The following is a 71,648-nucleotide window of genomic DNA, read 5'->3' on the forward strand; positions in this document are numbered from 1 at the left end:
AAACACATCCAGGGATGGGGACTCAACCACCTCCCTGGGCAGCCTATTCCAGTGGCTGACAACCCTTTCAGAGCAGAAATACTTCCTAACATCCAACCTGAATCTCCTCTGACTAAGCTTATACCCATTTCCTCTTGTTCTATCACCCATCACTAATGTAAAGAGCCCTTCCCCTACCTCCCCACCATCTTTTCTCAAGTATTTGTAGGCTGTAATCAGGTCTCCCCTCAGCCTCCTCTTCTCCAGGCTAAACAGCCTCAACTCCCTCAGCCTCTCCTCATAAGTTTTATTTTCCAGCCCCTTGACCAGTTTAGTCGCCCTTCTTTGGACTCGCTCCAGGAGCTCAATATCTCTCTTAAAGCGAGGGGCCCAAAACTGGACACAATATTCCAGGTGAGGCCTCACCAGTGCCGAGTACAGGGGCAGGATCACTTCCCTCTTCCTGCTGGTCACACTATTCTTGATACATGCCAGTATCCCATTGGCCTTTTTGGCCACCTGGGCACACTGCTGGCTCATATCAAGCCGGTAGTCAACCAACACCCCCAGGTCCTTCTCCGCCAGGCAGCTCTCCAGCCACTCTTCCCCAAGCCTATAGCGATGCTTGGGGTTTTTATACCCCAAGTGAAGGACTCTGCACTTGGCCTTATTAAAGCTCATGCCATTGGCCTCAGCCCAACGATCCAGTCTGTTCGAATCCCTCTGAAGGGCCTCCCTACCCTCCAGCAGATCGACACAGCCTCTCAGCTTGGTGTCGTCCGCAAATTTACTGAGGGTACATTCAATTCCCTCATCCAGGTCATTGATAAAGATGTTAAACAGAACTGGACCCAGCACTGAGCCCTGGGGAACCCCACTGGTGACCAGCCTCCAGCCGGATTTAGCCCCATTTACCACCACTCTTTGGGCCCGGCCATCCAGCCAGTTTTTAACCCAAAGGAGGGTGTGCCTATCCAGGCCAGCAGTTACCAGTTTCTCCACCAGAACACTATGAGAAACTGTATCAAAGGCTTTACTGAGGTCAAGGAAAACTACATCCACAGCCCTTCCCTCGTCAACCAGGCAGGTCACCCTGTCATAGAAGGTGATCAGGTTTGATTGGCAAGACCTGCCTTTCATAAACCCATGTTGACTGGGCCTGATCACCCGGTTAACCTGTATGTGCTCATTAATAGCACTCAAGATAACCTGTTCCATGACTTTGCCCGTCACCGAGGACAAACTGACAGGCCTGTAGTTCCCCGTATCCTCCTTCCACCCTTTTTTGTAAATGGGGGTAACATCTGCCAGCCTCCAGTCCAGCGAAACTTCCCCAGTGAGCCAAGACTGCCCAAAGATAATGGACAGGGGTTTGACAATGACATCCGCCAGCTCTCTCAGGACTCTCGGGTGGATACCATCAGGCCCCATAGACTTGTGGGCATCCAGCCGAAGGAGCAGATCCTTGACCCGTTCCTCTTGGATCACAGGAGCTTCGATTTGCTCTCCCTCCCTGCACTCAGACACCGAAGGCCAGCTCACCTGGGAACTACTGACCTTATTATTAAAGACTGAGGCAAAGAAGGCATTAGGGACCTCAGCCTTGTCCTCATCCCTAGTGACTAACGTACCCCCTGAGTCCAGTAGGGGCTGGAGGTGATCTTTAGCCCTCCTTTTGTTATGAATGTATTTGTAGAAAGACTTTTTGTTGTCCCTTACGGAGCTGGCTAGTCTAAGTTCCAATTGGGCTTTTGCCCCCCTGATTATCTCCGTACATGCCCTAACTTCCTCCCTGTATTGATTCCTGGATGCCTGCCCATTCTTCCAAGACTTATAGACATCCCTTTTTCTTTTGAGATGTTCCCAAATCTCCTTTGTCATCCAAGCTGGTTTTCTACCCCGGCGGCTCGACTTCCGGCACACAGGGACAGCTCGCTCCTGTGCCTCCAGAATTTCCTTTTTGAATAGTAACCATCCCTCCTGCGCCCCCTTACCCTTGAGAGCTGTCTCCCATTGGACTTTGTTAACCAGACTTCTAAACAGCCCAAAGTCAGCTCTCCCAAAGTCCAGCTTGGCCGTTTTAGTGTTCCCCCTCCTAACTTCCCCTAGAATTGAGAATTCTATTATCTCGTGGTCACTATGTCCCAGGCGTCCTCCAACCTTCACATCTCCCACAAGACCTTCTCTGTTCACAAACAGCAGGTCTAGGGGAGCACCTTCTCTAGTCGGTTCACTGACCAGTTGTGATAGGAAGTTGTCCTCCACACTCCTCTGCAGGAACCGCCTAGACTGTTTCCTGACTGCCATGTTATACTTCCAACAGACATCAGGTAGGTTAAAGTCACCCATAAGGACAAGGGCTAGTGAGCGCGAGACTTCCCCAGTTGTTTAAAGAATAGCTCATCAGTCTCACTGTCCTGATAGGGTGGCCTGTAGCAGATTCCCACTACAATATCCGCCTTCATAGGCCCCCCTTTGATTTTTACCCACAGACATTCTACCAAGTCATCCCCAACATTTAACTCTAAACAGTTTAGACCTTCCCTTACATACAGGGCAACCCCACCACCTCTTCTACCTCTCCTATCCCTCCTGAAGAGCTTGTAGCCATCCATGGTAGCGCTCCAGTTATATGAGTCATCCCACCATGTTTCAGTGATGGCAACTATGTCATAGTTTCCCCGGATAACAAGAGCTTCCAGTTCCTCTTGTTTATTGCCCATACTGCGTGTGTTCGTATAGAAGCACGTAAGTTGGGCTTTCGACCCCACTGCACCCCTAGGGGGGGAAGTTTTATTACCTGAGCTGTTATTTTTGGGATTTTCTTTTACCTCTAGGCAACTTGTGTGTTGCTCCTGACTACACATATCACCCCCTACTATCACTGAGGCAGCAGGCCGAAGGCACCTGCCTACACTCCTTTCATCAGACAATGGAGGGCCGTCCTTGGCTGTTAATCCTCTAAGTCTGACAATACTCCCCACCCCCTTCACATCTAGTTTAAAGCCCTGTTGATGATCCCAGCTAGTTCTGTAGCAAGCAGCCTTTTCCCTCGTGGAGACAAACCCGCCCCATCCCTAGATAGAAGATCTGGCATTAAGGTCAGCCCGTGGTTAAAGAAGCCTAGGTTGTTTTCCTCACACCACTTTTGTAGCCAATTATTTAAATCCTCGATCTTTGTTTTCCATCCTGTGTCATGTCCCAGAGTCGGTATGATAGAAGAGAATATTACTTGGGCCGCCGATCCCTTCAACATTCTTCCCAAAACCCTGAGATCCTTCTTAATAGTCTGGATGTTTCTTTTCCTAATTTCATCCATACCAACTTGGAAAATAAGAAGAGGGTAGTAATCGGTGGGCCTGACTATAGACGGGAGTTTTTTTATCACATCCCTAATTGTTGCCCCAGGAAGGGAGCAGACCTCCCTATGTAAAGGGTCAGGTCTACAAATATGGCCCTCCACACCCCTCAAAAGGGAGTCTCCTAAAACAATCACCCGCCTTTTCTTCTTAACTGAGGATGTCTTGATGATATGTGTGGTCCTAGGGAAGGATATTAGCATGTGTGTATCATCATCCTCCCTGGGGGTTGGTTCCACTTGCAGAGCTTCATATCTGTTGTGTAACGGAACCTGGGAGGTAGTTGCGGGAGCAGAGGGGGAAGGCTTGCCGCGCCGGGCAGGGACCTGCTGCCATTGCTCATTCCCACCTGGATTCCTCTTCCCGGCCAGGTGGGGAGAGGGTGGGGGCTCCTCAGTCTGAGAAGCTGTGGTAGCCTGTTGGGTCTGCGGGAGGGAGCACAGGGTACTGGTCCATTGGTCAATCTCCCTCTCGCACTCTCTGATGGCCCTCAACCTGTTTACCTCCTCTCTGAGCTCTGTCACCAGGCGGAGGAGTTCCTCCACCCTGGCACAGCTCCCACAAGTGAGTTTCCCGGTGGCGACCTGAGCCAATACACTTGGGGGACAAGTCCTGCAGCTTACCTGGGTGGCAGCGTGCACCCAGCGGGGGTTCGTCTGGGAGGCTGCGTCGGTCATGGCTGGCACCGGGCTGGAGGCAGCCTTGGGTTTATGAAGTGTGGGATGCAGATGTTAAAAGAGATGTTTTATCTCAAGTTTCACAGTAAACACCACTCCCCTGTTTGACCAGAGCACTTTTTGCCTTTTGGCACCAGGAGTTGGTAAGTCCCAGGGATAACATGTAGAAAAACATGTAGAATGAAAACTCTGTAAAAATGACAGTCACTGTCTTCTGGAACTGCCCTAATGTGGGATTGCTGTCCCACAGATCCAGGCATCCAAGTAGCAAAAGAGACCACCATCCCCTACAAATTCTCTTCATCCTGCCCTGCAAAGACCTGACTAAACACTCTCCTTCACCCAACCACTGTGACAAAGGGCAGTCAAAGGACACCTCAGCTTCTGGTTTTGCTCAGCCTCTCTGCTTCGAGCTGTGATATACTCCGCAGAGACACCACAGCTCCCAAGGACAGGCAGGCTTGCCAAAGAGGAAATAATGTCAACACTTCTATCGTTTGTTTTTGCAAAATGGTTGCTTTACACTCTAAAGGTCCAGTTTTCACCATCATAGGTTATCAGAGGACGCATTAGTCAGGAACCAGGATGCTGTTGTGCTAAACACCACATACAGGCACTCCAAAACAAGACACACCACTTGCTATGATCCCCCTTGGACAAATACAATTGATATCCTCAGGAAGATTTCCACCTGGATCCATTCACCCAGCAAGATGCAGGGCTAGATTCTGCCCTTTACCACCCAAAACAGCTTGAACTTACCAGAACAGATGTGCTCCCAAAGCATCTCTGAAATTCTCCTGCAGAAGCTGCAGAGCACTGCTGTTTCCATCATCTAAACCATACCACTCCCCTATCAACTTGAAATCTCTCCACATATCTCACCAGCATCACCTTCCCAGCTGCCAGATTCTCACTGCAAGAAAAAAAAATCTTCATTGCTGGCTGTCTCATTTCCATTCCCTGGTAAGAGGATTTAGAGCAGTCAATGACACAGGGTTCAAACTGCGTGTATAGGTGAGGCCATGCCTATAGCAGTCTGGGCAGCTGGTGTCCTGGCACAGGGAGGGGAAGGCAATCGGCATTTGTCCCCAGGAACTGCAAGGTGCATTTTGAATGGAGACCGAGCAAGAACCCAGGGGTCTCAGTTGGCCTCTCTAGAGCAAGCCTGTCTGCCAGCGGCCAGGATGTCCAGCCCCAGTTAACTGTGTATGTCTAGAAACAACGTTAATCTCAGAGGCTGAAGAGCTCAGGCAAAGCTCCTGCTCATCAGTGTGACCCATTCAAGGAAACCCTCCTTGTTGCTGGAAGTCCTGCGTGTTCATACGTGCTAGATGACCTATTGATTTTAGCAGTTTCAAAGGTAACACAGAGCCCACACTCCTGGAGAAGTGCAAGAACCCCTTTGTATACCCATCATGTACCAGGCAGCCCAGCAAAGGGAAGCCTCTGTGGAGAGCTAATGTTGGTAAGCATCCAGGAATATGGTCCACCTTGGAGAGTCCTGGCCACTACAGAGGAGAAAGCAGGTTCCAGAAACATACCTTTAGCCAGAGCAGGAGACATTAAAAGTTTCCTTTATTTCACCAGATACAAAACTTCATACAAGCCATGACAAAGCAGCCAGCTGGCAATGTGGGCAAGCAGGAAACCGTGACTCCCTTAGGGGAGCGTGGTCCTGACTTGAAATACTCAACAGGTCCCTTGGCAAAGAACTGGACCCAGGACTATACAGTGCTGCCTCCCTCTGCCTCTTCCAGGAACGTACGGAAAGGAGCCATTTATTCTTTACCTCCATTCTGCCATTTGGAAACAAACAAAAAAAAAACACCAAATCACCACTGCTGATTGTGTAGTTACAGGGCCTGACATATTAATGAGGCGGAAAAATCTTTTCTGCTCTAACAATCTGGAGCACATTTGTCTCCCACCCATGTAACTTAACCAATGTAACAGAAGCAAACCAACTCCTGAAAATCACCCCCTCTGTGCAGAGTGTAGCAGCTCCAGTGACCTCTCCAGAACTGCAGTCCCCTGCCATCCTGGTCTCTAGACTGCCTGAAATTCCACTTTCCTCAGGTTTCTTAGATTACTTCCTTTAAAACGAATTTGAAGAGCACTACAGTGAATTACTCCTTGAAATGAGCTTTTTTGGAAAGTTAAATGTCAGCCTTTCCTAGTGCCCACTTCAGCATAGACTTTAGAAAGAGTTATCGCCGTCCCATACCAATGTAAAAAGCTGATAATCCTCACCAGGTTAATCCCTGCCATGGAGGCTGTTTGAGGGATGGTCTCAACGAGGAAACCTTGGCATGTTGCCCAGGCCTTGTAGAGATTTATGTATGGATGAGGAGCCAACTGGGAGCTTACAGGTCAGGATTAAAGGGAGGGCAGGGACAGGGGACATAGTAGTGGGGGTCTGCTACAGACCATCTCACCAGGAGGACCGAGTGGATGAGGCCCTCTACAGACAGATAGGAGCAGCCTCACGTTCTTGAGCCCTGGTCCTCACAGGGGACTAGCCACTCCAATATCTGTTGGAGGGACAACACAGCAGGGCATAGGCAATCCAGGAGGTTCCTGGAATGCATGGATGATAACTTCCTTCTCCAAGTGAAAGAGGAACGAATGAGGAGAGGTGTTTTACTGGACCTTCTTCTCACCAGCAAGGAGGGGCTGGTGGGGAACGTGATGCTCAATGGCAGCCTTGTCTTCAGCGACGATGAAATAGTGGAGTTCAAGATTCTCAGGGAGGCAAGGAGGCTGCCCAGCAAGCTCACTACCCTGGACTTCAGGAGAGCAGACTTGGGCCTCTTCAAGGATCTCCTTGGTAGAGTACAATGGGATGAAGCCCTGGAGGGAAGAGGGGCACAAGAAAGCTGGATAATATTCTAGTATCACTTCCTCCAAGCTCAGGAGCGATGCATCCCAATAAAGAGGAAGGCAGGTAGAAACACCAGGAGGCCTGCATGGATGAACAAGGAGCTCCTGGACCAACTCAAACACAAAAGGGTAGCCTACAGAGGGTGGAAGCAAGGACAGGTAGCCTGGGAAGAATACAAAGAAATTGTCCGAGCAACCAGAGATCAGGTTAGGAAAGCTAAAGCCCTGATAGAGTTAAATCTGGCCAGGGACATCAAGGGCAAAAAGAAAAACTTCTATAGATATGTCAGTGATAAATAGAGATCTAGGGAAAATGCAGGCCCTCTTCGGAAGGAAACGGGAAACCTGGCTACCTGGGATATGGAGAAGGCTGAGGTACTCAATGACTTCTTTGCCTCAGTCTTCACTGGCGTGGGGTCTGGCTGCCCAGTCCAAGTCACAGAAAGCAGGGGCAGGGACTGGGAGAATGAAGAACTGCCTGCTGTAGGAGAAGGTCAGGTCTGAGACCATCTAAGGAACCTGAAGGTGCACTTGTCCATGGGACCTGATGAGATGCATCCGTGGGTCCTGACGGAACTGGCGGATGAAGTTTCTACACCATTATCCATCATATTTGAGAAGTCGTGGCAGTCTGGTGAAGTTAACACCGACTGAAAGAGGGGAAACATAGCCCCATCTTTAAAAAGGGGAAAAAAGAAGACTCAGGGAACTACAGGCCAGTCAGTCTTACCTCTGTGCCCATAAAGATCATGGAGCAGATCCTCCTGGCGACTATGCTAAGGCACATAGAAAATAAGGAGGTGATTGGTGACAGCCAACATGATGGCTTCACTAAGGAAAAATTGTGACTGACTAATTTGGTGGCCTTCTATGGTGGGGTTAGAGCTTTGGTGGATAAGGGAAGAGCAACAGACATCATCTACCTGGACTTGTCCAAAGCATTTGACGCTGTCCCACACAACATCCTTGTCTCTAAATTGGAAAGACATGGACTTGATGGATGGACCACTCAGTGGGTACGGAATTGGCTGGATGGTCGCACTCAAAGAGTTGCGGTCAATGGTTCGATGTCCAAGTAGAGGCCAGTGACGAGTGTGATCCTCAGGGGTCAGTACTGGGGCCAGTGCTGTTTGACATCTTTATCAGTGACATGGACAGTGGGATTCAGTGCACCCTCAGCAAGTTTGCAGATGACACCAAGTTGTGTAGTGTTGTGGACACGCTGGAGGGAAGGGATGCCATCCAGAGGGACCTTGACAGGCTGGAGAGGTAGGCCTGTGAGAACCTCATGAAGTTCAACAAGACCAAGTGCAAGGTCCTGCATGTGGGTTGGGACAATCCCAAGCACAAGTACAGGCTGGGTGGAGAATGAGTTGAGAGCAGCCCTGAGGAAAAGGACTTGGGAGTGCTGGTGGATGAGAAGCTCAACATGAGCCGGCAATGTGCGCTGGCAGCCCAGAAAGCCAACCGTATCCTGGGCTGCATCCAAAGAAGCGTGGCCAGCATGTCGAGGGAGGTGATTCTGCCCCTCTACTTTGCTCTTGTGAGACCACACCTGGAAATACTGCATTCAGCTCTGGAGTCCCCAACACAAGAAGGACATGGAGCTGCTGGAGCGAGTCCAGAGGAGGGCCACGAAGATGATCCAAGGACTGGAGCACCTCTGCTATGAAGACAGGCTGAGAGAGTTGGGGCTGTTCACCCTGGAGAAGAGAAGGCTCTGGGGTGATCTTATAGCAGTCTTCTAGTACCTGAAGGGGGCCTACAAGAAAGCTGGAGAGGGACTTTTTACAAGGCTATGTAGTGATAGGACAAGGGGCAATGGGTTTAAACGAAAGAGGGTAGGTTTAGACTAAATATGAGGAAGAAATTTTTGCATTGAGGGTGGTGAGGCACTGGAACAGGTTGCCCAGAGAAGCTGTAGCTGCCCCATCCCTGGAAGTGTTCAAGGCCAGGCTGGATGAGGCTTTGAGCAACCTGCTGTAGTGGAGGGTGTCCCTGACCATGGCAGGGGGCTTGGAACTAGATGATCTTTGAGGTCCCTTCCAACCCTAACCATTCTATGATTCTACAGGGAAAAAAAAAAAAAGCAGTAGTGACCAAGGAACACAGGCGCTGGAAAGGAACTGCTGGTGGTCCTAGGCATCACCTTGCCTGACATTCAGGTCACGCTCTGTCAAGCTCAGAGAGGTGAGATTCGATGAGCAAAGGGAGGCTGAAGCCCAGTTTCACAAACAGATGCAGAACATTGATCCCCAGTTCACCTCAGGTCTAAGAAAGCACCCCTGCTTTGCTGAGACCACAACTGCCCAGAGCACCTCTATGAGGAAGCAAGCCCTCATCTCAAAATGCATTAGAGACAGCAGGGAACAATACTAATAGGGAGGAGGATGGTTCAGATCCAAATAGGGAGGAGAATGGTTCAGATCCTTCTTGGCCAGCAACAGATCCAGGATTACTGGTGCAGTACAGCAGTCAGGACAGGGCAGGAGAAGTGTGGCCAGCGAGTCCAGGGAGGTGATTCTGCCCCTCTACACTGCTCTTGTGAGACCCCACCTGGAATACTGCATTGAGCTCTGGAGTCCCCAGCACAAGATAGACATGGAGCTGCTGGAGTGAGTCTCAAGGAGGGCCACAAAGGTGATCCAAGTTGTTCAGCCTGAAGAAGATAAGGCTCTGGGGTGATCTTATAGCAGTCTTCTAGTACCTGAAGGGGGCCTACAAGAAAGCTGGAGAGAGGCTTTTTACAAGGGTCTATAGCGATAAGACAAGGGGCAATGGCTAGATTTTGATTAGATATAAGGAAGAAATTCTTCCCTCTGAGGGTGGTGAGGTACTGGAACAGGTTGCCCAGAGATGCTGTGGCTGCCCCATCCCTGGAAGTGTTCAAGGCCAGGTTGGATGAGGCTTTGAGCAACCTGGTGTAATGGAGGGTGTCCCTGCCCATGGCAGGGGGGTTGGAACTGGATGATCTTTGAGGTCCCTTCCAACCTAAACCATTCTATGATTTTAGGATTCTACGTCCAAGGTACATTTTGGTCCTAACAGCTGGACGCGGTCATGACCTTGGCTGCCATACAAGTGCATACATTGCTGCACAGCACAAACAGCCAGAAAACCTTCAGCACGGAGCTCTCTGCTCTTTTCAAGCAGTATCAACACACACTGCCAGTAAGCCTTCAAACGGTGCCTGCAAATCCGGTCCAGGACATAGCAATGCTAGTGATGTCTTCTCATTTCTTCACGAAAGCAAGGCTCTGTCCCAAGCACAAGACTAACCCAGAAGGGTATCCCTTCTCATCTTGCACCAAAGCATGCTGCTTCACTCACTCACTGGGAAGAGCGCAGCCTGCTTGCCTTGCATAATGGGATTATGTGGAAAGACTCACACGTTGCAGGAGATGGACTTTTGGCTCGTGCTCAGAGACACAGTTTGTCCGGTCATGATCAGAAGCTGCACTACCACATCTCACACCCTCACCACCGACATGCTGTTGTGCATCATGAAAAATCTAGTTAGCCATGGCAGAAAGTCAACTGCAACAGGCACTGAAAGGGCTTCATCCTTAGAAGGGGAAAGAGCAAAGAAGACCTGAGAACTCATTTGACAGCAGAAAAGTGCCTAGTTAGTGTGAGTTACCAGTGCAGGGAAGGGAGGTTGGACTGCATTTTCCAGCCTTGTGTACCAGGACTGCATGATAATCTTGATGGCTCATTTATCTGCTGACCAAAACCCTCTCCCTATGGGAGCTGGTGGGTCAATACTTCTGCTCTCCACTCTCAATGGCTCTGGGGCATAGGATGTTACCTGAGGGGTAGAAAACATCCCATTGCTATCCCATGCCTCCCTAGACTACTGGAGCCACTGCTGAGGGAACAGGAAAGCAACATCTCATGGACACTGCTGTCACTGTGAGATGGTAGGAAGAGTGTATTTCCACAGCTCCCACCAACTGCTGGGCCCTGCGCTGTCCACCTGAGCTAAACTTGCCCAAATTACTAGAAACAAGTAATTAATTCCTCTTCTCCACCATGGAGAAATGCACCTCCAGCCTCCAGTCCTGCTGGTACCAGCCAGACCCTGAACTACTGCAGGGGATTTCTATCTGTAAGGGCACAAGCTTGGGGCTGCTTGCAGGGGGTCCAGCGTTTGTCAACTTTATCCCAGGCCTCGGTCTCACCAGCAGAAATGAGCATCTTCTAAATCACTCTCCTACACTGATGTTTGGACACATCCTGTGTCCAAAAGGAAAAGCAAGGACACTGAAAGAAAAGACATCAGGGAAATTCTCCTTCCAGCATGACCTCAGTATCTGAATCAAAAAGGCAGTGAGGAAAAGACCCCAGGAGCCCAAGGGGAATTTTTCAGCCTCTACATCCTGGAGAAATTGCTCATGAGCACAGGGCAGGCTCAGAGGACAATCCCAGGCCACTGAAATGGCTACAGAACTGATTGCTATCAGTGAGAGTGCAAGGTCAGGTAAAAGTAAGGCCAACAACTTCAAGACTTAAGTTTAAGACTTAAGACTTAACTTTAGTAGCTTAAGTATTGATGCTCTTGCTTTCTCTCAAGCTGTCTTCCCCCTTCCATCCAAGAAAGAAGGACTTGGAGATTGCATTTTGTTAGGACAGAAAGGCTGAGGTTTGTCATAGACCGCTGGTATCTCGTTCTTCAGGAATCACAACCCAAAAGGCCGTTGTGATTCCCCTCGTATATCAGAAGGCTTTATCTCAACTCTTAAGGGTCTCAATCCCAATGGACCCAATCGAAGGCTATCCAACAGAGAGCCTCAACTCACTGCTCTCTCAATCAGAAGGCTATTCAACCGAGAGCTCCAATACACCACTCTCCAGGGGCTCCTACCACTCCAGTACCCAGGAGAGAAATGCCCCACTCCCTGAGGGGAGTGCCCCCCCTCTTTAAGCCTCCCATAGGTCACGTGGTCTCCGGCTGGCCAACGTGACTCGCAGCACCTGTCTCGACAAGGCACAGGTGCTTTCCATGTAGCAGCCAGGAAACTTCCCTGACAGAGGTTGATCTATTCTGATCAAGCCTAGGATGCCTAGAGAGTGTGTTTGCCCCAGCTGCTGAGAAGATTAACTCAGATGCTCATGGGTGCTTGGAGGCTAGCCCTTGCTAACAGAGGGATCTCCAAAAAAACAAGGCTAGTCCCTTTCGGCTTGCCCCAGGAGAGCTGTAGATGGAAGTCTCTAAAGAAGGTCCCAACCCCTTCAACATATAAGAGAAACAACAACAGCAAAACCCAGTTTGATTTTTCACCTGAATAGAAGGGAAAAGAGATAACACTGAGGCCCTAAAGCAACAGAGGTGACTAGAGCAAGGAGTCCTGGGAGAGAAAAGAGAGCAATGCTGGATGATTGCTGGAGGAGCAGAATTGGCAAAGCATTGAAGAAACAGCTTTCAAAGCAAGAGGTTTGACAGGGAGAGCAGTTTAGCAGCACCTCTATAAGCCACACTTGGCAGCAACCGGCTGGTGGAGAGTCATTTTGGGAGGTTGTGTCCATGGCTTTTCTGGAACCAGGCTACATGCCCACATCTTTGCTGTAAGGGCTGCAGTTCTGCCTTTTTCCACTTAGTATATCCCACATCCCGCTAAGGTGTAGGCAGACTCTAGCAGACGGGCTGCTTGGCTTTGCTTGTGGTATGTCATATTTCACAGCTTCTTTCCAGCCTCTTCCACAGCCACATATTTCCAGCATCTCTTCCTACACCAAATCTTCCCCTTCTGCTCCAGACCCAGAAAGGTGTCTCTACTGCTCAAATTCAGCACTGGCAGCCTGTTCTCCAGTACTCCTATGCTGCCCTGCGCCACTCTTTAAAATGCCTTTTTTACTGTACAACTGAAGTATGAGAAAAGGAGCTCTCGAGAGCAAACAGTGCAACCAGGAACTTTTCGTCCAAGATTTCTTGGTGAAACACCAAGCATAGCTCATGCTACTGTGCGTGGGTATGACAACAGGACTGGGTTAGGTTTTAAGTCTTTTCACGAAAGCCGTTTTTCCAGCACGAATGTTAGTATAAAATCGGGTCTGTTAAAAAGTTGTCTTCAGAACCTATCTGTCAAAAAAATCTGTAATTTTTACTCCTTCCCCACCTCATGTTGCATTTCAGGCACCTTCCAAATTTGCTTCTTGTTGCATAGTTTTCTTTGCAGACCTGTAGTAACTGGAAGAGAGGGCAGTGTAAGGGGATTTCTGGGTAATTACAGCTTTGATACCACACTATGTAACCAAATACTGAGCTGCAGAAGAGAATAACAGACTAAAAAATAATGCATTTATTGAACCTCAGGTAAAACTCAGTCGTTCAGTGGTCCAGGCACATGACAAGAGTATTTCATAAAAATAAATGAAGCAAGACTCAGTGGGAGAAACTATAGGTTTGTTCATCTCACAAAAATATATACCTTGGATTCCCAAAGAAAAGTTCTCTTCACAGTTCAGAAATCACCCAGGCTAGCCTCAGGCACTGAGAGCATAAATCAAGTTTTCTCCACTTCCAGGGCTTACAATCAAAACAGCTGGATCTAATGGCTAATCCTTAAAGCAACCTTATACTTAGGACACATCATCACAAGTACTGAAAAACTTACTTTGGAGTGAAACAGAGAGCAACTAAAATAAGCAAAATCTGACTTTGGTAAACTGCCAAGTGACATTACCATTACATTGATCTAGAGAACATGAGTTTCCAGCAGCACCACCACTGTAACCTCATCTTCATCTGCTTGTTTTGTTCCACTTCTTGGCTTTCAAGGACAGTCACACATTAAAGTAATGCACAGAAATGGTGATGGAGGAAGAAATATTGAGATACAAATAGATGGTAGACAGGCACGTTTTTCTGGGATGCCTTCCCAGGAGCTAAGGCAGTTCAGCTCAATGGGCTGGAGATCTGACCCCAGTAAGCCCATGATCTGCAGTCTATATGCTACGGAGACAAGTTTCACAGCCTTGCTTGTTCATTCCTACACTTCCGATGCCGCCCTTTGCACTACACTGGCTCCCAGTCTCTCCTCAGCCCTTTTACTTTGCACGTACACATACAACTGTGTGTTAGGCACCACGGAAATGGGCCCCTTCTTACCCCCAACACAGCAAGGCAGCCAGCCCCTGGACTCCGTGGAGGACCATGGCTTCAAACACACACCTACCCCAAGCCCCAGCTTTGAGACTCCTGCAAAAGTCTTCTACCTTTGACTTGAGGATACTGGGCATGAATTGTCCCTGCAGGAATCACCAAGGAGCAGATAACGATGGAGAAGGATGAGTCCAGGCTTTGGCGTAGATTTGCACCTTTGCTCTCACTCTTAGGTGTCACACAGTAGAGATATTAAAGCTGGTCTCCAACTCTGGAGAGGATCAGAGGAGAGGAAGGGTGTGATTATATGCTCACTGAACCACTGGTGAGAAAGACCTTTGCAGGTCTCTAGTCCATCATCTCTCTCAAAGCAGCACTAGCACTGAAACTAGATCAGATCAGTTGCAGCTTTGTCTAGCAGAGCCTCGAAAATCTCCAAGGAAGGAGGTCTCACCCCCTCCTGCTACCAGTGACCTGTCTCAGAGCTGCTCCTGAAACCTACTAAATGTCCCACACCTCAGCTTGTGGACATTGCATATTTTTTTGATGTCTGGCACTGCCTGAACAATTTATCCCTATCATGCATGCAACTGCCCTTCAAGTAGCTGGCAGGGGAAATAAGACAGCAATCAGAAACTGATGTACATTAATAATCCTTATTATCATGATGTCCTGGTTTCAGCTAAGATAAAGTTAATTTTCTTCCTAGTAGTTAGCATAGTGCTGTGTTTTGGATTTAGTATGAAAATAATGTTGATAATACACTGATGTTTTACTTGTTTGCCAAGTAGTGCTTGTACTATGCCAAGGACTTTTCAGCTTCCCCTGCTCTGTCAGCGAGGAGGTGCACAAGAAGCTGGGAGTGAGCACAGTGAGGACAGCTGACCCAAACTGGCCAAAGGATATTCCATACCATATGATGTCACACTCAGTATATAAACTGGGGGCAGTTGGCCAGGGGGTGTGGGATCACTGCTCGGGGATGGGCTGAGTGTTGGTCAGTGGGTGGTGATTGCACAGTGCATCACTCGTTTTGTGTATTCTACTACTACTTCTATTATTATTATTATTATTATTATTATTATTATTATTATTATTATTATTATTATTATTATATTTTATTTTCCTTTGTTGTCCTATTAAACTGTGTTTATCTCAACCCACAAGTTTTACTTTTTTTTTATTGTCCTCCCCATCCCACCAGAGGCAGGGAATGAGCGAGTGGCTGCATGGTGCTCAGTTGCCAGCTGCGGTTAAACCACAACACATGAATAAACTATTCTTCACCTGTCACAGGTGAAAGCAGGACAGGGGTTCAGGAAAAAAAATAGTCTTTAGTGAGCAACAATTTAAAGTAGCTAAACATTGTGACAGGCAATCTGCATGCACACAAAGTATTTTGTATGTATTTAAGCATCAGCTGTTGGAAAACAGCACAGTTTTATTTTCTACACAGGAGGAAGAAAAGATAAACCTGTGCAGTCCGTTAAGCACCTCCATTATAGCATGAAAATAGCACAGCAAGAGATTGTTTAGTTAAAACAGCTTAACTGTAACAACCCAAATCTTTTTAGCTGATAATGGAAATGGTTTGGGCATGAATACCCATTTTGAACATGTTTATGTCACACTTCACAGAAAGGTCAAAATTAATGTTATACCAAAATTATTTTTCAAAGTGCAATTATCTTGACTCTTGGAGCAAAAAACATTCCTATTAGGTTTGCCACCTGGGGTTTAAATTTCACTTTTTTTTTTTTTTTTTAAGCTAGGTACCTCACAGATTATATTGGGAGCTGCATTAAAGAGATCTTATAGCTACTAGCTATAATGCCCAATAGCTGCTTTTCCCCCACTAACCCATCAGCCCTAATCCTCTGGGGGTTCACAAGTGATGTCTCCAAAGACCATGTAGAAGTTATTTTTTGGTCTGATTAGCCTGCTAGTCTCATTGCCATATTTCTCTCAGTTTAACTCAAGGACTCATGTCTCTCCTCTTGCAGGCACTTCCCCAGAGACAGTGGGAAAAGAGCAGATTAAAAAAACAGACTAACCAATCTCATGAACACAACAGCCATATAGAAAAATCATCATTTTCCTACACCCTGGAGCTTGCTATTTCCCTCATTTTCACAAGCTTCTCAAGCCTATTTGTTGACATTCATACAGCGATCCAATGCTCTCTGTGAGCAGATGGCATCAAGCTCGGAAATTTTACACATGCCATGTTACATTAGGCCCTGGCTGACTCAAAGCTATTCCCAGCATGGTATTATTGCCTTTCCTGGAGTAAGCAGTAAACCCATCCTCAGAGTTTTTCATGCTGTTGCATTAGCAAGAGCAAGCAAACGCGTAAGCCAGATTTTCTTGGACGCTGATCTGTTTACAAAGAGTGTATCTCAACATCTTACTTCTTCGAAGTGTGTTTCAGAGAGAAAAGTTTATCTGCTGATTTCAAGCCTGCTTTTCCATTCAGTCCTCTGCCCAAAGGGTACAGTTGGCTTTCTCCTCTCGTTAATGCCAGAAGGACTCTTCCTTCCCTGTCCACCACCTCTCCCCAGCCAAGTTCTCTCTTTTCTCCCCCCTCACCTCAACAGACTCACAGATCATCGTGACTTGCCCAGACCTCAGCTACCACACTTTCATCCAGCCTAGCCTTTGGGTAATAGTCTTCACTCATTCAGTCATCACTGTGCAGAAAAGAATTTAATTGCTCCTTCAGTTGCTGTCTGTGAAGATACTCCCAGGACACATCAGTATCAGCAAGGTCTGTATGTGCACACGGAAGAAAGCTGTTCTAGTTGGGACCCACCACAACAGAGATACCTCTAAAACAGGCTCAACAAGTACCTGAGTTACTTCAGCAAACTCAGCCAGAAATAAGCCCGTAGTGGGGAAGCCCCTCCTTCTTCATCACAGCTCTGGATCGGACTGCTTCTTTCTCCATCAAACACCAGCTCAGATTTTGCACTTGCCCACATTTTTGCACAAAAGTCATCAAACGTAATGCTCTTAGGAGCCAGGCATGCTGGAAGAAAACTACTCCAGTCCTCTGCCCCACTGCAGGTAGTGTCTTACAGGTGAGGCAGCTATAACCATGCTTTGTTTGACCTGACAAGCCCTGGCCACAGTTTTGTATGCCAGATGAGCTTCTAGGCCTGGATTTTTATCAGCTGCACTGAAATGGAAGTGATGAAAAGGTGGTGAAGCTCCACACAGAGGAATCTACACAGCCAAGAGGAGGGTGGAGGAGAACGAATCTGTGCTTTGCAGGTATGCCCTTTGAGTCTTCCTCCTGGTCCGTGATTTCCGTGCTCCTGAACTTGGGAATAAGAAAGGCTATTCATCTCCACCAGTTGGAGTTTGCACTGTGCCACATAGCACCAAAAATCGGTTTGTGCTGCTGTAACAGAAGGTACAAACAGATGCACTGGTTTGCACAGGAGAGCACACAGAAGGGAGCCAGAAATTCTGCTGAGGGCAGTGTATGTATGCCTGGTGTTGATGGTGATGCACCACAGGGCACAGCCCAACACCAACAGCAGCAACTAGGTCTGGCACATCAGAGGCCTCAGCACAGGCTGAGCTCCCAAGGAAGGATGCAGCGCTGCAGGCCAGGGGCTGTAGGATGTGTCTAGGGCCATCCAGTGAGGCTGGGGCAGGAGAAATGGTCTTTTTGCCTGCAGAAGGTGAGCACTTGTTGAGGAGCTGCAGGAGGAGGTGGGAAGCCTGCACAGCACCAGAGATTATGACAAAGAGGACAGGATCTTCTCCAAGACCCTACAAGAGCCTGAACACCCAATCGCACAGACGGAGGAGCATTCAGAGTCTGTACTCGTTGAGTCAGGGAAAGGAGACTCCCATGATGGAAAAGGCTGGAAGCCTAGTGACTTCTGGCACCAGGAGGAAGGCTGCTGCTCCACCTGCAGATGGGCAACTACAGAACAGATTTGGTGCGATGGTATCAGATGAGGGGCTAGGAGCTCTGTTCAGAGCAGCATTGGACGCATCTGAGCCTAACTCACATGGCAGCACCAGGAGAAAGTGGTGAATAATAGCAACACGAGACTCCTTGCTGTGAGGATAGAGACCTCCATCTGTCAGCCTGATGCTGCCTAGAGAGATTAGGTAGGATCCAGTACATTGAAGATAGTCTGAAGGCCAGAAGAGCTTCAGGAGTCTATAATCCCATGCTGCTTATCCATGTGGGCACCAACAAAATTGCCTTCGGAGACCTGGAAAGTACCAAGCAATACTACATGGGCCTGGGGATAATGGCCAAGGACATGGGTGCTGAAGTGGCATTCTCCTCAGACTTTCCTCTAAAAAGAAATGAGAAGGAGGGGGAAAGCTTGAGGAAGAGTGGACTGATCCTTCAAATCAACAGCTTGTTGCAAAGCTGGAGATGACAACAGGGCTTTTACAATCATGAACCCTCTCTGAGGATGAAGGGTTGCTAGAGAGAGGTTGAATCCACCTAAGTGGAACAAAAGCATCTGTGCCAACAGGCTGGTAACCTGGTCAGGAGAGGTTTAAACTAGGAAGGATTGAAGGAGAGGGGAATGACAAGACCCAGCTAAGTAAAGAAGTGGTGTGGTGGGTTGACAGAAAAGTCTGCAGGGTGATATGGAGAAGAAAGACCTCACAATCAACAGTGCAGGGCTGTAGAGGGCTCAGCTTCAGAGTATGCACACAGTTAAAGAAGTTCCTACAGGACAGCATCATGGAGAAAGCTCTCACATATTCTTCCTTAAAATCGGCATTACTGAGTGCTTCTCTGAAGTGCTTGAACACTAATCCATGCAGCATGGGGAACAAATAGGGGGAATTAGAAGTCTCTCTGCAATTACAGGGCTATGATCTCGTTCAGATCATGGAGCTCTGGTGCCTCACGTGGTGCCTCCAGGCTGATGTGCCTAGAGGGCTGTGATGGATGGATACTGCTCTTCAGGCAGCACTGGCCACAACAGCAAAGATGGGGAGTTGTCTTTGATACAAGAGAGAAGCAGGAATGTATGAAGCTTTGCTCTGGGATGGATGATGAGTCAGCTGAGAGCTAACAGGTCAGGCCCTGAGCAACCTGCTCTAGTTGATGCTGGTTTGGGACTGAGACTACATAATCTTCAGAGATACCTTCTGTGACTGTCTGATCCAACAGCCCAAATTCCTGCAAATTTGTCTAGGAGAATGGCCATACACAGAAAACAAGACTTAGGTCCCCCCCAAATACAGCACGTGTGACCCTTAATTTCATTTTCTCCTCTTTTTCATAGGCTTTTTTCTTCTCTTTGACTCCTTTCTGCTCAGAAAGGGAGAAAATTAAAGAACATGCTGTACCTGCAGAAAGAGAGGACTCTGGAGGATTCATTAACCATCCAAACCTAGGCGCATCGTATGGAGTTCTGCAAATGACAAAGGACAGTACGCGTTCAATTAATTTGATCAGAGTCTCAGAGAGTGTTCCTACACAATACAAAGGTGAGGCCAAACATGTCTTAATGACCACACCATGTACAAACAATGCTGTCTATTAGTTACACAAATCACACACATGCCTACAATTTTACAGAGAGTTTTCAGCAGTCATCTTCTGGGGGGCTTTCTGAGAGATCTCTGTGAGTGTATCATTTACCCACCAGGTGTTATCGTCTGGCTAGCGGACCATAAGAGTTATTTAAAGGTTGTTACTTTGGCCTTGGCTTTTACATGTACAGTATGTACCTATTTCCCATTGTGCCCAAAGCATGTTACAATAAAGGTATCTCTCCTTGTCAATAATGAAGCAGAGGAGCCAGCTAACATCCTATTCTTCAGAGGCATTCAAGTAAATTTATTCCACCTAATGGCTTTCAGACAAAATAGACCAAAAAGAAGAAAATCACCAACCTCCAGTTCAGATCCAGGAGCCTAGCACAGGTGGTTATTTTAAGGACACTTTTTAAGATTTGGGGTTCAGTGAAAAACAATGATGTAATATTTGCTGTTTAGACTATTTGAGCTGATAGCCCAACACAGACAAAATGGTACTAGTTTCACCTCACGTACATTGGCAGGGAATCTGCCCCCCAAAAAATAACCAAGATGCACAGATGACCTTTGTGTTCATAAGAGAGGTGGGGAAGGGGAGTTAATCAGAATTATTTGGCACGCAAAAGTCTACAGTATTCACTATGCTGAGAGAAGATAGGCTCACGAATGCCTGCCTGGTACAACTGTACCTCCAGGCTCAACAGGTCTTACCGTAACTGCCAGAAGCTTGGAAAGACCTTCAAAGATAAACAGCTGTGTGTGCACCTCGTTTCTTCTGGCCACTGTCAGAAAGGCGAGACCTGGTCCACAAAAGATCCCTTTCCTCAATAATGTTTTTTAACAGCAAGGACAGTCCCACAGTACCCGAATGAAGAGAGCAGAGCATATCCAGCAAGAGCAACCATGGACACCAGCAATCACCAGACACGTCTGTAGTGATGAGAGAGAGTCAAGGTCAAGTAGGGAAGTGAAGTCACACAGTGAGGTCAGGATCAGCAAGGTACATGACCAGGCATAGGCATACCTACAGCACAGCTCAAGGAAAGGCCAAGGCAAAGAGCCTGAGCTTAAATATAACTGCTAGACCAAGGTTTTCCCCACAGCATGATCCCAGGTTGCAGTTGCACCGAGTTGGAGCTGCTTTTGAGAGCAGGTAGCCACGCTCCCAGGAGGGGCTGTAGAGTTTGCAGAGCCCATTTCTGTTTGCTCGGGTCCCGACAGCACGAGAAGCAAGAGAACACAATGATACAGATGACACTATGCGGTGACCAGGTAGGAGTCATCCCGCAGGGGTAAGAGTGAACCCACATCTCCTGAATCCTGATTCTGTGCCCAGGACCTCCACCACAGTATTATCATATCCAACTTGTAAGCTTAGAGAAAAAAAAATGATGGTTCTTAAGACAAGGAAGACCGAGAAAAAAATTCACCTCACTTGTCTTATCCCATCTTTTCCCAGAGGGGTGAAGTTATCCTGCTTTGAATAGGGAGTTCTGAACGTTAGTCTGAGAGTGCTTTGAAATTCCTTTTATTATTAATGTATCAAAAGAGAGGTGTGAGAACTTCAAAGAGAGAAGACTGCAGGGCTGAAGGAACTAATTGTAGACAGATGGTCAGACATAGGCTCTTAAAAGCGTGAAGATCAGCTAAGAACATCAGTCATTTATCTGCAAATTGCTTGAAATACTGAAAGAGGGAAATCACATCTTTCCCCGTCAGTTCCTTGAATCCAGCTGCAGTCTGCAGCTGTAAAACCCAAGACATTAATTTGGTCATGACTAGCACAGGACCACAGACTTTCTGCTGATCTGCCAGTACAGAATCTCAGCAAGAAAACCATGAAAGATTTGGCTGCTATTGTTATTCCCTACTTTGCCCCACCATTGCCATTTCTGCCTCTACGCTTACAATACCAGCCTAAGACTTCTTTCACTTTTCTTTCACAGTCACCTTTTTGTCCAGATCTGGTCAAAATGACTTTAAAATGAACAAAAGCTGTCAGCTCTCACCCCCTCTGAGCCAAGTTGAAGGGTGAGGGGAGCAGAGGACAGGAGGAGCCACCTGGAAAGGCAGCCAGCCATGAAGCAAGCCCCGATGCCTCTCTCGGTGCCTGGCAGCAAGGTTGCCTCCAGCATGCCCCACAACAGCCTTTGCACCAAATCTGAGTCTCCTCACTTGAAGTGAACTTAAGGGCACCACTTCAGGCCTCACGTTTTTCATCTGCTGTCACACGACCTCGCTCTCTCCTAGGGATCCCAAAAAAATCTCCACTTAAATAAAGGCAGGCACAGCCTAAGGACATAGTGTGGCTTTCTGGGTCTCTGTAAATTCTCCATGCATTTCTGTTGTCTCTGCTTATTCTGGGACACAGTCAGTAGAAATACTTCAGAGCATTTGGCATGAGCCCAGAAGCCTCATGTGAGACGTCCGTGTGAAGGATTCAGCCACCGGGACTGCGGTGCTGAGCCTTTCAATCCCTGATGTTCTGTGCTTTCCCAGAGAGCCCAACCCTGCAGCAGGTCATGGTTTTCTCCGTCTGTACCTCCTCCTCAGCAAAGCTGCACCCTGCTATCCCCACCACAGCCTGATTCGAAGGCTCTGCCCGACCTTTACACATCTGCTCATTGGAAAAGGGCTGACACCAGGCTGGTGTTGACTCGCCATCCAGCAGCCAAGGCAAGCACTTACAGGTGGACTAAGACCCAGCCTCATGTGTGTGGAGGCTGTGACAGCCCCCATCAGCGACCCCATAACCTCCGTGTCCCAGCTACCCTCCCAGTCCCAACCATGAGTAGAAGACTAGTGCTGCTTTGAGGCAACTGCACAGTCTGGGACAGATGATCTGGACTTACTCCTTCAGAGGAAGGTCTGGTTTGCCCTCTCTGCTCCCAGCCCTGCTGCAGCTTCACATAGACAACATCTGTATGGGACCCAGACTGCACAGCTTCCCGCAAGAGATCCCGAACTGAACAATCCTCACTTGCAGTCCATCACAGAGCCAGAGGAGGAGAGGGCTGCAAGCGTTCCAGCAGGCAGCACGGGAGGCTGGCGGCTGTCCGTGTCCCCAGCACAATGCCCAGCTGCCTGGCACCCCCACATCCGCAGTAACCCCAGAGAGCGCAGACCTTCACAGCTGCAAATGGCACTGATCTTCCGTGCTGTGAATGGAACAATCAATCTCGGGCTAATGTGGCTTGTTGAAGCTGCAGCCGCCACTCTGACAAGGCAGCACAGCTTGCAGCCAGAAAGACTCACAGTGAGAATATAGTTTCCCAGCTGCCACATTTAGGGGAGATGAGTCCAGAGGACCCAGGTAACTAGGCTATTGTAGAACTTAGAACACAGCAGACAAGCCTTACCCCAGTATCCCTACCCACTCCCAAGGCTTTTTTTCCTCTGCCTTATATTTCCTTGGCATGTTCTGTATACATGCCATACTCCCTCGTTTCTCCTCCTGTGTTTAGTACAAGAGGCTTGTTCTCCATCCCAGAATTTCAGAAGCAGCATCTGTTAAGTTCACAAGTCAAATCCATCCTGGTGGAAATCTAGCTCTCTGTGGCATTCAATTACCCCAGCTATCCCATACCACACTGAACTCAGGGAAGTGATGCGGATCAGCTGGAGCCAGGAGAGTGAAGATCCAAATATGAGAGAGACCACTTTCAGGCAGGAAATGAAGTCAGCACAAAGGATATTTGCACACATAGATAGATCTGCGCTTTCTTGGTAGGAGCACTGTGCCTATCTGTTTGATGCTAATGCCTCTGCCATCCAAGATTTCTCTCCCCTCTTTCTCCTTCTTCAACTTTTTCCTTTTGTTCGAGACTCCCTGCCATCAGACTTCCAATAGGGTGAATTTCTTCCCAAACACTGCTTGTCATGCCTATTATTGAAGCTCCTGTTAAGGATATGACACAACTTTGAACTTCCTTTTTCTTTTGGGAGTGGGGGTTAATCATCAGATTTCAGATCTTTGCTATTAAAATCCATCAGACAACAAATGAATCTAGGTAATGAGACGAGACTGTCACTTTGTAGGAAATCAATGTCATGGTGTTTTAGAAGCAAAATCCATTTACAACTACATTACAAGAAAGAACGTAACTGGGCCACTTATTTCAGTGTTGGTAATGCAAAACATTGCCTTCCTGAGACATGCACCATCGAACACCAGGTATAAAGCATGTGCAGAAGATGAATATGAGCACACATTTTAGGTCTGGAAGACAGACTGTGCTTCCCAAGATTTTTGGATGAAGGTTTCCTATTTTTTGTAGCTTACCAGTCACATTCAAAGTTTTAACTGGAAATGGTCCATGTTTAATCTGGTTCCACAGATCAGCAGGACTTGTTACCTTGTCCCACAACTACAGCAAGTTGCTGACTCCACCTTGGAAATGCCTGTTCTGCATATATCTGCAGTTCTTGCAACAAATCCTCCATGAAAACCATTACGGTACCAGGCTGAAACACATTCCCCTAGTGAGGAACAGCATTTTCCAAAGCTGGTTCTAAAAATCGTGTTAGGAGAAGCTGAATCCAGCGGGCTTGAAGATCCAAGGAGTTTCTCCTCGCCAGTCTGTTTGCCACTTTTCCAATTTGTGGGTGTCTCCACACAGCAAAGTATATGCAGATGCACACAAAACACATGCAATTGGCCACACAGACCAACATGGACAAAGAGCAGTGCCTTTACTGGCCCCCACAAAACCACCAGCAGTACTCCCATGAATATGAACAACATAAGCAGCTCCACCTGTTCCCCCCTTCCCCTCCAGCTGATCAGGACTGAAGGTCACTGGTAGACACACGCTGTTCCTCACTCTCCTCATCCACAGGCACACATGCGTCAGCAGAAATCTCCAACCCCAGATGTTTAATCCATCCAGACTCCATGCCCAGATCATGAGTCTCACTTACCCTGTGTCCAGCCTTGGGCTCTCACACTCTGGTCTTCTACTCACCAGCTAGTCAAACTTGAAGTTTACCAGGGAAGCATACACATAGCCACATGCACTAACACAGAGAGAGAAAGAAAAAAAAACTGTGAATCAGGTTTAATATGAGGACAGGACAGGCTGAAGCACAGACACAGGGCTCAGCCAGAAAAGCACACTGATCAGCAGCCTGCTTATGCACAATGGGATCCTTTTAGCCCCTCTCCTACTCATTCTCCCATGCTTGTTCCCTCTCAGTTTGCTTTGATCCCTCCTTTCCCTGCCTCTGGCCCTTCCCTTAAACATCCCATAACATTTTGTACATTCCTACAATCCTCTTTAAACACCCGATAATAAGCTTTACACAATCCCACAAGCCTCCTGAAATGTCCCATCACAGGTTTGCTCTTTCCATGAGACCCATGATAATCTTCCCTCTTTTTTTCAGTTACCAGGCTCATGGCTGAGAATCAAGCGCTAGAATGGCCTTGGTCAAAAACCATACTGGGAATGTTAAAAATGTAATAGTAAGAGTGATGGGAGAGTGCCTGGAAGCATTGCCTTGCACAGTTTCTTTTATTACTCTGCCCATGTGGTCTCTGTGCTTACAGCAGTCTGGGAGCTTCACCTCTCAGTCAAGCTGAGAAGTGGGTGTGGATGGCCACCAAAGAAATTCCCAGCACCATCAAGGGCAGCTGGCATGTTCCTATGTCACTGTAAATCAGTGCAGCCCTGCTGAAATCATGGAGAAATCTCTGGCGCAAACTCATGCGTCTTCAATAATCTCAACAGCAGCCAGACACCAAGCCCTCAGCTGCTCTGCATCCTGGCTTGCCCTCCTGCCAAAGCTGGAGGGTGGTGGTACCATGGGCGGTGATGGACACCCACAGCCACCCACCTTGCCTGTCCTGCCAGAAGGCCAAAGCATGTTTTCCTGTGTCATCAGCCACAAAGAGCAGAGTTCACAATCCCACAACCAGCGAAAGGGCATTGGTACAGCTCGTTATTCCTAGGACGTTCCACTTTTTCCCTGCAGCACAATCTTCTGACTGGTAGCATGATTTTGGCTGGAGTCCCTCATCCCAGGGGCTGGTGCAAGATGTTGTGCAATCTGGGATCCAAGAGGTGGGTGCAGACAGGCTGAGCAAAGGCAGAAGGGGTGGCTCTCGACCTGCTGGGCGCCAGCTGCTGCTGTCGCCCAAACAGACACAGTGTGCCAAGTGGAAAAAGCATATCTTTCCTTCCTGCTCTCATTCCCAAAAGTGACAACCATCTCAGGACATCCCCAGCTTCACGGCCCCTGGGTGCCCTGGGTCAGCAAGCATACTCCTCCAGCAAAGCTGCCTTGACCTCAGTGCAGACCATGAAGAATATGAACCCCAGAGACATGTTTGGGGCAGACAAAAGTCCCAAATGCTGACACTAAATCTCTGTCCTGACAATAAACCTCTTCAGCAGCCGGTCTTGCTTTTCCAGCCTCACAGTACGGCCTGCTGTTTCCTACATCCATCAAATTTAACTGCTTGAAACTCAGCTGCAGCTGACAAGAGGAGATGCTGTGCACATGGATCCCAGGCTTCCAGTTAATGGCATAAATTGTTGCCACCTCTCCCTCTTGCTGAGCAATTACAGCCAGAAAGCGATGAAAGGGATCTAACTCTCAGCAGGCATACTCTTTGTAGAGCCTGGCATTTGGGTTGTCCTGGTCTCCTCCTAGCAATGGCAAAATAGTAGATGGCTTAGTTCGATGCCATATGAGTTCCCCACTGTTTGCTTAGCTCCCTACCACCCATTCGCAGTGTACCTTGGTAGCACGGAGCTCATTGCTGTTTAGCCACAGAAGTGACCACAAAGAACCTTTGGAAGTCCAGAACAGATGTCAGGTTCTTTTCTTCTTTTGTTTTTATTGTTGTTGTTGCTTTGCTTGTTTTGTTTTTCTGAGCCAAATATTTACAGAGATGTTCTGTGTATCCTTTGTGCCATAACGTGGTTTTTGCAGATCACCTTTAAAGTTAAGTCTTTAGGGCTGGATGTCTATTCTCCACCCACCTGCAAATCTACAGCCAGGCTCGCCAGATGGGCTGCGAAATGGGCTGCAAAAAAAAATGCAAAAGCCTTGATGGTTATTAGCCACACATAATATGGGAGTCTAACAGGCTGGATCAGGAACTGTTTGCCACTTAAGAGAGCAAACACAACATTACCGCAACAGGCGGTGGTAACTGCAGCAGCACCGAGCATGAGGCTGCCCATTCCCTGCACGACTGCTGGCGATGAGGGAAGCCGCATCTTCAGGCACTGATGCAGACGAAATCCCAGCAAATGGCAGGGTGCAAGGAAGCATCTTGTCTTTTCCGCAGCTTGATTTAGTGTATGGTGTTGGGCCGAAGTCTGCAGGAGAGGACTGACATTCCACAGAAGGAAAACTGAGGAAAGAAGAGGCGGGTCGGCCTCTCCTCCTCGAGGTATGCCACGACTTTATCTTACGGCATATTCATCAAGCACCCAGCGTGCTTTGCCCAGCCAAGGTGACGGTGCACGGAGGGTGCAGAGCAGCTGGGACTACCCGAGGTGTTCCCTGGGCGAGAGTGGCCCTGCACGTTTGATGTTTAAAATCAACTTCCTCCTGACAGTCCCCATTACCTGGAGCCTCCTATTAAAGAGGCTTTGCTTTTAGCAGCTTTTGGAAAAGACCCTGTTGATTTGTTATCTGTGAGCTACAGACATCAGACCGAAGACCATACAACATTCAGAAGGACTATAAGAGAGTTTGTTCTTGTGCCGCATTGATTGAGTTAGTGTAAGCACACAGAAATATAGCTACTCCTCTGCAGCGACATTTTAGACCCATGCTTTGGCTTAATCTCTTTGGAGAATGCACAGAATCATTAAAAAAACTGACACGAACCCCATGGCCAGCACAAAAATTTCAGTATCTTTGATGCAGGACAGGCTCAAGGAAAATCTTTCCCCAATGAGACCTTCTGAGTGTCCTCTGCCCAGGCACAGACAGTATGTAAAGGCACATCATCAAAGTAGGTATGTGCACAAGGATTAAACTCAGGATGGAGTCCCCATCCCATAAGTTGCCTCATACAGGCAGGCTGCCGCCCCTGTCCAGAGCCCACTGCAGGGTCAAGACCTCCTTTCACAGCAAGATGAACCAGCTCAGGGGGAAGATCCAGATCAGTTGTCACCATTCATGTCACTGTTTGAGGACCTGGAGGCAGTACATCCTCCCTGTTCCTGCAAATTGCTCTCAGCGCCAACAGCCCACATCCAGCACACCCTATGCACCTTCTTCACTCTGAATGACACCGTTTATTTTTCCAGCAAACATTCGCGGCCCTCACACTTCCTTTGCCCACGGCTTTGCACCACAGCTGAATTTAGATCAGCTGCCTGCCATGATCAATGAGTCGAACTAACCGCTGCTGTCCCCCTGGACTTCCCTGCTGTCAGGCTGCTTGGCTGCGGGGGAGGCTTTTTGGGCCAGATGTTGATGTTTTTATTCACGGCCATTTCCTCTCCCCACAGCTCGCTGCAGGCACAGCATAATACTCACTTCTGCTTCTGCACCTCCAATAACATCTGACCTGCTTACAGCCCAAATGAAACCTTGCGGTCTGCTCGTGCAGGAATGTCCCCCCGAAAGCTGAGAAAAGCCCTGCACAGACTCATGCAAGCAAGCCACCACTCTCCCGGAAGGTAACTTGTACAAATAACAGTATTCGCCCCTCTCTGTGAAACCACGTGTGTCTCCAGTGCTGAATCTGTCTGTATTTAACTTCCCAGAACTGTGTCAGCATGCCCTCTGTCGTCAGAAGCACCAATTTGTCATCTGCAGACGCAGAACCATTTAGTTGCTGATGGGAGCAATTTCTGCTTCCCTGATGCTGATGTTCATCCAGCCACGTGCAGCCCGAGGCTCTGATCAAGCAACGCTCCTTCACGATGGCCCCAACAGAGCAGCGCTCATGGGCACTGAAACACCCCCAGCTTTCCAGATAAATTTAATTTTAATTTTAATTTATCTGGAGCTTCCCAGATAAATTTAATTAGTGCAGAGCAATGACCCAGAATTGCTTGCCACACTGAAGGTCTGCAGAGTCAGAGACCCATCCCTGTCTACACAGACTTCTGTGTTTGCTGCAGTGTCTCCATGCTCAGCTCTGGTCTGAATATCTCCTGTCCATCCTCTTTCACACCCCTCTGTGTATCCCAGCACTCGGTTTACCCTGGGAACGTCTAAATGAATAGCTCTGTGTCACTCTTACATCACCAGCGTGACTTCTGAATGCAATGTGAAAGCTGGAGATGTTCAAGATATGAGTCATGGGCTGGTTTCGTTTTCCATGCCCTCTCCAGGGAGAGAAAGGCAGGAATCTTTCAAGAAGAAGCCACAAGAAAGGCATGAGTCTGGAGGCACCTCCTCTTCTCTCCGCTAGTGATAGCAGGATGCTCCGGGCAAGGCTTTACAAATAAGCACTGGAACAGGTCTGGCGTCAGCATTTTAGCATCAGTCACATCACTGAGGTTGTGGTCCCCTTCTGTTCCAGGAATTAGGTGGCTTTTCAGATCCACCATCCCAATGAGATGGAGTTGCCCAAGAACAATCATTACAGCCAGTTTCTGAGCCAGTGGAAACCACAGCAGTTCTCTGTGTGCCCCACTTTAACCTTGCTAAAGGGCTCATTTATGGCCCAAGTGAGTTGGAGGACACTTCATGTTCTCCTCCCCTTGATTAAGTACTCCTCTGGAATAGCAGGGTTAAGTGTTTATGAGCAGCATAGGACTTAAACAATTTCTCACATTCTACTACACTTCGTGGCTTCCTGGACGCAGCCAGAGGCAGCAATAAAAGAACAGGACCTACAGGAAACATTCCTGCTGACAGCAGAGACCATGCATAGAATATTGTGCACAGACAGACACATACACTCACGCAGAGTCCTACTGGTAAATTGCCAGCGCTGTCCCCATGCTTTGGCATGGGACGAGTGACAGTCCCAGACAACTCAGCGTATGGGGCTCGCAGGATCCTGGATGTCCCTCTGCAGAAACCACTGCCAGGGAACAGAGAGATGGGGGCTGGGGGATGTGATTTGCAAATGAACACCTCTCTGAATTTCAGTGACCCCAACACGTACCTAAACACTGACATTTTAAGAGGCACTATATAACTAGTGAGTAAAAATAACTTCTTTTAGGTCTATTACCATGAAAAACAGGAAAGGACTTTATTAACTGGTAATTAAAATCTTATCCCTTTTGGTAGCATATGGCAACCAAGGAACAGGCATTTTTGTTAAGGGTATAGAAGCCAAACTGCACTAGCAATAACTGCATTTTATCTTCCTGGGAATGCACAATAAAAAATTCAGGTCTTATAGCTGAACTTTGTAAAGGGCACCAGTAATCAAAAGCCAGCACAGAATCTTATCAAACATTAATTTTAAAACTGCTAATATTTAAAGACCTGCTTTTGTGTCTGTCATTTTTATTCTGAGATATTTTACTTGTCTCGATTTAATGATCTGATGGTGAAATGGAGATGAAAATTACCCAGAGTTTCTCTTGAAGTATGCTCAATGTGACTATCAAAAAGTGTGCTGCATGTGCATGTGGGTCAGAGTGAGTTCTGGGCGTTTATTGTTCTCAACGTGGATAGATTGAAAGATGAGAAAGAAAACTGCAGAAGGGATGGAAAAATTACAATAATAACTAGTTTTCCAAGTGCCATGCTCAATTTGAATCAGGAAACTGTATATCAGTAAGGGCCTGCTCCAAAGGCCATCAGTGACTTTGCAAAGGCTCCCGCAGCATTGGAAAAGGAGAGGAAGGTCACAAATTGGGCTGGAGCCGCTCCTTGTTGACAAGGCTGAAATAGCCACTACACTTGGCCTTTCAGGATCCAAGTCTCATTCCAGCTGTGCTTTTCAAGGCATCATTCAGCTGATCTGATGTCCTCAACTTTCACAGAGAGAAGGGCTTCATCCTGCTTTCCATCCCCTACAGCCCCTCACAGCCTTACTGGGGAATTAATTCTGATATTTTCAGGGAAAAAGACAGTTCTCTACAGCCATCTAATTTAAACCTTCCCAAATGCATTTTTACTTTTATTAAGCAAGCCTTTCCTAAGACACTGCCAGAAAAGTCCAGATCTTGCATTCGTAAAGTTAAGATATTGCTACCAATAAAAATAAATAGATGGCAATTACTAAGGAATTACATTTAGACCAAAACCAACTGAATTTATTACCCTCTGAATGTGTGCAGCATAAAATGCAGCAATGCAGAAGTTTAAGGAAAAGAGGGGGGCAAAGAGACTTCTCTTTCTTTTTAACGATGTAGCCAGGAACAAGCTGAGCTCAAATAATAACCGGAATATGAAGCTGTAAGTGAAGAGTGTCTCTAAGTGCAGAGCTCATGTACAGGTATTGGAGCAGTCCAGCAAGCGGTACAACGAAAATAGATCAGAGACGACTACACATTAAATGAGGACACCACGCTGGGAAACAGCCCGTTGGAGAGCTGCCTTCTGTTAAACTTTATGCTCTACAGCCAACAGGATTTATCCAAAATCTGCTAATGCTCTTTGTACTGATGTAACCAGGCTTTGGCCATGAAGCCTTGTCACAGGTCAAAGCTCTTTGCCCATCGAGTGTAATTGATGTGCGATGCCCTTGAAGGGTGGACAAGGTTATCATGCCCAAAAGTACTACCAGGGGTATATGGGTCCCTCCACTTCAAGAGGCAAAAATCAACTGTCTTGGTGTAAAAGCACTTTTACACCTTTATCACTGCATTTCTGCCTGTGGGCACTGTACTGTAACCAGTAACGTGGACCAAGCAGTGGAATGTTCCCACACAGTACAGCCCACACCATTTCCAGATTATTAACACCAGCATCCAACACTGCATGGGTTCTTAAAATACAACATTTTTTAAATACTGTGGAAATAGTATTTTAAAAAAAAAAGGCATCTAAAAGCTGGAAAATTTTAAATGACAGTTCCTGCACGTTATCTCTGAATTTGTACTTTCTGAAAACCTCATCTGACTACTGTGGAAATACAAGGTAAATATTTCTCTAAAATAAGAACAGTTGTCGCAATGAGAAGGCTTTAGGATGTCGCCACGAAAAGGCTTCAGGCTGTTACTCCAAAGCAGGCTAATGCTCCTTCAACACCCAGGAAGGAAATGCCCCACCTTAATTAACCACAAATCACGTGGTTTGCCAGATAGGTCAAGGCCATTGGTCGCTTGACCATCCACCTTCCAGAGTGATTTACAGCACCTGTTTAACAAGCCACAGGTGTTTCTCAGCTAGCCTGCATAGGGAAAGCAGTAGCCGGAAGACTTCTCCACAAACAGTCTCCTGGTTAGCAGTGCCAGTGCAATAGCTTACAAAAGACACTCCAAAAGACCTTCCAGTATGAAGATGTCCTTGAAAAATGAAGAACTATCCAAAAACAGACATTGCACAAATTATCTTACATCTGCCCCTTTGACTGACCTTGGGTCCACCCACCCTATTCAATGGCCACATTAAGCCATTTGCTGGATAATGGTGGCTTTCAGTGAATCTAGCAAAACTCTTGCTCAACCCCCCAGCCAGGAGTGGGAGATGCCCTTATCTTCACTGCTCAGCAGGTTCCAGAAAAGTTTTCATTTTGTTCAGAACAAACATTTTTCTGAAACACGGAGTTCAGGTGAGGAATTGGACAACCCATTAGTCACGCTGCTCCGCTAAATCTGCTGACAGCCTCCTCTGCCCTTGTTCCCGTCCAGCTCACCCAGGGATGTGGCCCTGAGGGAACCTGGCATGCAGGACTTTGGTTGATCTGTTAAATGCCCGCTGCTCAGCTTCCTCACCTTCGTGGTCCTGTTGGTCCTTTCTGTGCCAGACACATCCAACCCAAGATGGGGTCTGTCCCAGAAGCACCCCTGAAGACATGCAGCACTCCCACACGTACACACAAACTGACTGCTTGGTCCCCTTGTATCTAATGCCCTTGCATGAAGTTCCAAAATTCTCCTGACGTGGTGCCTGTAGGTTGTTAAAGACATGTCTCCTTAATTTAAAGAGTCACAGTGATGGAGAACTCAGTCCCTTGGCAATCAGTTTCAATGGCTGATTACTCTCATTCTTAAAAATCTACATTGTGTTTCCAGGTTGATTTTTGCTGACTTCAATTTCCAGACACTGGATATTGCATCTTTTCCTATGAAGAAGCCCTCTAAAACCTCCTCTCCCTGGGCAGTCATTTCATCAGCCTTCTTTTTGACACAGTATATAGGTTTGCAGTCTTACTTAAGCACCACAGCACAGTGGGATCCCAGCCCTGGCACTGCTCCTCCTGCTCCTATAGCTCTGCTCTAGCTCCAGGAAAATATCTAACTCCCATTTGGCAAGGACTAGGGCAGAAAAGGCCACATAAAGTACAAATTAACCACAAAATCGTGCTTTGTAATCAGACTGTTATTTCCCTGAAAGCGCTTGATTACTGTGAATTGCACAGGAATCATCTGCAAGGGAACATCTCTCACTGTTGCAATGGGAACACAGTGGGATGGCCTGAAAGTCCCTCACTGGCCTGCTCAGGGAGATCCTGGGGTTTTGTAGGTGGTTTGGTTTGTTTTTTTCTAAAAGGGAGAGAGACTTACATGTGTTGTGAACACGGACCTGTTTAGCTGATAGAGAAGACAGGTGAGAAATGCGGTTCCATTAAGTGCTTAGGTACTCCAGGATTTTCCCTCCATTTCCATGGCAGAGCTGTACATTATACTATCATGCAGGCAGGTCATGAAATGTGCACGTGGGGGGAGCATTCCTGCTCCTCCGACCACAATGCCACAAAGGTCCTGTGCCAGGGTTCTTTGTTCTGATGTCTTGTAGGCAGACAAAGCATTGAAGAAATGCATTCTTCAAGGACTGTGGAGCTCTGGGACTGGAAGGGTATGACAGCTTTTTCATGTCCCTAATGAAAAGTCTACATTTGCCTTAGGATACCTACACAACAGCTTAACCTGCTCTCCCCAAAACCACCTCAAGCCACATTCCTACCTTGACATCTCTATAAAGCCAGACATCTCTAGCTCCTCCTGGACTGGAGAGTGTCCTGGTTTTAGCTGGGACAGAGTTAGCTCTTCTTTTTAGCAGCTAGAAGAGCTCCATGTTTTGGTTTTACTCAGAGGCTCGCTCTGAGAAGAATGTTGATAGCAAGTTGCTCCAAGGACTTTTCAGTGTGCCGGAGTGCAGAAACACAGCGGGATAAGGGGGGAGCATAGCTGGGACAAGGGGGACACGATTCCCCTTGTGATTTGTGGTGGAACTTAAGATTGAGGGCCAAACTAGCCAATTAGTATTCCATATCATGCAGCGTCACGCCCAGTATAAAAGTGAAGGACAGCAGAAGGTGAGGCTTTTTCTGCGCTTTGGCTCTTTTGCCGCTTCTGCTCTTTTGTGCTTCTGTGCTTTCGCTCTATTGCCTTTTTTTCTCTCTCTCCCAGTACTCCCACTCTCGGAGTACTATCTCTCTCTCTCTCTCCCCCTCTATTTCGGGGCCTCACGTTCATCCGGGATTGCAGCTTCGGGACGAGACGGGCTTCGCATACGAGGGGGTGGTGAGCATCTACACTGTGTATTAATCATCTGTATTAAATTGTTCTTATCTCAACCCACGGGTATCCCATTTATCCTTTAAATCTCTCTCTCATCCCTGGGGCTGGGGGAGGGTGAATGAACAATCTGGGGGTGGGGGGGGTGGTTTGGTTGCCGGGGCGGCCTAACCCACGACAGACAGCTTGAGATCCTGTTCCCAGTACTCCCCATTATGCTGTGCTGAAGTGGAGTTTGAGGCCAGAGTCTGCAGCAGCAGCATCAGGAGGTTCTTACAGACAAGGACTAACACAGACAGTAAGTGAAAAATGTTTGCAGGATCACCATGCCCCGTTGATTTGACCTGCAATGGTACTGCAGGCTCCAGATTTCCTTCCCTAGGGGCTTATCTGCACCAACTCTATCCACATTCAACCCCTCTGACTTACGAAAGTCTGTCAGAAAGACCTGTTGACCACATCCTGCAGGGTCAGGATGGAAAGCATTATTAAAGACTTCTGCTTTCATGGGCTTTCATCGTGACCCCATAGCCTGTTTCAGGGAGCACCAAGAGTGAAGCTGTTCCCTGAGGGAAGGGGAGCTGGGACCCCAGGGTGACAGCGAGACAGGGCAGTGTCCTCACCAACCAGAGTGCAGACCCACAGTGCCTGAACGCAGGGAGCAGAGCAGGTCCAGTGACATTACCCAAGGTAATGCCACAGTATGGTGATCCCCAGACAGATCTGTGATGACGAGGCAGACCGATGGCCAAGCTGGGAAGCCACATCAGCAAAGCAACATGAAGACCAGCAAGGTACAGGGCCAGGCACAGGCATACCTACAGCACAGCTCAGGCAAGAACCAGAGTCAAGGACCTTCATGCAGGTCCACAGCCACAGAAAGGAGATGCCAATGAGGCTTCTCACTGTTCTTTTTCATGTGACTCTTTCTCACACCTTACTTGTTTTCCCAGTCTGACCCCAGGTTACAGCGGCACCACATCACATCTGGCCTTACGCACGGCAGCCAGACCCCTCGGAGGGGCTGCAGATGCTCCAAGCCACTCCAACCCTTCAGAGACAGGCGCCGCGCAGCTTCACTGCTCCCCCTTCCATGGACGACCTCGTGCTGAAAGCCAAACCTTATTGCACAAGTGCCAGACATAGACACTTACCACACAGTGTTTCTGTAACCCTTCTCTCACCACTCTCCAGTGATCCAGCAAGGCATTTTTAGGAGAGCTGACCTCCTCCCAAAATCACCAAGCTCAAAAGGTCCCCAGATATGCTCCAGTTCTTCCTCCAGCAGTGACATCCTCTCTGCCCCACAGATCCAACCTCCCGAGTTCTTCTCTGAATCAGTGTGCTCCCCCGTTCCTGCTCACAGCTTCATGCCGATTTTCATAAGGTTATTTTGCAGCTGGGCTTCGTGCAGTCTGACCCTCTGCATGCAAAACCATCCCTGCTTCCCCGGCTCTGCTGCAGGGGAACAGCTCACACCCTGTTGGAACACTTGGAGAGAGGGGGAGCTGGGGACAGCCCCTGCCTCTGACTTTCTTAGGGAAGAAAGAGCAGGCAGGAGACACGGGCATGGCAAACATTCATCCCGTTTGCTCAGAGCACTGGTGCAGGCGTTGCTTTCAGACACAGTTGTTCCTCACTTGGTTTCCCAGCTGAATGTGGAGAATCACCTTTCTTCCCCAGTTTTTCTGTAGTCAGACCACATGGGCAGCACTCACTGCTTTTCAGGGCATGGCTCTCCTGATTCCAGGGTCAGGCTGGCCCCACTGCCCACCCAGTTCCCCCTTTCCAGGAAAAGCCCATGCCCACCAGGTTTGTAATTCCTCCTAGCTGGAGCCAGCGTTTGCCCAGTCTCTGCGTTTCTTTGGGTCCTCTTTCTTCTTGCTTGGCCCTTGCTGGTGACTACCCTGCAGCTCTGCCCTCCCTGGCTCAGGAGAGCAGGCTTCTTGTCTGTCTTCCCAACCCGGGTGGTGACAGTTTGGCTTTACCCCCGCCAGATGAGCTGAGTCAGCGATAGGGTTTACTGCCATTCCCCAGCAGACAGTTACTCCAGCCCAAGAGATATCCCTGGCACGCTGTCATAGGCATTTATATGCCCTCTGGATATTGCTTGGGAGAAGGTTTCCAAGCCTAATCCAATGTCAGGGAAATCAGCAGCTGTTGTTGATGCGCTCACACTGTCTGCAACTGCTAATAACAAAGCTCTGGCCTCTGGACAGGGTTTTGTGTGGGATAAGACTGACGCACAAGGCATCCCAGTAGTTTGGCAGCTGGCTGTTCGATTCCCAAAAGCTCCTCATTCATAGCTGTGCTTTCTGCATAACAAAATGAAACAAATCCAGAACAAAGCAAATAGATTTCCTGTTCATACATGCTTACAAGAGCTCTTCATGACCTTTCAGTACTCAGTTGCTTCTCCCGTTTAAACTGAAGACAGACAATAAAACAGAATTAAATAGGTGCTGACGTACAGGTCACAGGCCCTGTAAATCAAGAGAAAGCCCTCCTAGTTACTGACTCTGGCTTTCTTGCAGGTCTGCGGACTTTAGCAGTGTGGTCTCAGAGCTGAGGTCGGGCAGACACACCAAGCTATTGGAGATGATTTACCATTTGACACTAATTAGATCTAAAGGGAGCTCTAGGGTAGAAACTGCATTTGCATCAACAGGAGGTTCATGTTCGGCTCGGCACCGAGTGCCTTCGTGAACAATGCAGTTCCCATTCCATGCCTGGGAGTCCAGAGGGAGGGAAATGAACTCCTTTGCTTCTGGCTGTATCCCCAAAAGGTCTAGCCTTCTGTGCCAAGCTCTGCCTGCTCCAGGATCAACACGTCATCTTTTATTGACCCCAAGAGGGACCCATGGCCACAGTGCAGCATGGGGCATGCAAGGTCCTGGACTCCCAGCCCCGTTCAGAGCAGGATCACAGCTTACAGACTCTGAGTTCATCTCAACTCCACCTTTTACTTCTTACCCTGATGTTTTACAAAGAAAAATATATTCACACAAGGGAGAAAAGAGGAATATTCCCAGCTCTTCAGTGACACAACTGCTTCCCTGAGTTTCCATGCAAATGTCTTGGTTCCTTGGCTTTCTGAATGAAGTCTCCCTACAAGCAAGCAGCTCTTGACAAGAAAGCATGTGTTCAAGTTAATTGACAAGGTCTCATTAGACAAAGCCATACACATCCTGTAGGTTGAGAGTACCTATGCAAAAGATGTTTATGTTTCCACAGGCCAAAGCTACTCTTGCCTAAGCCCTCTTAATGCTTGTAAACCTACCCTGTAAATCTCTGAGTTTGGTTTTGGTTTTTTTTTCTCCAAGGTATTGCTAGACAAATCAGTAGCAGATCCCTTACCATCTCTGCTGTCCCTCACCTTCACAGGGTATTAATGATGGACAATTCCTTTCCTTTCTCAGGATCTTCAGCTCAGAGGTCTTTCACCTAAGCACATGCTGATGGCATCACGAGACAACACTTCTACAGTGCCTCAAACCTGGCTGACGCTCCCCTCACCACTTATCTTCAGTGCCAGCAGCCACAGCCATGATGTTATCCTGACCCTGAGTTCCCTCTGGGCAGTGTAAGTCCCCCTTGCTGTCCACCCACCCCCTCTGTCAGCTGAGCGCTGCTGGCACAAGCATGGTGAGAAAGAGATGAGGACCAAGCCACTGGCATAAAGCCGAGAGAAACTGGTGACCGGTGGAAGTGTCCCATGGCTGTTGTCCCCATCTCCTCTGACTCCTTAACATGCTGGGGTGGAGATGTTGGGCTGCTCAGCAGCAGAGAAGAAAAAAGCAACCTTCCCAAGCGTCCAGCGGATTTTTCTCACACCTCAGTGCTCATTTGAAATTCTCCAGTTCTTTCCATCTTGCACAGAAACTGCAGAGTCTCAATCTAATTTTGCCTTATTGTATTACTTGTCCCAGTGATGGGTCTTCTCAGGCAGCTCGTGACAAAATAATTACGCTCTGTAGGGAAAAGCTGGTTTTGACAGAGAAAGCTAGTCACTGATCTCTGTTGGAACTCAGAAAGGTCAGCAGTCTGAAGTAAGAGAAGGATATGGGAATACCTGATCACCACAGCTGCTTAGGAGGTTGGAGATGGTGAGCTTCAAGGAGGACTGTTCCCCTCCTGCAGCTTTTGCTCCCATTGCCAGAGATGGTTCCTCACTTTTTAGCACGTTTCACCCTCAGACACAGCCCAGCAAAGCCAAATGGAAGGACCATAGGGCAACACCCCCACCACCGAAACACAGGTTCCCACCACATCAGTCTTGCACAGAAGAGACGTTCCTGAGCCAGAGCAGGGGCCCTGGTCATGGGCCTGGGAGGAAGGGATGAAGTTTGGCTGTACCCAGGGCACGTTCTACAAAATGAGATACCACTAGGTGTGCTAGGAAACTGAGATGGCCTCAGAAGGAGATCAAAGTTAATACACAGCTTTACGCCTTCCCACATGGGCTGCTCTTTCTTCACTAGCCTGCACACAGAACGTCCTACCACAGCTCCCTTGACACACTGCAGCAGCCCCGTTTAACAGCAGCACAATCCACAGCACTCTGGTTCTCTCTGATTTTATATTTCTGGTGGAAAATAGAAAAAAAAAGATCTAAGGTACCTGAAAGAGCTCATTTCACAGGAATACATTTTGGCATTGAAAAAAAAAAAAAAAAACCAACAAAAAACACCACCACATTTTCCACAGAAAATTCCCAACCAGTGTCTCCAGCATGGCTAAATTCATTCTGCCGGTCTACAACAGTGAGCAGCACTTGCTCCTTCCAAGTTCAGAAATCCTGTAGGACCCAAAGATGGGGTAACAAAGCATCACATTGTTCCCTGACCACCACTGCTCAGCTTACATGGTGCCCTGAGGCATGGAGGCCAGTGTCGTTTCCAGATTCTTTTCTAAAACTTAAGCACAGCTATTCCATCCTTGTTAATTACCTGGTTTGGTTCACAGGCACTAACGAAGCAGGTGCTGTTCATAACTGTCATCCCAGGTGGAGCTGTTTTTGAGAACTCCCTTTTGTCTGTGGACAAGGGCCTTGAAGCTTTAGCTTAGTGCTAAAGATCTAAAACTTCTTCAGACTCTTCTCCGTCTCCCACGGCAGAGGCTGTATCAGCAGCCTCTCAACGCCCTTTCCCAGGGAAAGATGTTATTCTCACACACTCCCCAGACTCCAAACACCACAAGTGCAGAACCAAATATTTTGCTATGTGAGCCACACTTTTTTTTCTTTTTTTTATTGTTTTTTTCTCAAGGCAGATTTCTCTCCATTATGGCCCTGTCGTGTTGTAAGGACAATCTTTTCTCTATTAAGCTGAATATCTGCTGTTAAAGAGAAAAAAGTTGAATGCAGGAAAATGTATGCGCTACCTTTCAGGGGGAGTGGAAGGGCAGGGATGGGAATTGCTGTGAAATGGTTCTTGTTACATTCAGGAAAGATAATTAAGCCTTGATTGATTCTTCACTTTCATTGTTATAGAACTGTGTTAACCACATTTTTCAGTGATGGACTTCAGCAGATAACACTTGTGTGGCTTTTCGGCCTCTGCCCGAACTGCAGGGAGATGCAGAGTGGCTGGGAAGGAAAAAGGAATTCATTTGCCCTGAGCCTGGGCACCCACATGTACCTCTCACGGGGGCAGTACAAAGCTATCCATCCCACTGCCTCGGGTATCGATGTAACTGGTACTGCTCTACTTGGCTTAAATTAGATCCAGGACACAATAACTTTCTGCTCTCTGTAGGAGAACACCTCCAACACCACCCTTCTAGCCCTGGGAGCACTTTGCACGTGTTGGTGTTGCCACCTGTATATAAAATCATAGCTCAGCCTCCCTCAGATGGACTTATGGTTGCTTCCCACAGATCCGAAGCATCAGGTGAAGGCTGGCGGTGGTGGTAAAAGGGAACATGGGCAGCAGAGACAGACTGGGTCTGTCAGATCCAAGTCTCAGCAGTGCTGAGCACCTGGGTACCTGTCAGATGGAGAAGCTCCATGGAGTTGTGAACAGGGTTTTTAACCACAGCTAGAGAGCACAGATTTGCCTTCCTTTGTACTGGGAGACGTGGCACACGCTGCACTGCAGACACAGGCGTACACTGCGGCACCAATGTGCCTCACTGTCTTGCACTTGCTTTTTCGTGGTTTGTGCCAAGACTGAGCCTGATTATCACAAACACAGTGTTGGTCTGAAAAGCAATCCTTGACAGCTGCCAGCCTGAGACAGCTGCTTGTTGCGACCTCTGCTTTGGCCACCTGAACAGCTCTTTAGCAGCTCTGACCCTCTGCAGCTTCCCCCTGTCCTTGCCCACAGGACACCCTGGCAAATACTTTCAATGCATCCAGAGCCATGAGGTCAGTCAATTTTCCCCACAAAAAATGACGTGATCATCTCATTTAAAAAGATGCAGAGCGAGTGCACCACACGCTGTCTTTGGTGAACTCCTCTGCCCTCAGAGCAAACATTCCTGCCAACGATGTTTTTGAGTGGGGCATATGGCAGAACACAGGGACCCTGTGTTTCAACATCACTTCCCAACACCCTGTTCTTAAACCAGAGCACAACATTCGCTGTTCTTTTCTCAAAAGCATCTGCCCTGTCTAGAGAGAATTACTACATATGAGGGTGAGCAGTAAGGATGCCAGCAGACAGAACATGAGTGCAAACAGAGTGGGGAACCCAGCAGAGGCCTGGACGAAGGACCAACTAGTCCTGAGTCCCCAAAACATGCTGCATCGTTTCCACAGTCCAGTGCAGGCTGGATGAATACATGATGAATTAATTTGCACAACAACTGGGAAGAGAAATACCAAGTCATCTGAAGCCACCCTTGCACCCTATCTTTAGAGGACAAGAAAGGGCTACCAGAGCCTCTCTCAGCCACTGCCTTGACACAGGTTTAGGGGTAAGACACAATGAATCTGAATTTGTGCTTCTGTTCATTCCTATGCAGATGCGCCTGGATGCAAAGTCCAAGCAGAATGTCTCTCCCCTTTTTTCCAGGTTACCCACCCCTGTTGAGATCATCTATCATCACACAACCTCTCTCCTCTGCTCCTCAGCCTCTTCCCTCTTCACAGAGGAACAGTGGCAGCTGTCACCAGCAAGTGTTCACACCAGCAAACTAGAGACTTGCTAACTACTTTTAATTGCCCACTGTGGCAGCTGATGTCTAACAGGAAGAGTTAACAAGTTCATTTGGTGGGTGTTTTCCATGGACCTCTTGCACTTCCTAATAGACCCTAGTCCATGGCAGGTACCTCCAGCACTACTGAAACACAAGCAATTAGAAATATTGAGTGCCTGCCTAAGCCTATGGCTCTGCCCAGGCGCTTTCCAATGTGATAAGAAAAAGATCTATTTGACCAGGTGGGCCTTCTTCAAACAAGCCCACAGCTGGTTGGCTGGACCAGTGCTTCCCTCTGTCACCTCTCAAGCCTTAATTCATTTGTTAAGAAGTTTGCAGAGGCTTGCACAGTCGTCTGACTACACTCAGTACCATGCTGGCAGGGTAAAGGAGTGGAATGAGAAGCCACTGCACATGGACAGTCGTTTGAGCATGCAAGGTGCCACAGGGGCAAGAGCTAAACTGGCAATGCTTCACCGTTACTCGTCTTGGGTTATGGTCTTGCCAAGTGACTCTATCACAGAGTAGGATCTACCCAGTGCCAGGTGCTCTACAGAGAGCTGACGTGAGATGGCCGTTAGCAAAACAAGCAAAATATAGAAAGGGTCAGTGAGGAAACTGAGGAAGGGAACATCTGCAGAGTCACCAACCTCTCCTGATCAGTAGCTCCCAATGAAAATGTGGGTCCCAAATGAGACAGAGAACAAGGTGCTTAACTGTCTGAAATACTTTCAAGATGGCTTAGGAGAATAATAATCCTCCCCTCCAGGCTGTGCTCCAAGAGAAGGTTCAGGGCTAAAGGGACCTTTGCTCTGGGCATCTGTACATCATGTTCCCATTAGAAACAGAGGATTTGTTCTTACTGACGTAATCAGGCTCTTGCTAATTTTAAATTCAAGTAGCAAACCTTTGACGCTGCAGTGGGAACAGCACCAGGATCTTAGCAAAACAAGTGTCTTCTTTCTCATTTTGCCCTGGAAGTAGACTACTTCAAATCTTCAGATGGAGAGGGAAGGAATGAGAGGCTTGCTCATCTCAAAACGAAAAGAACAGCCCCAAGGTAAAATATGGAGAGGTCTTTACACACACTCATCCCTTATGAATACCCCCTCTATCCAATCTGTAGGCAATCTCTGCACACCAGCGGGCAGTGCCGCTGGCAGATAAGACTAGATAACACCACAGTTGTTCTCCACACTCCCACCTCAGCCCAGCCATTCATTTAAGTCTCTCTTCTCTTCTCTAGAAGTGTATAGTAAACAGATTATCCTCAAGTCTTCCAGCCAGCCTGCTTTTATATTTGATTGAAATTCATCAGTTCAAAAGTTATTGCTGGTAGGAAAACACATGCAACTGCATGAGCCTTGATCCCCTTGAAAAATCACAGCTAATTCTGCAGCAGAGGCACAGGTGGGTGTTGGTGAGCTACAGAGCACCTGGCAGAAGAGACAAGGGAGCATAAGGAGACAAATTCCCCGACTGGGGCCAACCCACCAGTGTCAAACCTCAGTTTCTCCTCTACATCCTATTGCCACCAAGTATACAGATACATTAATGCTGACTGTGGCCACCACTGCTGACTTAATCCAATGTAGGGACATGTGCTCTGAATCATTCGTCTCCTTCCCTTGTACCTTACCAAACTTGTTCAGCTACATGCCTGCTCAGAAGGGTATCAGTATCGTGTGGCTTGCCCAGGTGACCCTGTACTGTAAAGCTGCTGCTGTGTGAGCTCCATGGTTTTCCACTTATGAAGACGGGCTGCCAAGGTGTTCCTGCTATAGGAAGGCAGAGGAGAAGCTGAGTCCTCACGGAATTCTTTATCCTGGTCCTTCTTCCTTGGACTGTCCTTTCTCTGCACCTCGGCATATTTCAGCATCTGCAAAGTGCAGGCCTCCAGTGTGGAAGACGATGTCATGCCCACCTTTCACCTTTAAGGCTTAAAGTCTGCTGTTGCCACTCTGCCAAAATAATACACATTTTCCCGTGTACTAATCTACCAAAAGCTGAAATGTAGGGATTTCTCTATTCCAGCTGAGAGAAAAAAAAAAAAAAAGCATCCTCTTGCTCAGATTCTTCATTAAAGCAAAGCCAACTAAATTAGCTGCCTTGGGGATTAGATGAAGGCTTAAAAAATGTAAAAAAGATTAAAGTAAAAAAACCCAACTATTGGCACTGGTAAATGTGTCATAATTAAAACTTTTGAAAGCACAATTCGAACACACTCCAGTCATCCTCGAAGCCCCTACAAAAGTTAACGAGATGAATTTTTCTTACAGTCTCCCATTCATCCCTGAAGTTGAAAGAGGGAGTCAGAACTGAAAATAAAATACTGTGGGTGCAGGGCCAGATGCTGATTGCATTTGCAGGAGTAAACGTAATTCCAACATGACCCCTCGCAGACCCTCATTGGCATTATTCCAGGAAGCCATGGTGGCAACTGCTGGGTTGTGCTGTTGTCATGGTTTGATGTGGAGGGGGGGGTTGTTCTCGTGGCAGGAGAGGGGTTTTGGTCCCTGTGACCTCCCCGGTTTTGGAACCGGGTTAGGCTTAGTTCTGGCCACCAGATCAGACTGCCATCCCCCTCGGGGCTGAGCCAATAGGGCGCCTCTGCGCATTGCCCTATTTAAGTCGGGACAAAGGAACCGGAAAAGGTGCTTTGCCCAGGATCGAGCAGAGAAGGGAGGAGGGCACTGCCCCCACTCCCTGGCTCCCGGCCGGGCAGCTGCCTGCGTCGGGCCGGCGCCGCCCATGGAGAATGGCAGCGGCAGAGCCAGCTGGGGAACTCGGGGGCACCCCACTCCCGAGGTGCCCACTGGGCTGAGTTCACCTGGAGAGGACTGAGATCTGAGAGAAACAGCCGCATCGACACCAGGTCAGTGAGGATGGAGCGGGAGGAGGTGTGCCGGAGCCGAGTTTCCCCTGCGGCTGATGGTGAGATAGCAGGCTGCCCCCCTGCAACCAGGACGGCCTCGGTGGATCAGAGACCCACTCGCAGCCCGTGGGGAGAAGATGCCTGAGCCTGAGGATGGTTGTGTTGGGGTGCACGACAAGGCAGAGAGGCATCTGGAGTCTGCGTGACGACCCACGCCGGAGCGAGTGGCTACAGCTCCCTAAGTACCCGAGACTGTGGTAAAGCCCACACCGGAGCAATCTGTGGGGAAGGATTGTTTCCAGTGGGCTGGACTCACGCTGGAGAAGTTTGTGGATTTTTCCTCGTGGGTAGGGGATCCACTGGAGCAGGGGAAAAGGGTGTAAGGACTCCTTCTCCTTTAAGAAAGAAGCAGCAGTAACAGCACGGAATGAACTGACCTGCACTCCCCCAGTCCCTGCCCCCTGTGCTGCTGGGGGGAGAAGGTAGAGCCGGGAGGAAAACGAAAGGGGGGGGGGGAAGGTGTCGGTTATAAGATCTGGTTTTGTTTCTTTCTGTCCTCTCAAGTAATCGGTTTTTGTTTCCCTTTGTCCTTCTAAGTAATCATTAATAAACTGTTTTGCTTTGAGAAAAGCCCTGTCTGTTTTGCCCAGGACCATGGTTGGTGGGTGCTCCCTCTGTTCTTGTCTCAACCCTCAGTCCCTTTGGTTTTTTTTTCCCTCTCCTCTCTACTTTACTGGAGAAGGAGAGACTGTGTGAGTTTTAGTTGCTGGATCAGCCTAAAACCATGACAGCTGTGTGGCCAAAGGTCCACCTTGAATGACAGCAGCAAAAAGGTAATGATGAAAAAATCCACCTCATGCACCAAATGTCATGAAAATCAAACTTCAGGTGCTGTGGGTTCGCTTCTTCGATAGAAAAGGAGGAGATAATTACATCTTTGATTCATGGATAATAAAAGTTGGTGGTTTTTTTATTTTAATAAAAAAAAATCCCCCCACAGTTGCACAATTTCCAAGCGTCTAATAACCCAGTCCAATAGTGAGAGAATGAACAGACTCTGCAATCTCCCTTGCAGACCTGGTCTCCCACGACTTGCAACAAACATCTCCTACTCACACAAAAACAAACATGAAGGTTCTTCAGGCATGCAAGTCTTTTAACATTTATTTAACTCAGTTCCACCACCCATTGCTTTTAGTGTTGTTTTTAGCAGCCCATTGTATCGCTCAATTTTCCCAGAGGCTAGCGTGTGATAAGGGATGTGGTATACCCACTCGATGCCATGTTCCTTGGCCCAAGTGTCTATGAGATTATTACGGAAGGGAGTCCCATTGTCCGACTCGATTCTTTCTGGGGTGCCATGTCACCACAGGACTTGTTTCTCGAGGCCCAGAATAGTGCTCCGGGCAGTGGCATGGGGCACAGCGTAGGTCTTCAGCCATCCAGTTGTTGCTTCCACCATTGTGAGTACATGGCGCTTACCTCGGCGAGTTTGTGGGAGTGTGATGTAATCAATCTGCCAGGCCTCCCCATACTTATACTTTGACCATCGGCCTCCGTACCAAAAAGGCTTTAACCGCTTGGCCTGCTTGATCGCAGCGCATGTCTCACACTCATGGATAACCTGCGCAATAATGTCCATGGTTAAATCCACCCCTCGGTCGCGAGCCCATTTGTATGTGGCATCCCTTCCTTGGTGGCCTGAGGTATCATGGGCCCACCGAGCTAAAAATTTTTCGCCTTTATGCTGCCAGTCCAGGTCCACCTGAGCAACACTAATCCTAGCAGCCTGGTCCACTTGTTTGTTGTTTTGGTGTTCTTCAGTTGCTTGACTCTTGGGTACGTGAGCATCCATGTGCCATACCTTCACAACTAGCTTTTCAATCCGTGCAGCAATGTCTTGCCACAACGGGGCAGCCCAGATGGGTTTGCCTCTGCGTTGCCAGTTGTTCTGCTTCCACTGCTGTATCCACCCCCACAAAGCATTTGCCACCATCCACGAGTCAGTATAGAGGTACAGCACTGGCCACTTTTCTCACTCAGCAATATCTAAGGCCAGTTGGATGGCTTTTACCTCTGCAAACTGACTCAATTCACCTTCTCCGTCAGCAGCTTCTGCAACTTGTCGCATAGGGCTCCACACAGCTGCTTTCCACTTTCGATGTTTCCCTACAATGCAGCAGGACCCATCCGTGAACAGAGCACACCGTTTTTCACTCTCTGAGAATTTATTATATGGTGGGGCCTCCTCAGCACGTGATACTTTCTCCCCTGGTAGCATTTCAAAATCTTTACCTTCTGGCCAGTTTGTGACGACTTCCAAGATTCCCAGGCGACTGCGGTTTCCTATTCAGGCCCTTTGTGTGATGAGTGCAACCCACTTACTCCACGTAGCATGGGTTGCATGATGCATGGAGGGGATCCTTCCTTTGAACATCCAACCCAGCACTGGCAGTTGGGGTGCCAGGAGGAGTTGCGTTTCAGTACCAACCACTTCTGAAGCAGCTCAGATTCCTTCATATGCTGCCAGGATCTCTTTTTCAGTTGGAGTGTAGCGGGCTTCGGATCCTCTGTATCCTTGACTCCAAAACCCAAGTGGTCGACCTCGAGTCTCCCCTGGTGCTTTCTGCCAAAGGCTCCAAGCAGGGCCATTCTCCCCAGCTGCAGTGTAGAGAACGTTTTTTATATCTTGTCCTTCCCGGACTGGCCCAAGGGCTACCGCATGGACAATCTCCTGTTTAATTTGTTCAAAGGCTTGTTGTTGCTCAGGTCCCCATTTAAAATCATTCTTCTTCTGAGTCACCTGGTAAAGAGGGCTCACAATTAGGCTGTAACTTGGAATGTGCATTCTCCAAAACCCCACAACACCTAGGAAGGCTTGCGTTTCTTTCTTAGTAGTTGGTGGAGACATAGCTGCTATTTTGTTGATCACTTCCACCGGAATGTGGCAATGCCCATCCTACCATTTTATTCCTAAGAACTGGATCTCCTGCGCAGGTCCCTTGACTTTACTTCATTTTATGGCGAAACCAGCTTTCAGAAGGATCCGAACTATTTTCTTCCCTTCCTCCAAAACTTCTTCGGCTGTGTTACTCCATATGATAATGTCATCGATGTACTGCAGGTGTTCCGGAGCCTCACCCTGTTCCAGTGCATTTTGAATCAGCCCATGGCAAACGGTGGGGCTGTGTTTCCACCCCTGGGGCAGTCGATTCCAGGTGTACTGAACACCCCTCCAGGTAAAAGCGAACTGTGGCCTGCACTCTGGTGCCAAAGGGATTGAGAAAAATGCATTAGCGATGTCAACTGCGGCGTACCACTTGGCTGCCTTTGACTCCAGTTCATATTGGAGTTCCAGCATATCTGGCACAGCGGCACTCAGCGGTGGCGTGACTTCATTCAGGCCACGATAGTCTATTGTTAATCTCCACTCCCTGTTGGGCTTCCGCACTGGCCATACGGGACTGTTGAAGGGGGAATGAGTTTTACTGATCACCCCTTGACTCTCCAGTTGGCGGATCAACTGATGGATGGGAACCAGAGAGTCTCGGTTGGTGCGATATTGCCGCCGGTGCACCGTTGTGGTAGCAATTGGCACCTGTTGTTCTTTAACTCTCAGCAATTCCACAACAAAAGGGTCCTCTGAGAGACCAGGCAAGGCAGACAACTGTTCAATTTCCTCCGTCTCCACAGCAGCTACACCGAAAGCCCAACGATACCCTTTTGGGTCCCTCAAGTACCCCCTCCTGAGGTAGTCTATGCCCCGGATGCACGGGGCCTCTGGACCAGTAACAACATGGTGTGTTTGCCAGTCATTCCCAGTTAGGCTCATTTCAGCTTCCACCACAGTCAGCTGTTGGGATCCCCCTGTAACTCCCGAAATACAAATGGGTTCTGCCCCTTTACGGTGTGAAGGCATTAGGGTGCATTGTGCACCGGTGTCCACTAAAGCCTTATATTCCTGTGGGTCTGATGTGCCAGGCCATCGAATCCATACTGTCCAATAAATCCTGTTATCCCTCTCCTCCCCCTGGCTGGAGGCAGGGCCCCTCTAGTCCTGGTCACTGTATTCATCATGGTCCTTCTGTACGAACAAATTAGAGGTGCCTTCAAGAGGATCAGAGATGGAGTCAGCCCTTCTATACTGTCTGGGGCACTGCCCACTGGAGACCGGAGCAACACTTTTCCTGGAGGAATCCCCTTTTATGACTGTTTTTCCTTTCAGTTCCTGTACCCGTGCCCTTAGGGTCGAGGTAAGTTTCCCATCCCACTTCCTCATGTCCTCTCTGTGGTCACGCAGGAAAAACCAGAGGCTACCTCGAGGTGTGTACACTCTGTATTCTCTCTCTTGATCAGGGGAACGCTTGCTTCTAATAGCTGAGACACAGGTCCATGCAGGTGGAGAGTGGGACATATCATCTTTGAATTGGTGGAACGCCTGTGACAGTTTCTCCAAACCCGCAATGCAGGCCTGTACGGAGGAAGAAACACTTCCTTCGTATTGCCGGAGTTGAGCAGCCACATCCTGCACCGTTTGTTCTTCACCTTCTTTCCAAGCTAATATTGCCAACGAGTTGGCATATGATGGTGGTGCACTTCGTAGGAATTTTCGCCACATGAACTGACTGCATGGGATTTCATCTGGATGTAGGGGTGACTGCTCATTATTCAGGTCACCATAAATTACCTCCACCACAGCTAACTCCCTCAGGTACTGGATGCCACTTTCCATGGCAATCCACTTGCCTGGGCGACATGTAATATTATCTCTGAAGGGGTACCTTTCTTTCACACTTGACAAAAGTCACCTCCAGAGGCTAAGGGTTTGTGTTTTCCTTCCAATCGCTTTGTCAATGCCCCCTTCCCTAGACAGGGATCCCAGCTGCCTAGCTTCCCTACTATCTAGTTCCAGGCCATTGGCCCCGTTATCCCAGCACCGGAGCAGCCAGGTAACAATGTTCTCATTTGGAAGGCGGCTAAAATCCTTTCGCATATCTCGCAGCTCACCTTGCGATAGCAATCGGATGATCATCGTCTCATATGTCTCATATGTGGATTCTACCTCTTCCTCCTGTTTTCGTGATGGTCCTGGTTCATTTTCATCCCTTACTAAGCAAGCTGTTTTCTTTAGGCACTTTCTTTTCTGTACAGGGGCCACTGACAGGGGAACAGGTGGGTTCTCCAGCTCAGCTGCAGCATCTGTCATGCTGTTACCAGATCCAGGGACCTCCTCCCCACTTTGAGGGTGCTGAACAGTATCAGACACGGCCACTCAGTAGGCATGGGCCAGGCCCCAGCACACTGCAGCGAGCTGCGTGCCCCTGGAATTGCCAGGGCGACAGCATACTTTTCCCAATTGCTCTATCAGTTTGTCAGGGCTCTGTACTTGTTCGGGGGTGAATTCCCAAAACACTTGAGATGCTCACTGTTCTAGGAATTTCCCCATATCTTCCCACACACCGTGCCACTTGTAACTGTCCTGCCTTGGGGCACATCTCTTGAGTTTTTTGAGTAATTCTTTAACCCCAGACAGGACCTGAAACCCGTTCCAGACAAGCAGCAGTAGGACCATGCTGGCTAGCACCCCCCCCGGGACATTCAAAATCCTCAAAGGGTGTTGTACTCGGCCCGAACGAGAAGGGCGGGCTGAAGGGCCGGTGGACAGGATCGTCCCCTGCCTCCCCCGCCGGTTGGGCGCGATTACCAAAAAATTCCGGAAGTGGCGCCCGAGATACGGGCACGATGCCAATGCCGCGTACACGGAGCAGCCCAGCCGCGTGGCCAGCGCCATGACCGGACCATAAGCCCTCGTTATCCCGTACAGCGCCAGGAGGACCCTGAGCCATCTCCCAACCGTCATAAACATCATCACAAACAGTACATAGGACATGTAGGGAATTGCGGAAAACCACCACGAAAGCAACCGGAACAACATTATGATCAATCACTATTAACACAATAAACACGTATAACAAATTTGGCTCTGTCGTTATCCCAACCCTTCGTGCCCCACGTTGGGCGCCAAAAAGGACTGTCGTGGTTTAGCTCAGCCGGCGGCTGAGCTACCACACTGCCGCTCGCTCAACTCCTCCCTCCGGCGGGATGGGAGGAGAAAAATCAGAACGAGAGGGGCGAGACCAGTAGGTTGGGATAAGGATGATTTAATAGAACAATATCAAGAAAAGGAAAACAAAACAGGGTAAACAACTATGAACGTACAAACATGAAAACAATACGAACCGACCGCACGCGAAACGCGACGCACCGCCCGCTCCCGATCACCGAAGCGAACCCCTCCCCCGGCTGCTCCCGCAATATATACCCTGAGCATGACGCCACATGGTATAGAATAGCCATTGGCCAGGCTGGGTCAGCTGCCTGAACCGTGTCCCTTTCAGCTTCCCGCGAAAAAGGACAAAAAAAAAAAAAAAAAAAATTAACCCTTTCCCGGCCCAACCCAGAACACTCAGCTTGACGCAGAAAGATCACAAGCTTGATTTAGACTGGGTCAGGGCTAGCTAGCTGCTTAAAGCAAACGCTCTGTTTACACTGGGATAATAAGGGAGCCTTTCCTTGCCCGCTTACTCTCATCGTCTCCCTGTTCAGGATTTCTGCTCGCACAGGAACAGCCACACAATGGGAAATTTAGAGAGTGGAAACCACCCTGCAGAGCCCACTTCATGCCCTGTTCTGGTCTGGAGAAAGCGGTCTACACACACGTTGCAGGGAAAGTGGGTGAAATTCCCATCAGTGACCCTGAGGGAGCTGAAATGCGAAGAGGATCTTGTCTCATTTTCCTGGGTTGGATGTCAGATGAGACATGACACTGCTCCACTCCTCCCATAGATGGATTTGAGGCATAGAGCAGCGTCCCAGGAGATGGCACCTGATTGGAACGAGATATGGCAAAGGGACAACAGTCCCAGTCTCCAGCCATAGGTTTCTCCACAGCACAAAAATTCCCAAAGGAAAATAACAAATATTCGCATATTGTGGGCTTGGACGAGTTCGCTATTGTTTGTCAGTTATTGGGGAGGATAAATTTTTTGGTGTGGTTTTTGGTGGTGGTTCTTTGTTTTGGTTTGGTTTTGTGTTTTTTTTACGTAACAGTATCTAGCATTATTAACACTACTGCTCTTTAGTGAGCACTCTGTTACTTCCTAGGAGAAAAGAACTAGAGAAACTTCCTCAGAATTATAAAAAGATCATTAGAAAAGGAAAAGTTGATTAGCAACAGGTGTAAATGAGCAATTTTATAGAAAGAAGGGGAGAGGGAAGAAGGCAGGAAAAACCACATCCTTTGCAGACACATGCTGCTTTCTTTAAGTCACTGTCTGGCTTTATAAACCCTGTTGACAGGGAAACAGTGCTCTTCAGTAAAGAGCAGGTCCTGAGCCCCCCAGGACAAAGTCTGTGGCAGCAGACAGATGCCACGGCAGCAGGACAGCAGAAGGCAGCACAAACCAGGTTTCCATCAGATCAGGAGCAAGGGTGCCCTGACAGCCAGAGCACGCTCCCCTCTGCCACAGGGCACCAACCATCAGGCACTCAAGATCTGTCAAAGCCATAGGCAACCTCCTAGGCAAGAGAGCCCAAGGCATGGCTAGTTTTGGATGAGACTGAAACAAGGCCACTGCCCCTGGGGTCTGTCCCCAGTCTGCTGAGGACAGCTCTGCTCTGTGCGAGCTTTGCACTTGCCTTTGGCTTCTCTTCAGAGGAAGGGGCTCCACACAAGGGCATCCCAGTCTCCCCAGCACTCAGGTCAGAGGTAACTGCTCGAGATGTTCTGTGGATGCCTGGACCAGGGGAGCTTGGGCTCCAGCACACTGGATTACCTTCTGGTGTCCTCTAGTGCCAAAGCTAAGTAAGGTGGGCTTGCAAGTGGCACGCACGGCCCTCCTCCCACCCGGCACTGTGCACCTCACCACCCTCTCCGCCTTCATCACTCATTGTCCTCACTCACACCAAACCCTGTCAAAGGGCTGCTAGTGGTGTCCCAAGGTGCTTGTTTTAAGCAAGGAAAGAATCTACACTTCAGAAAGATTCCCCCCAAATCCCTCATGCTAGGCACCTTTTTAGTCAAATCAGAAGGCTGTGAGCTCACCAGGAAGCAAAGGGAGAAGAGATGGAGGTCCTGCAGGAAGCCTGAACCTCCTTCTGATGCCTCATGTGTCAGGGTGACAAACAGGCTCTTGCAACACACAGGAGATGTGTTGGGATCTGGTGACAAGGGTCCCAACCACCCCTTTCTTGTATGTTGGAGGACTCAACTATAGGCTTACTAAGACACTCCCCTCCAGAGTCTCTCAGTGAGGTAGGAACTGTAGAGCGCAGTTCTTGAGCAGAAAGAGAGGGCTGAAGATACCTGATTCAGTCCCTACCTGTGCCACAGTTGAGGGACGGGCCACTGCGTGAGCTCCGAAAAAAAAAAGGGGGGGGAGGGGGCAAAAAAAACCCACAATATAGTTCCTCTTGTTCTCTATCAATGTTTTCCACAGGCTTGGAAGTCTGATTCAGAAGCTCTATGCAAGTAGGACTGATGATAAATGTGGCTCGTCATGCTTGCCCCATTCCTTCTTGGAAGGACATTTCAACAGAGGGTTTACCTAATCTCATCCTACAAGGAAACACTAAGATTACTTTCCTCCAGCTTCTTATGTACCACCCACTCTACCCTGCATTAGGAGTCTCCTTCAGGCAATAAGATGTCTTTGCTAAGAAAGGAACACAGTTCATTGCAAGTGAAAGGCAACCATCACCTTCCGGCTCGCTTGAAACAAATGCACATACACAGACTGAGGTCCACCACACTCAACCCTTCACTGAGACATCAGTTCATCTCCCAGGCTCCTGAATCTGGCAGCTGGTTATTTCAGGTGCATCACAAGGTCTGGCAACCAAGCCCTTTCCCCAGACTTGTGAGCTCCTTGGCTGCCTCTCTGGAAACCAAGCACTGACCCTGGAAAATCCAACCCCAGAGCTGAAAAGTCCTGCAAGCCACAGAGAGCCAAACTACTCTTCTTCCTGTGTTTCTCTTGCTCTCTGGAGAGCACCTAGAGAAAACCTCACCTTCTCTGAACCCAACGCAGCCCTTTCCTGTTGTTGTCAAAACACCTTTTGTAAATGTGAGGTATAATGTCCTCCTCTGCCACCAAAACCAAAATCCTCTTCCTACAGGCTCTGTTCCACACAGTCCCCTCAGGAAGCTACCCCTAAAACTTCCTTGCCTCCCTCACCCAAACCCTACATTTCCATGACAAGGGAAGCAAGACACTGAGTCCAACTCTATCAGGCTTCTCCCCACCCAGACACCCACCCACAAGTCAAGAACTACATCCCCAGGGCTTACTGCCCATTTTTTAGGGATTAAATTTCCCCATGAATCTCAAAGCACATGACTGTTACTCTCCTCACCACCACTTCCCAGCGTTACATCACATGTATCTGCCCATGCTTCTGCACAGCCCCTGAAGATCACAAAGAAAAGTCCCTGTCTGATGCAGGACAAGCGCTGCAATCACCAAGGCAGAGCTTTGTGGCTGGGCTTCAAGGTATGTGGTCATCAGCAGGAGACAAAGTCTGCATCAGAGCTGTGATGATTCAGGGGTTTTTAGGGTGATTTTTCTTCTTTCCTCCCAGCCAATAAGAGCATTCAAAGAGGCACATCTTCCTCTGCAGGAAGCCAGGCAGTCACTCCTCTCCCTGGCGGGCTCCTCTTCTGAAGTGGTGGAGATGGCAGTGAACTTCGCTTGCAGCTTCGCCGCACTCTGCTGTTTAGCACTCTGGGGCTTCACCAGGACCTCAGATGGTAAGAACGGAAAATAACTTGTTTTCCTTGTCCTTGAGGTCCTGTGAGCGCTGCTTTCTAATGCACTGGTAAAAAACAGCCCTTCTCCAACTGCTGCCCATGCTGGCTCAGCACTCCAGGGCTCAGACTGCAGCTGAAACTTCAACTGCTTAAAAGACTTTCTCACCTTGTAGCAAACCATGTTATCCAGGGACATCATGTAAGGATTTTGAAGTTAACTTATGGTCTTAACTTATTTGTCAGTGTTTAAACTCGGCATGACCTTGATTATTAAATCTAAAGACTGTGGGTAACAATTTGACTGCTAAGTACAGATGGGCACTTGAGTGCCGATTAGCTGACTTTAATGTAACATTACTCCGTATCATTTCTTCCTTTGCTGAGCAAGGAAACTCTCTTGATTGCAGTTAGCCTTAAATCTTTAGAATGGGAGCTGCAGACATGAGCGTTTTCTCTCTGAGGGTTTTAGTTTTACTTCAGCTGCCATGCACAGAAAGTACTAATGCACTCGGGGATGGCATTTGGTTAGCCCGTAGCTTTTCGTTTCGGCTGTGGTTTCCTTTGGGGGTTGCAGAGGCATGCAGGAACTCTGCTGCATCTTAAATGTAAAGATAAAGCCTCGCCTCACTCCTAGTAATGGAGAGGAGGTTTTGAAAGCACCTCATGAAAAAAAAAAGGTAACCTTTTTGCCATCTGCCTATTTGCTTCACTGCAGGCTGGGAGAGGGCATCCACAGGATTGCGCTCTCATACTGCAGGAATAGGGCCCCCAAATAATTCCTCAATGAGGAAAGCACAAGAGAGGGCCTCTTCATACAACATTTCAACTTGTCTCTGCAAGAACAGCCCTCTCTTGCTTAATAACAGGCAGTTGTCTGCTAACTCGGAGCAAGAAAGCAGTCTAACCCTACCACCATCTGGCAGAAGTAGGAGGGCCAGGTTTTTCCACCCTCCCCACATTTCCAAACCCAGAAGCAAGCATGGGGTCTGAAATACGAACACTCTAGACATCTCCCTTTGGAGCAGTAAGAGCTGTTTTCCCAGGTCATGAGATCACATCCTCTGGGCTTCCGAGCGTTACAGGTACCTGGCCGGTCATGCAGTGCCTCTGCTCCCACCAAGGTCTGGATGACAAGTGTTTCACTGATACCGGTATGCCTAGAGCCTTGCCCTGTTATCTGACCCTCTAGGCCATTCTGCTTTGCTTTCGGAGTGGGGCCATCACCTTACACACATTCAGCTTTTCAAGGTAATGGCCCTCAAGGGCCAAGCTAGGCAAGAAGCTATCAGGAAAGGTTGTGGTGACGAAAATCAGAACTACAGGTACTGTAAAATCAGAAATCAAAACCCAGAGAGTATCTGGGTTTTTGAAACTATATAGTGGTGGAAACAATTCCAAACAGCAAACGAGATTTCAGACTAGTGTGTACTCCATGCAGTGATCGCCTTGAATGAGAATCAAAGCACATCAAGAAAAACAAATCCTAGCCTTGAAGAATCTAGGTCACCAGAGGAAAAGAGAGGGGTAAAGTTCTCCCACAAGGGCTCAGTTGACTTTATACCCACTTTTCTCTGGTATGAGTCATTCTCAACACCAAGTTGCAATGGGTGAAGGAGGTGAAACGTCCAGTATCCCACGGTGAAAGCTGGGACAGAAATATACTCGCCTACCATCTACCTACAACACGTGGTGTATTACCAACCTGCTACCTGCCTACAACACATGGCCCAGCTTGCAAGACTGTGAGGCCAGCTCTCCAGATGTTGCATTTCAGAGGCCTTGACACATATAACACTGCTGCATCTACCAGGCATTGGAGTCAGGAACAAGGGCTCTTTAGACTTGACTCTTGCTCTTTCCAACAGGCAGAAGAGCATAGATTCAAGCAAGGTCCTGGAGAGCAGCCAGAGGAGCCCAAGCCAGTGATCTGCTCTCAGCCTGTCAGTCTGTCTCAGTTGCTAGAGGAGCTCAGGAAAAAGCTTGGTATGAGTTGGTATTGATGGCAAAGGGAAGAGCACTGCATTCCTAAGGAAGAGGACAGCTGGCCTTATGGGCAAGGCCCTGCTCTGCTCTAAGCTTCCTTTCTGACTTCAGGTGGGTCCTGCATGGCCCTTTTGAATCACCTGTGGGTCCCATCACCTTAACCCCCAGGCAGAGTCTCTGTTCAGGACAAGAGGACAAAGAGATGCTCTGGAAAGTCTCACCTATGAGCTGAGCACTGGATAAGATGTGCTGCCTCAGAAATACCTTCAGTCCTAGGCTGCGTGGTGATGAGTTTCTGTGACTCTTGAATCCCACCCTTGCTGCAGCAGGAAAATATCATCCCATAGAGAAGTGGATTCTAGGCTGTCAGGTGAAAAAACACTGCCAGGTTGTCCAGCACTGGCTGCACACCCAGTCTCAACATAAATCATAGACATGGGACAGGAAAGCTTGTCACCTCCACACCAGATAAAGCCACTTGCAGAACATCCAGTCCTCTCAGACAAATGGCTTGGTCTCTCAGCTCCCACCTGCAAGAAAACATGAGGGTCATTAACGTAGCTGGGGTATCAGCCAGGGAGACACATGAATTTGGAGATCCTTGGGTTGAGTAGGGATGTGGAACTGAGCCTCTCCTTTGCAGGCCAACCCTTTAATCCCCGAGCAGTGTTACAAGGGGGTACAGCCATTACCACCTGCGGGGGAGGATGTGAAAGCATTAACCAGGGTGTACATCAGCAGCCTGAACGCTGAGTATTTGCAGCCTCTTGTGCTGATGACGGCACATAGTGCTGGGTTTGAGGTTTTTTAAAAGCTCTGTGCTTGGCTGTTAGTGAGAGATTGAGCTGTGAAAAAAAGCTGGAGGTGAGAAAAAGCTTTTCACAGTAAGTTTAGTACAAGCTCTACGTGCACATTTGTGTGCACATTTGCGTGGCTCACTGCCAACACACACACATATCGTGTGAACTCCAAGGGCCACCTCCTGCACTGGCAGGTCTTGGCAGCAGCAGTGGCTGCACAGCAACTTGCACAGGTTGCAGATTTCTTCCTCTTGTTTGTATTTCAGAAGTGAGAAAATGGGGAGAAGGCAAGTGTAAAAGGGGAGGAAATAATGACATCAACCGTAAGCTTCAAGCTTCTTTTAAATTATTGAAAGAACAAGCAGAGCATGCGGAAATTAGCTACACAACCAAGTAAGAATATGTAGTAACAAGGGGCATGTGGAAAGAACTGCTCAAACTTGAAAGCTCTGAGTTCCCCCTACCCATGCCCCAATCTCCGTTTCCTACACACACCTTGCTCCTCCACTTCATGGCTGTGATAAGATGGTCCTTGGCATTTGGGTCAGGGCAACAGCACTTCAGCACCCAAAGCATCCCATCCTCTAGAACAGTGGGAAGCTAGTCAAAGTTCTGCCCTGAGGCCTTCCCTGCCACAGGGACACCCTCTCTCCTTTGTTGGTATGTAGAGGAAGGGTATTTTCCTCCCACTTTTATCACTACCTAAATCCTCCTAAAATAAAAACCTCAAGATGTCATGAAAGGGTTAAGGAGGGTGTGGGAAAGACTTATGTCTGTGAATTAAACTTTACATGCCAACTCAGACCAGAAGGGCTCTGCCAACCAGCGTTTGGTATCCTGGGCTGCATCCAAAGAAGTGTGGCCAGCAGGTCAAGAGGGAGGTGATTCTGCCCCTCTGCTCTGTTCTTGTGAGACCCCACCTGGAATATTGCGTTCAGCTCTGGAGTCCCCAACACAAGAAGGACATGGAGCTGCTGGAGCGGGTCCAGAGGAGGGCCACGAAGATGATCCGAGGGCTGGAACACCTCTGCTATGAAGACAGGCTGAGAGAGTTGGAGTTGTTCAGCCTGGAGAAGAGAAGGCTCCGGGGTGATCTTATTGCAGCTTTCCAGTACTTAAAAGGGACCTACAGGAAAGCTGGAGAGGGACTTTTTACAAGGGTGTGTAGTGATAGGACAAGGGGCAATGGATTTAAACTGAAAGAGGGCAGGTTTAGGTTAGATCCAAGAAATAAATTTTTCCCTCTGAGGGTGGTGAGGCACTGGAACAGATTGTCCAGAGAAGTTGTAGATGCCTCACCCCTGGAAGTGTTCGAGGCCAGGTTGGATGAGGCTTTGAACAACCTGGTGTAGTGAAGGATGTCCCTGCCCATGGCAGGGGGTTGGAATTAGATCTTTAAGGTCCCTTCCAACCCAAACCATTCTGATTCTATGATCAAAATTATACTGTACACTGCACAACATGATCTAGCTTTAGAACTAGATTCAAAGTTAGGCCTTCTATGAGCCAGGAGTCATACTAGAGACATTCTAGATAATATTCATGGTACCTTGGCTTCTTCTAAGTCAGTCTGAGCTCTGCTATCACTTCTAGCAGCATCTTTTTCTATCACATCATTCCACGGGATTGTTTCACCATTTCAAACGTAACGGAAAATTACTTTGTAATGGATGCGAGCAGAGTCCTTCTGAAGCACAAGTGTATGGGACAAGTAAGAAGGTTTAGCATTGTTTCAGAGGGCTGAAGCTCCCACTGTTTCAGGCACCTGATGTGTTCTTCACTCATGTTTTGTGTTGTTTCAGCTACATATGTACCACCACCTCATTCGACCATGAAACCCGGCTTCCCTGTCCCAATGAACACCAACAATCCTGGTGTTCGCAAGGCAGCTCGCTTTGGGGTTTACAGATACAACAACAGTTCCAATGACCTATTTCTGTTTAAGGAATCACAAATAAACAAAGCCATGGTACAGGTAAGAAGAGCCCAGGCTTCTGATGGTCCTCCAAACCATTTACCAATTAACCCTCCTACAGAGCACCCAAGACATGGGAGCCCTAATCCTCCTCAGGACTGCTCTGCGTGTCTACAGATAAGCAGCACATGTCCCTCTATCCCTTTGGACTGCTCCACAGGAGAGCTCCCTCCCCACCTCCCCTCAGCCCCACCCAAGTAATTCAACACAAAACACTTATATCCACCACACCACACACAATTCACAGATGTAGCACTTGATTCCTAGCCACAATTTTGGCATCCCTTTCCCTGACCTTACTTTAAAGGAGGAAACTACTTTCTCTAGATTGTCAGAGGGCTGAAATACATGCTCCACGTGGAAATTGGACGCACCATGTGTGAGAAGAGGGAGCACTCCAGCCTCGACAGCTGTCACTTCCAGAGGGAAAAGAGCCTGCAACAGGTACATGTCCAATTCCTTCAGGGTCTCCAGTAACTGCAGGTGATTCCTGGCCATCTCTAGTTGTACAGTCACCTTCAGACCAGCTCTGCCATGTCCCCACAGATGTACAAGCCTCCTCTGTGCAGAGCCAGCTGGGGTGAGGCAGGGTTATCAGTGTAAGCAGCGTAGTACCTCTCATGCATCCAGGGCCAGCTCCCATCTGCAAGGGGATGAACCAGACACAGTCATCTAGCACGTATTCCTAGATAAATGAGCGAAATTGTGCAGAAACAGAGTAGGTGCTAAATAGAGAGACTTCCTGGGTGGGGGAAATCCTTACAGGGGCTTTCCCACTAAGATATGATTACCTGGCAAACAGTACTTTTCCCAAGATAAAGGGGGCAGACAAAAAGATGCTGTTCTCTCCTTCCCCATCATGGCCCACAATGCTGAGAACAACCAGCAGCCACCTGAACTTTGTCATCAATTCCCCTTTTATTCACAGATGCTGAGATGCTACTTCGAGGTCTGGATAATGCCTTGGTTACAGAAAGCGTACGTCCCCGTTGCTCTCTGTCACTGACTCACCTTTCTCTATGAGAGCCTGACTTACAGGAGATCTACCACCGTGAGTTTTTCCTTGCCTGGACTGTTGACCCAAAACTGAAGTAGGGAACGGCTGTACAGAATCACCACAGAGCTCTTCTCTCAAAGCATAGGGTTGTTTTTCTTCCTGAGAAAGATGTTCAAAATCTGAGTGACATGGAAAAGACCTGCCTTGACTGAATGTATTGCTATCCAGTTGTATATCTTTTTCCAAAACTAAACTGCAGATGAGAACATGTTGTCATTCATTCAGTAGAGAGCCATCCACCCTCTGGCTGAAATTTCCAAGCTGTGCGAACACACCCAGGAAGCTCTGTTGTTGGACTTGCGTTATTCTGGGATGAATCTTCACACAGCTGTGATGTAAACAAGTCTAAACCACAGTACATATGACCACAACACTGAGGAAAGCTTTACAACAACAAGATAGTTTGTCTGGGGATACACACACACAAAAAAGTCTCCAGTGTCAGAGAAAAGGTTAGACACATCTATCAAGAATGCATGGAGTTATTCTTCTTGCAAGACAACAGTATGGATAAGGCTGTCTTGCACATTCATAGCCCAGAAATGACAGTCTAGTGCTTCTACTTTAATCAAAGTAATCTAATCTATACTATGAAAGAGCATCACTGCAAATGCCAGGACGAATCAACTCAACCATATTCCCAAAGCATATTTTTGCCGAGCTTAAACAATGCAGTTTCATTCAGGTTACGAAGGCGTCCAATCTCTGGCTGATCACAGCCTATATTCAAGTTTAGTAGAATGATGGTCTTCTCTACGGGGGGCATCTACCATTCTTTCAACCTTCACTCTTCATGCACAGGCAGATTAGTGCTTACTCTGGACTAAGGCCCTTATTTGGAAGGATTTGGGTAACTGCTCCCTTAAAATAGCAATAAAGTCTGGGCCATACACAGACTAGCACTTATAAATGGATAGGGCCCTGACCTATGCTAAGAAGAACACCTTCTTTGCACAAACATCCCTCTTCTGATAGTTGTTGCCTTTCTGCAGCAATATTGCAACTCCTATTAGCAGTGACACCCCCGCTTTCAGCCTTTACATCAACCATTCAGGAAAGAGCAGCCAGTGAACGGCTCCAGACCAAGGTCCAGGGATCTTAAGGCAGATTGATCCATTAAGAGCACGGCTGAGGTGTCTGCTTCACGTAATCCCAAAGCAAACCTCTGCAGACTGGGCAAGTCTCAAGTTCTGCTTCAGAAACATCACTCATGATGAGCAGGTGGCCCAGCAGCAGTACAAAGTCAGCATTCACTGCTGGAGAGGCAGCTGTGCTGCATCTTATCTCTGCAGGCAGCAGTCTCTTAGCTGGATAAAAAAGTGCTCAAATGAAACCTCCAGAAGGGCCATGGATGGATGTAGTGTGGTGCTACATTCATCCATCACATAAACCACCATTGAAAGCCTGATGCCAAAACTGAGGAAAAAGAAAACCAACTACAGTTGCTCGAGTTGTCCACAAAGCAGGAAAGCCAAGCGACAGCTACATTTGTAAGAGGAGCCAGCAGGAACTACTCTCCAAATCTCAAAGGGTTTAGCAATGGTCTCTCAATCCCTCTTCCACTTCAGCTGGGTGCTTCACAGAATGCCACAGGCTTCCAACCAGGCTGTCAGCTCCAGCCAGCCTGGGCCCAGAACAGGCCAGACAGATCCATGTTTCTTCCTTCAGCCAGCAGACAGTCTGGTGTTCAGTAACAGATCTCATCAGCCTTTCCACATGCCACAGTGGAGACAAGAAGGCAACACACAATCATCTTCGGTCTGTGCAGAGATTCATGCAGGAGTAAGCACACCTCAGAACAGTCTCCCATGCATGACCTTTCAAGGCTCTGGCATACAAGGCTTCATCTCTTCACCAAGTCAATTCCCCATTTGTGAAACAAAAGTTAAAGCCAGGTGCATCTGGCATCATGCGAGCCGACAAACCCAACATGCTCTTGCTGCTCACTCAAGGAAAACGCAGCAAGATCATTTGGATCTCTCTACCAAAACAGGCTTGTTTGGAAGCATGTTTTACGCAAAACTGTTGCCAGCATTTCCTGTGACACAGATGAGCTCATTGCAACCAACACAGCATGAAAGCAGACAAGCACCTTCTGAGAAAGACAGATGAGCCTTATGTTTATAGGTGCGGCAAAGTGTTTACTGTAACATTCACACTGGAATAGCAGCATACATCATCCCCCCAGGTAGACAACAGTTGTCATGAGCACCAGAGAAAGGAGCAGAGCTAAAGTCAACTGAGCTCTTTGTACCCTTCTAGAGAACTTTGCTCAGGAAGGATCTGGGCAATTCAAGAGTCTTGCATCAGAAGGACGCTGCTAGCACTGACCTAAAGAATGGCAGCTAAGTACCATTTAATCACAATGACATGCAGCAGTCAAAAAGCCAACATCTCTGCCCTCATCTTTGCTAGAATTTACAATAAGGTTAACTGTTCACCAATTCACTCCAGAGAGTTCATACTCTTGCAGAGTTTGCTGAGGTTCTGACATCTCTTCCACGCTACAAAGACAATTAAATAAAAATAAATATTTATAGCAAAGACTTAGGGTATAAGGAGAGAAGAGAAAGTTGTTCCTACCAGCCCCAGATGATGGAGAAAAAGGAACAATCCCAGCAGTGACATTAAGAGCTTCTGGGACAATCAAAGCTGGTGGTTCAGAGGTATGGGTTCATGCAGGAGTGCTACAAACAAGCTGAAGGAGTTTCCTTCAGCTTCAGATCTCTCTCCAGTATACTGGAAGCACTGTGCTTGGTGCATGATGTACTTCCTTGGCTATTCTGCTTATGAGGATACTTAGCCTCATCTGAACAAGAGCTCCCTAACAGTCTGCTCCATGGAGGGACTGGCTGCATGCTGAGGACACCTCCATACACACAGTGCTCCTCCAACTAAGCTAGCCTGCGTTCCACCAGAGCTTCACAGTGCCCAGTGATGCTCCGATGGAGATCTGCATTTGCTCAAAAGCTCTGCTATGTAAGTATTTCCCCTCGCACTCCTACTTTTTAAACTGCACAGGGAACAAACTGCCTGCCACCAAAATACAAAGCAATGCTGACTGACAGACTTCCCACTTTGCATTCTCTTCACATCAACAGCTCCACGTTAAGGACCTGAAAGGCCCTTCTGTACCTGTTGTACCTGATTTCGCAACCTGACTGACTTCCAGGACGCACTGACAGCTGGGGGAGGCATGCATGCAGCTACACAGAACCAAGACAAGATACAACTGGCAGCAGCGAGAGGAGACATGACTTCTGCTTGCTGGGAGGAAAAAACTTGTGTGTAGCTAACTACTATCACTTACTGCTGAATTTTTCAGCCCCTACCGCAAACAGAACAGCAAAAATGAGATGCCCCATGTGCTTATTCTTTTATAGCACTGTTTTCTAAGCAAGCTAGATGAGAAGGTCCAAGTGTCAGTATCGTCAGATCTCTATTGTGGTCACTGTGCAGACAGATCCAGAAGCTTAGGAGGTCATTATCTCATCTGCAAAGGTAACCACCACAAAGCAGACTCAGATTTAAAGGAATCGGATTTACACCAAGGCTTTGCACTCACTTTCATCAGCTGTTTACACTGATACCAAACTTTGCATGAAAGCGTCGGGGCACACATGAGTTATCTTCCAGCAGCTCTACTACAGGAGAAGTTTGCTCCAGAAAAGGGACAGGGCAGTTAACTGTGGAATAGCATTTTAAATAGCTTCAGCAAAATCTTCTTGTGCCCCACAGAAACATCTGTTCCACCAACAAGGCAAAACAAAATCTATCTCTAAAACACACAGCTGTGGTGTACTCCAGTTCAATTCCTTTTCCTCAGGGTGTTTTACCGCAGGGCTTCACACTAAAGTAAAGATTTTTCCCAAGCCCTTCAGGAGACCAGGCACTGTTCTCCAATTCCACATCTCATAGTCTGTCCCAAAAGAAGCTTGAGTAAAACACAGAAAGCACCCTCAGGTTACTCTAGGAGTTGTGCAGAGAGGGTTTCCTTACTTCTCAGGGAACCACAGCCCCTCTCTCCTACCACCAAAAAACAATTTCGCCCTGACAAGATCTTTGGATAATGCTGTAAATGCTCCTGCTTCTTCCATAGTGGGTGATAAGTTCACAATAGAGAAGAGCCAGCCTCAGAGCTGCAAAGGTGTCATGTTTCTGCACTGACACCATCAAGACAGAGCTGATTTTTTCCAAGCCTGACTTGTTCCAGCTTTCCCCATTGCTCAAGGCAGATGTGTCACCATCCATCTGAAACTGTAACAGGCCATTGACTCACACTTCTGTGGAAGCAGAACCAGCCTGTAAAAGCAGTCTTCACATGAGCAACAAGAGGTGTTTATGCCAGTTTGCTCATTCCACAGGCATTTTAATGCTGCTGCATTACTCTGGGAATATTGCAGCTGAGGAATTGTCAGGGATTAAAAGCATCTGAGCTTCTTCTATGAAAATACTGTTCTTAAGCACCTCTTATGCTGAGTAGTTCAAGAGCTGTGTCAGTCAACTTGTTTCATCTGGGTTCTACAGCCGACCGCCTCACTTCTGCATACAAAGGATGGACTATCAGGATCTAGCACAGCACTAGGAATAGGAATCAACACCATTTGAGCTCAGGAAAGGCACTCCTTTCAGCCTCTGTAGCCTTTGGGTCTCCTTGGACTGGGGTATGCAGACCCTGCATTCAGATACATGTCATAAGACCTTTAAACTGCACAATGACACCTCTACTTGATACAGCAGCTCCACCCTGGTACTCCAGCAAAGTTGCAGCCATCGTGACAATAACTGGCCTCTTTTTCATTTCAGTGGCCATGGAGGCATTGGCAATCTTGGTCCAGTCATCTCTCTCAACAGGAAGCATCAAGCATACTGAATTCCTTCTAGACTTCGGTGCCTCAGGTTGAGCTCTAACTTGCAGGACCAAGCACAGCATTGAAAAACCTTGCAGGCAAGTTTCAGGTCACTATCAAAACACATGAGACAGGCAGATCACTTCCCTCTGAGGAAAAGACTGATCCATATTTATGTTCAAAAAGCTCCAGTTGAGCTTCTTATGAAGGTTCTTATGACAAATGAAGTACCAATGGCCTCATTAAGCAGCCTGTCATCAGGTAGTTTGTTGTTTAGAATCCCATTAAGTTGTGCCACCTACCACAGTTGACATTTAGTGCTTTATAGACTTCAGTGGTTTTTGTTGGTTTTGTTTGGTTGGTTTTGGTGTGGTTTTTCTTTTTTTTTAAGGGAACTGCTGACTGACTGGACCTGTACCCAGTGAACTCTCTCTGTAGAGGCTGGACAGACAGGCTTTATTCATTCAGAGAAATTAAACTGAGAAGAACTGCACACCCTGTCCAAAGGCTTAACCTTTAGACAAACTCATTTAGACTGACAGCTATTCAGCTACCTTCCAACGAAGCACAGACAAAAAACAATGAAAAAATTCTATTCCCCACCCGGGGAAGACACCGCATCAGACAGGGCAAGACAGAGACTATAAGACTTTCATGGGCACGAATTCCTGCTTGCCTCTGCACCCTACTCGCAGAATTCACCTCCTGCCCATGGGTCAGTGTAGTGACTGCCTTTTGTCTGCCTGTAGCTATTTCCAAAGCGGCTGTGGAGAGAGGCCCACTATGCACAGCTGGAGAGGTCTGGACAGTACAGAACCCACAGCACCAGCCAGAAAGGAGAAATAGTGACTGACCTCTTGTGAGATGCCAGGGTCAACACAGAAGCCAAGTGCCAAAGGCATCAGCTCAGCTTCCCTCATGCCACAGCACTAAGCTTCACCACTGACTTGCTGGATTTTATAAGCAAATTGCTCCCATAGGAAGACTCTTGTGCAGTTAGCTCCAATACCTTCATGAGGTCTAGCCTCCTTTCCTGACTGCGGCATTTGGCAGAACAACCCTTCCTGCTACCACAGGATTAAGAGAAGAGCTCAGAAAGCAACAGCCCCAGTAAACAAAGGCATTAGCTATCTTCAGCTTCGAGGAAGCTGCTCTGGGCTTCAGTTCTGCCATGATTAACCATTTCTAGTCTTCTTGCACCTGCCCCCAAGATACTTCTGCCTAGCCACTGTTTGGCAGTTTGGCTAGACCGATCAAAAGTCACACCAGACAAAGCCACACTCTGTCAGATACCTCTCATATTTTGGCATTCTGTTCCCCTTCTGCAAGAAAAGCAAATTATTCATATGACCTCCGAGTCTGCTGTATGTGCAGCAGAGCTCAAAGAGAACTATAAAAGAATCCAGAACTTTCTGATGAAACCACAGGATCACCAGTGTACTAAATTAGTCTCCAATAGTGGCCAGGAAGGAGTGAAGGGGTGGAAGAATAAAAAAAAAACCCACACCACCACATACCAAGAGACAACTCTTCATAAGTCTTATCCCTCTTGAGAATTAGGAGCACTACAACTTACTTTCTTTCCCACTTCATAACTTCAGGGACAGTGTCTTAAAAGGGAATTAGTCACACAAGTCATCAAATTTGGCACGCCAAAACAGCGGTCTACTTCACTACAAAAGACAGTACAAGTTATCCAGTTAGATATTCTAGCAAATGAATCACTAAAGGTTAGCTGCAACAACAGGCAAAGCTGTTCTTGCCTCAAGGCTACCAAAGCACCAGCATGAAACAAGCCCCAGGACAGACCTGCTTTTGCAACCCCAATTTAAGATCCCATCAAGCTCAACTTTCACATCCCACCAGAATGGGACAAATGGCTGCAAGGGCTGGCAGAGCAATGCTTACCAGCTCCTGTTTAAACAGCCTGCCCTATGCCTGGTTTCCCCAGAAAGAGATTTTGCAAGTATGTCCTGTTCTCAGCCCTTCTTCAGAGTTCCCACAGCAACAAGTCTGCCCCGCACTCTCCCCAGCAGGTCATACCTCGCCAGCCTTTTAGATTTATCACAGTATCACTCCATTCTCTGTTCACAAACTATCAAGATAGGGCTCAGCTGGACCAAAGGTCAGAGCCTGCAGCACCTCATCTACCAGGCTTCTTTTGCCTCTTACTGAGCTCCCTCCCAAATGCAGAAACCACCAGGTCAAGCAGAAGGGCTTGCAGCCCCCGGCCTGTACAGAAAAAAGTCAGCCTGATCCAGCAACCACCAAGCTACTTGCCACAGGACTGCTGCAGTCTGGTCCTAACACAGAACAAGGTGACAGAAGCACTGATAGGAAATAATCACTTTCATTTGCATATCTCTCCATTAATAAAGACAAGCGCAGAAGGCCAGTGAAAGCAGATAACATTTTTAACATCATCTTCCCCTTCTCTGGTGCTTGTCCTTATATATACCAAGCAAATCTTGATTTTCTCCTTTTCAAATGTGAGGAAATGGAGCAATAGCGTTAAGTTTATGTGTGACCATCACCCAGTGGCAGAAAAAGAGAGAGCAGCAAAATATTCAATCCCAGAACAGGAATCAATCCACTAAATCACACAGCTGGTGAAGTAACCCCTTTAGTTCTTCAAGACACAAAACTTCTTATTTAAAATGTAACAGAACAGCCTTTCCTTCATAGTACTTGACAGAAAAGCATTCTCTGCATTTACCAAGCAGGGTATCTGGTAACAGAGGAAGTAAACACTTTCCTCTGGAGATGTCAGAAAGCATCCATGAGCTACTACCACAATCCAAGTTTTTCCACCAAAGCCTTTCTCATCCACTATTGGTAGATTTTACAGGGGACCTTTCAGTCCACATTCATCTTCAGACATCAGCCTTCTCTGAAACCTTTACCAGTTCTCCATAAAAAGCATGCTGAAGAAGATTCCTGCAGCTGGCCCTCTTCCCTCCCATGTCTCTCAGGAATGGCCACCTACGTAATGCACAGGAGAGTTACAGCACCTGGTAAACACAGGGGAAACAGTACAGTGACCCTTTTTAAATGCACTGGAACTAGTCTTTAGTAACAGAAAATGCAACTTTGATTCATCATCTGATTACAATGCTATAAAAAAAACACACCACACAGGAGTCCAGAGATAGTGATCAAATTTGATTCTGCATGTTGATTAACAGTTAATTGTAGTTTCCGATGTTGATTACACTTGCTGAAATTGAAGAAACTCAAATGATATCAATAGATTTCTAGGCATGTTCTGGATATTGCTGCCTCTACCACAGCACCATGGTATGACGTTGGAACATACACTGTAATCACTCCTGAACAAGAGGTTCTAAAACAGACATACACATGCAAGACATTCTCTTCGATCCAAATCATACACAATTAGATTCCATACATCACAAATCCTTCCAGTGTAAGATGATGTACATTACAGGTGACAGATGATGTCTGTTTAAGATGACTCCAAACAGGGCTGGGTGTGGAAAAACAATGGATTTTCTTTAAGGAGCATGTAACTGTATGAAGATGTCCCACCATACTCCTCAGATGATGATAGTTATGCATGCCAACTCCAAAGCAAGGGCAGTCAAATCAAGGAAGAGGACAGGTACATCAAGCTGTATGTTTTCCTACATTAACAGCACAGTACTACTGCATGTTAACAGACTGTTCTTTCACTTTTTGTCCTTGGTCACACACTGCCACAAGCACATGCTTTCTTTGTACCTCTGGAGTATTATAGACAGTGGCACTTTGTCATGGATAGGCTGTTAAACATGCTGGAGATTAAGTCTGCAAATAAACGGAGACCGGAAGGAGCCCAGGTAAAGATATCCATTGTGCTCATGTGCCTCGCTAACATAAGCTACCGTCACTCCGTTGGGATCATGAAAGCTTCTCCTGTAGGATCCTGTCTCACTAAGTTCAACAACAAGGCTGTATTTGGGCACAAACTTTGTCACCGTTTCCTGACTCAGCAACTAAAAGAAAACGAAAAAAAAAAGAAAATTAACAACAAAAGATTTTGCTCTCCACAATTAGATCTCAGGCACTTATACAGTCAAAGACCATTCCACAGTTCTTGGAAGAAGCAGCTAAGAACATAAGCATACATTGTGGGTAAACACTATTACGTAGGCTTGACACATTAACATCTGAAGAGCAAACTAAAAAATAAACAAAAAACCCCAAAGGACCAGCAGAAACACATTCTACTCCAGCATTAGGCTGAAAGGATGTCCACGCAGGAGACATCAGCTTGTTCTGGTGCAGTTGATGTCAAGCAGCAGACATCATGCTCTGCTCTCCATAGCATCAGTTTGTCAAGGCTCCTGCACTGCACCAGGAGAGACAACAGGTTTTACAGGGACAGCACAGAGTTTGTTTAGCTGAAATAGCACTTCCATCCTAAACACTGCTTATTGGGTTTTTTTGGTTTAGTTTGGTTTTTTTTAAAGAACAGAAGTATTTTCAAGTCTTTGTATTGTTTAAAAAGCATCATGCAGTTTCTCTAGCATCAGATATCCCTCACAAAATACATTATTCTTGCTCATCCTCATCCTAAAGGGGGATGTGACATAACAGGCATATTGAGTCATAACAGAGTGTCACCTAGCAGCATATATAACATACACACTGTCTCCTAGGATGCCTAGGGGAGTCATTAGAACAGGTCAGACTTCCCAAATGCTCTCCAGACACCTGGCAATAAGTAGTTTAGGCTTTTCAGGTACAAAGGTGAATTCTTCACATATCCAAAAGTAGATCCTGTGTTGCTGCATGGCTAGGGCAGAGAGAGACACTCCTCCTTTCCCGAGATGAAGATGGAAGGCTACTTAAGAGATGTGTCCCTGCTACTCAGAGAAGCAAATATTAGTTTTGCTACTGATGAATATATAAGGACTATTCTACTTGGGGACAAGTTTTAACCACAGCACTAAAAAATTTTAGAAATCTTCCTGTGAAGAGAAAGAAACAGCACAAACAAATATTTATCACTTCCATTCCTATACTAAAAAAGAATTTTTAAAAATTCTTTGATTTTATTTTACCTTAAATATCATCCTTTTAATCCATGGTTTTTCAGACAAGAAATCCAACAAAGAAAATCCAGGATTGGGTCGCACAGCTGACATAGCTACCCAATATCCTCCAGAGCTGCTTAACCTGATATTATCTGGAAGACCAGGCATATTCTCAACAAACATATCTGCTCCACCTTTCATCAGCCCAGACACATAATACCTGAAAGTTAGAGATACTAGGGTTAGGACATCTTAACGCAAGCAGTAAGAAATAAAAGTCCCAAAAGGAATTAATTTAAAAATTTAAAAGTCTTTTTTCCCTTATTTTGGTGCAGCGAAATACAGCAGAGCTGCATTCCCCAGAAAAAGTCAGCTTACTCCACTATGCTCAAGGAGCCCATGATGGAAGGATTATGCAGTCCAGATGTTTACAGTGAAAGAAAAAATTAAGTATTGAGGAAGGCCACCTTCTTTGCCATTGGTAACTAGGCATGAACAGAGCGTAGGGTTTCTTTTGTCATTCAACTCATTTATTTAAACAATCTCCACAGAGTAGCAATACTTTCAGCAAAGTCACTCACCTCCTGATTCTAGCCATGGTTGTCTCCTGCACCAGGACAAAGTCTTCCGCAGGAGAGAGCTGGACACCATTAGGAAACCTGAGCCCCACCATTAAGACTTTCACTTCTTTCGTTATTGTGTCATACTCAAGCAGGCTAAAAAGAAAGCGTTATATATGGTTTTGAGTGAAGACAAATACTTATTCACCTTGGTTTCATTCTCCAGGTATTCTACCTTCTCTCACATGTACTTCATCTAAGTTAAAAAGGAAGAACAGCCAGGAAGCATTTGTTTATGAACACAGCAGAAATACCAAGCCACTTGAGACTGACGGCATTCATGAAGCGTTTAGGCTGAATGAATGTAAAGCTAACACCTTCCCTTTTAAAATAGATGTTCCATGCAAGTCCTCTTGAAGGGAAAAAAAAGGATTCTCATTTGTTTCACTGCAGGTCTCATCAGCAACATCCACATATCCTCTCACCCTTTCCTGGCCAGTGCAGTGTTTGCACTGGTAATTTATAAAGAGAAAAATCTTGAAGACCAAGTCCGTTCCTACAGCTGAGCTTACAGTAAGTTAAATGCCTTGGGGAAAAGATACTTGCCGCCCATCATCTGTGCCTTCCATAATCAAGAATAAGTAGTCCCGTCTTTGCCATTTGCTACTGGAGTCAGTGAAGTAGATTTTTCTCCCATCCTGGGTCACTGTAAGATCATTCACAAATGACAACTTCTGACCTTCAATTGTTGTCTTGGATGACACAAGCATTTTTGTTTCACCTGGTTACAAAAACAAGAAGGAAAAAAAAGACATACAAGACAAGTTTTTGTATATCTTGCCTTGGAAATGTGTTAAATACATGAAATTAGCAGGCACTTCACACTTTTTCCATTTGTGTCTTTAAGTTATAAGGTTTTGGGTTGTAATGGAACAACTCAACACCAAGTGTGAATAACCAGGAGAAAATACTCTTCAGAAAAAACAAAACAGTACATGATGCTCCCTACTGATAAGCACCAGACTCTTCACATTTCTGAAGCTCATATTAAACCAAGTGCAAACTCAGTTCCCAACCTTGTAGAAGGATGCAGCAAGCCAATCGCTACTCCCTCTTTCCCCATAAATCTGCAGGAACAAAGACTAGTACTTTCTACAAGCTAAAACATCAGCAGGTTCACTGAACTGCTCTGCCAAATATTACCAGGTAAATTAAGGTCAAATCTCTAAAAATTAACCAAAATTTATTGAAGTCATCTTTGGGCATAGGTTTATTTGATTGTTTTTGTCACAACTGAGCTAATATGGCAGCTGTCTGCCATCAAAAGGGGAGACCTTGATCATACCTCCTCCCAGAGCCACACAGTCTGAGCCCTTCGGTTATATCTCACCTAGCATTTGCCTGCCTTCCTCTCCCCACCTCAAGCCAATTTGGAGATGTAAACTGACAGAAAATCAATGCTACATGAAAG

The 71,648-nt window shown here is 47.5% G+C and overlaps 2 protein-coding genes across 3 annotated transcripts in view; one reads left to right on the forward strand and one right to left on the reverse strand.

Annotated features, from left to right (window-relative positions):
- Positions 1-53,822: 53,822 nt before the first annotated feature.
- Positions 53,823-59,677, forward strand: CST7 (cystatin F). Its single transcript, XM_009979535.2, has 4 exons — positions 53,823-53,913; positions 58,499-58,671; positions 58,999-59,115; positions 59,600-59,677. The coding sequence occupies exons 1-4, from the start codon at positions 53,838-53,840 to the stop codon at positions 59,675-59,677; spliced, it is 444 nt and encodes a 147-aa protein (XP_009977837.1). The 5' UTR covers positions 53,823-53,837.
- Positions 59,678-67,715: 8,038 nt separating this feature from the next.
- The window catches only part of APMAP (adipocyte plasma membrane associated protein), a 16,597-nt gene continuing 12,664 nt past the window's right edge, over positions 67,716-71,648 (reverse strand). For both annotated transcript variants that reach the window (XM_086630528.1, XM_086630537.1), the window contains exons 6-9: positions 70,784-70,958; positions 70,199-70,333; positions 69,645-69,837; positions 67,716-68,573 (exon numbers count right to left, since the gene is read on the reverse strand). In XM_086630528.1, the coding sequence (XP_086486654.1) occupies positions 68,364-68,573; positions 69,645-69,837; positions 70,199-70,333; positions 70,784-70,958 (713 nt within the window). In that variant the 3' untranslated portion in view covers positions 67,716-68,363. The remainder of the gene's footprint in view (positions 68,574-69,644; positions 69,838-70,198; positions 70,334-70,783; positions 70,959-71,648) is intronic.

This window comes from Tauraco erythrolophus, chromosome 2, assembly GCF_009769465.1.
Source record: "Tauraco erythrolophus isolate bTauEry1 chromosome 2, bTauEry1.pri, whole genome shotgun sequence".
In the NCBI taxonomy this organism is placed as follows: Eukaryota; Metazoa; Chordata; class Aves; order Musophagiformes; family Musophagidae; genus Tauraco; species Tauraco erythrolophus.

Excerpts from the sequence above, each read along its gene's own strand:
- CST7 (XM_009979535.2), top strand. The coding sequence starts at position 53,838 with ATGGCAGTGAACTTCGCTTGCAGCTTCGCCGCACTCTGCTGTTTAGCA. Across the intron at positions 58,672-58,998 it reads TAAACAAAGCCATGGTACAG|ATTGTCAGAGGGCTGAAATA; the intron begins GTAAGAAGAGCC and ends TACTTTCTCTAG. Across the intron at positions 59,116-59,599 it reads GGGAAAAGAGCCTGCAACAG|ATGCTGAGATGCTACTTCGA; the intron begins GTACATGTCCAA and ends TTTTATTCACAG.